General features: G+C 37.4%; 5 protein-coding genes and 2 pseudogenes across 5 annotated transcripts; 1 reads left to right on the top strand and 6 right to left on the bottom strand.

The window, feature by feature from the left end:
* Positions 1-10,578: 10,578 nt before the first annotated feature.
* On the bottom strand, positions 10,579-11,658 carry LOC133069649 (olfactory receptor 5T2-like). Its single transcript, XM_061161277.1, has one exon. It carries the CDS (start codon positions 11,533-11,535, stop codon positions 10,579-10,581), a length of 957 nt encoding a protein of 318 aa, XP_061017260.1. The 5' UTR covers positions 11,536-11,658.
* Positions 11,659-23,639: 11,981 nt separating this feature from the next.
* On the top strand, positions 23,640-26,698 carry LOC133056279 (olfactory receptor 5T17-like; annotated as a pseudogene).
* Positions 26,699-39,659: 12,961 nt separating this feature from the next.
* LOC133069547 (olfactory receptor 8H1-like) lies at positions 39,660-40,589 on the bottom strand. Its single transcript, XM_061161196.1, has one exon. It carries the CDS (start codon positions 40,587-40,589, stop codon positions 39,660-39,662), a length of 930 nt encoding a protein of 309 aa, XP_061017179.1.
* Positions 40,590-45,745: 5,156 nt separating this feature from the next.
* Positions 45,746-46,693, bottom strand: LOC133056271 (olfactory receptor 8H1-like). The gene has a single exon (XM_061141435.1). It carries the CDS (start codon positions 46,691-46,693, stop codon positions 45,746-45,748), a length of 948 nt encoding a protein of 315 aa, XP_060997418.1.
* A 10,322-nt stretch (positions 46,694-57,015) lies between these two features.
* Positions 57,016-57,246, bottom strand: LOC133065017 (U2 spliceosomal RNA; annotated as a pseudogene).
* Positions 57,247-61,217: 3,971 nt separating this feature from the next.
* On the bottom strand, positions 61,218-62,165 carry LOC133056268 (olfactory receptor 8H3-like). Its single transcript, XM_061141422.1, has one exon. The coding sequence runs from the start codon at positions 62,163-62,165 to the stop codon at positions 61,218-61,220; it is 948 nt and encodes a 315-aa protein (XP_060997405.1).
* Positions 62,166-67,934: 5,769 nt separating this feature from the next.
* LOC133056260 (olfactory receptor 8I2-like) lies at positions 67,935-68,863 on the bottom strand. Its single transcript, XM_061141409.1, is given in 2 exon segments — positions 67,935-68,584; positions 68,587-68,863. Coding segments are annotated over 2 exon segments (927 nt in total).
* Between the last annotated feature and the right edge of the window lie 3,226 nt (positions 68,864-72,089).

Genomic DNA, 72,089 nt, shown 5'->3' with positions numbered 1-72,089 from the left:
TTCATTCTGAAGCTGATTTCCCACTTGCTACTCTCAGTGAAATAAAACATTCCATTTTTGAGACTTTTTATTTATTTTATTATTTAACTTCTTATTTTTTGTCGGCATATAACCGATTAACATTGTTGTGATAGTCTCAGGTGGGCAGCAGAGGGACTCAGCCATACACGCACATGTATCCCTTCTCCTCCAAACCCCGCTCCCCTCCAGGCTGCCACATAACCTTGAGCTGAATCCCATCTGCTCCACAGGAGGTCCTTGTTGGTTATCCATTTTAATACTGGTGTGTGTACATGTCCACTCTAAATTCCCTAACTCACCTTTCCCCTCATTCTTCCCCCGTCTGGCAAATACAAAACAAACAACAACAACAAAAAAAAAAAACATGCTTTTTGATGTTCATTTTTCAAAGTTAAATACATTCTTATTTAACTAAAACCATATAATCTCTTCTATTTTCTCTGTTGTATTTATTCACCTATGTGATAGGCAACAACTAACAGGATTGCATGCCATATCTGATATTGATATGATGTCTTATTATTATTTTTCAAATATTAAATTATTCTCCAAATGACCTGAAGTTAGTTTCCTCTTACCTGTGAATCAGCAAAGGCAGGTTTAGATACAGTAGCTCAAAAGGCTTATATCCACTTACTCAATTATTGATGAAACCACAAGAGATTCTCCAAGGGGAATATGTCCTAATTATCTCCTGGATCAAAATAACAACATGATAATTTACTCAATAAAGAAGAAAACAGTCCTGGAATGATTGAGTGCATGTTAATATTTGTTGAATAGAGTCCTTTGGTCCCTGATTTATAACAAAACTTTAGATTAGCATGTCCATGATAATTATTGGTGTTAATTATTTTTTCATACTAACCTGTTGTCTGTGTATCTACTTTGAAGAAAACATCTGTTCAAGGGGAGTTTGCAAATATTTTCTCTCATTGTGAAGGTTGCCTTCTTACTCTGCTGACTCTTTCCTTTGCTGTATGTATTTTTAGTTTGATGTATTGTCAGTTATCTAATTTTGCTTTTGTTTCCTGTGCTTATGGTGTCATATTCATGAAATTATGAATAAGCACAGTGTCATGAAGTTTTACCCTTCTATGTTCTTCTGCGAGTTTTTTAAATTCAGGTCTTAGGCTTAAGTCTTTTGATTTTCATTCATGTTGATGATGTGAGATGATGGTTGACTTTCATTCCTTTCTATGTGAATACCCAGCTTTCCCAACACAATTTGTTAAGGCGACTATCATTTTCCCTTGGTGTGTTGTTGACACCCTTGTTGAATATCAACACTAAATATATGTACATTAATATGTAGGCTCTTTGTTCTATTGCTCTATATGTCTGTCTTTATGCCAATACTATATTGTTCACATACTGTAGCCTTGCAACATATTTTGGAACCAGGATGTATGATGACTCCAATTTTGTACTTCTTGCACATGATTTCTTTAGATATTTGAAGCCTTGCTACCACATAAAATTTAGTATTTTTTTCTTTTTAATAAATACCAATGTTATTTTGATAAGCATTGCCTTGAATCTTTCATTGAACTGGGTAGTGTGGATATTTTATCAAATTCACATCAAAAATACAATTGCATATAACCTCAGAGCTGTTAGGATAGCTGTTATTGAAGAATAAAAAAACAACAAGTGTTGGCAAAGATATGGAGAAAGAACCTCTTGGGCACTGAAGATATAAAGGAAATTGGTACAGCCACTGTGGAAAATGTTGTAGAGTTTCACCAAAAAATTAAATATACTATGTAATTTACCAGTAATTTTTGGGTATTTATACAAAGAAACTGGAATTAGAATCTTGGAAAGCTGTTGCACTCCCCTGTTTACTGCAGCATTATTCACAATAACTAAGATATAAAAACCACTTAATTATCTATTTATGAAAATATGGATTTAAAAAAGTGGGCATATACAAAGAGTGAAACACTACTCAACTGTAATAAAGGAGGAAATCCTGACACTGTTAAGCAAAATAATTCAGACACAGAAAGATCTCACGTATATGAGTTATCCATAATAGTCAAACTCATAGGAGCAAAGAGGAGAATGGTGGTTTCTAGGGACTGGGGCAAGGCAGAAATGGAAAAGTGATCATCAGAAGACACAAACTTTCAGTTATTCTAGTCAGATTGAGTTCAGGAGATCTTCTACACAGTGCAGTCCCTATAGTTAATAATTCTGTTGTGATACTCAAAGCTGCCAACAAGGTAGATCTTAAGTGTTTTTATTATAAAATTATAGTAAAAATAAAAGAGACAGAGGAAACTTTGAGAAATAAGGATATCTTGATGGCCTTGATAGTGGTCATGCTTTCATGGATGTACCCTTCCCAAAATCTTCAAGTGGAGTGCCTTAAATACGCATATACATTTACATATGTTGTACCTCAGTGGTAGGCTTCCCTGGTCGCTCAGTGGTAATGAATCGGCCTGCAATGTAGGATACGCAGGTTAGTATCCTTGGGTCAGGAAGATCCCCTGGAGAAGAGAATGGTTACTCAGTCCGGTATTTTCTCCTGAGAATTCCATGGACAGAGGACCCTTGTTGGCTACAGTCCATGGGGTTGGACAGTAGCTAAACCTCATACTTTTCTCTATCATGAATCCAGTGCTCTATAGTGAAATAGATAAATTCTCTAATGGGACATAAATTGAATAAAACATACTTTCATTCATAAACTCATCTTCTTGCTATACAGGCAAGAACAGACATCAAGGATTACTAGAAGTTTATGCTGACCAGACATTCTGGTAACTTATGTAAATATACCAGCATTTTATTAGCATGCCCACAAATTTTTACTTATCATTCTATATTTTTATTTAAAAAATCGGTACTAATTCTTAAAATTTTCCTTTGTGAAGCTTAAAAAACTTACCAGTAAAGGTTTTTTGGTTTTGGTATACTAAATCACAGAATACACGCTATAAATTCTAATTTTAGAGACACTATTAATTTAGAAAGGATGTTCGTGCTTGGGCTAATTTTCAGAAAAGATGATTAGCTATTCTAATTTAGGGACAGGCATAATGAAGTGACAGAAAGACATTTTAAGGTTTCTTATAGCATAGAATACTGGGACTCACCCAGTTTAATATCAATAAAATAGTGTTTATTATATGTTTTATCTCTTGTAAATGCATGCATAGCTTAAAAAATTATTTGTTTCTGTTTGGGACCTATTAATTGCTCAGTGCTTTTATTTTTACACTTTGATTTTAAATTCTCTATTTATTTTATTGGATTTGAGTAAAATTTAGAAGTTATATTCCATGTATATGTATCCTTCACAGACACATAATATTTTAGCATATGAAACATATTTTAATCAGTTGATAAAAGATGCTCTGAAATTACACCATATCCGTGTAGTCGAACAAAATATACCTGAACATTTTTGGTAAATTAATTAGTTTTTTCTGTGTGTGTGTGGTTCAGAAGTAACTTTTCCAAGTTAATGCTGTCACTAAGTGCTAAATCTGAGATTTCAATGGTTTTTAACTCCAAATAAGGTTCTTAATTTCCCATAATTGTTTTATTTCAAGCACATTAATTAAGCAAAGGTTAGAATTGTAATGTCACTGAAATGTCTCCTGTACCTAGCAGTTGAATTATATTTTGTGATGGAGTCCTTGCTAGACTCCCTACTGGTCCATTTTTCAAAATTTGTTTGCATATTTGTATTTATTTTCTCTACCTAATTCCTGTTTTTTTATCTTACTCTCTAGGGTAAATATCTTTGTATATGTTTCATGGATTTGAGAGAAAGAGAAAGAAACAGGAAGAGAAGGAAAGTAGGAGAGAGGTTTGGAGAGAAAAAGAAAAGAGAATTTTTAAAGATTAAGGTAATATTGATGATGCTCCAAATTTATTAATACACATTTATGTTTTATATACTAATGCAAATTAATTAATACTAATAAAATTAATACAAATTGATGCTTTATGGACTATTTTATTAATACAACAGTTCAAACCTAATGATACATTATTATTTTTGTCTCTGTGTTCTCATGATTATTACATAAGTTGTATGCATTTATACAGAAATCAAAATTAATTGTGTTATTTTTTCACACTAGTCTTTTGTGAGAATTAAATGAACATTTTTTGGTGTGGTAAACTCACGCCTTTATTGTTGTTTTTTAATCCCTAAGCCATATCCGAGCCTTTGTAACTCCATGGACTGCAGCCTGCCAGGCCCCTCTGTCCTTGGGATTTCCCAGGCAAGAATACTGGAATGAGTTGCCATTTTCCTCTCCAGGGGATCTTCCCAACCCAGGAATAGAACCCGGGTCTCCTGCATTGGCAGGCAGATTTTTTACCACTGACCAACCAGGGAAGCCCTTAAACTCACATCTATCAATCTATTTATTTTATGCATTAGAAATGTCTTCTACATGGATTTATGGAAACATTTCTGGGAAAATAAAGACATGACTTTCTTCTAACGGCAAACTGAAGCTTTTTATTTATTTTTCCTGAGCTATGGACAACTAAATTCAGTAAAAATGTAGCATGTTTAACATCATAAATATAAATTATATAAATTATTGAATTCAACCTGATCCTGTATATGGCAGATTTCTCACTACTTTTAAATACTTTTTTAATTTTGACAAGCTGAAGGAAAAACAAAAGTTAACATGCCAAAAATTTGCCCCTTAATGTGATGAATCCAGTAATTAATTTTGTTTCAATAACTAAGATTTCAGTTCAGATACAAGAATGTCTTTAACTTTAAAAAAAAAAAGTCATAAACTTCCCTTTGTCCAATCCCACCAAGTAAGAAACAGTGTAATGACCTTGGGGGGAAGAAGGAAACCCCATAAGCAACTATAACGTAACAAAAGAACATCCACTATTTGTTTTTGACTGAAATATATTTCAAAAATATTTCCAAGGACGTGCAAAGATAAGAACATGAATTGAGAAGCTCCTCACTTGTTACTAATAAAATTTGAAAGTCAATACCAGTATGAGAAGCTGCAGAGGTCAAAATGAACAATTTAATAATATGTATTTTTAGAAAAAAAATCATATTGCTATTGTTTGCAAAAAGAGTACATCTCCAAAATACAGTATGTTGTTCAGTTCAACACTGGTTTTGAATGGAAGCTAATGGAATAGGAAAATTGCCAGAAAAATGATATTAAATTATTTTACTTAAACAGGCAGCTCTGTACAATAAGTTGAAATATGTTTCATTGGTGACATCTATTTATCTGGAAGACTTAAGTAATTTTTATATTATTTTCTTATTTAAAGAAAATCCATATCTTGCTATGTGTGCTTACTTACTTCCATTTTTACAACTGTGAATGTAAAAAGGCACGTCAAGCACCTTGTAGCAAAGCTGGTATGTAGTTATATACTTCCCACAATAACATTTCTATATTGAAAGAATTACATTTATTCATATCAGTGGATTTTAAAATATGAAAACATATGGTAAAGAATGTAACAAAAAATAAACTGGAAGATAAACCACTTTAATTGACATGGTATTTTAACATGATTAATTTAGTCAACAACTGAATGTAATACCTTGTAATGTAATCCCATTTTAGGGAAAAAATTTAGCTTAGACTTTATTTTAATGAGGTAACACTATTAAAACTAAAACCATTTTACACCCCGAAAATACTAATGATAATGGAAGGATTGATAGAAGGAAGGAAAAATACATATAATATTGATACAGCTAACTTTGAAAGACATGCCCTTGCAATGAAAATGAAGTCTATCAGAATCAGGGCTCAATATGAGCACGGTAGGGATGCTGTTTGTACTTTGTTCACGGTCCCGGACACTGAGGAATAGTGGCATCTACCAGGGCTCACAGAGCGGAAAGAGTCAAAAAAATCAGGCAAAGCTGAGTCAGGACCAGGCCTGCAGGGAAAGCCAGGAAGATGTGGTGGAGCTTAGCTTGGGACGAGTTCCATATGCCAGTCAGTCCTACCTAACTCTCTGAGTTGTGCTTGTCTTTTGTCATCCTTGAGAATTAAGTGCAATCCTGGTAAATGCTAATGCCTAGTCTCTGCATTCTGCAATGAATTATTGAATGAATTTACTATCCATAAGTTCAGTTCAGTTCAATTGCTCAGTCATGTCCAACACTGTGCGACCCCATGGACTGCAACACGCCAGGCCTCCCTGTCCATCACCTGGAGTTTACTCAAACTCATGTCTATTAACTCTGTGATACTATCCAACCATCTCATCCCCTGTCATCCCCTTCTCCTCCTGCCTTCAATCTTTCCCAGCAGCAGGGTCTTTTCAAATGAGTCAGTTCTTAAAAATCAGGTGACCAAATATTGGAGTTCCGTTTCAACATCAGTCTTTCCAATGAATATTCATGACGGATTTCCATTAGGAAGGACTGGTTGGATCTCCCTGCATCCAAAGGACTCTAAAGAGGCTTCTCCAACACCACAATTCAAAAGCATCAATTCTTCAGTGCTCAGTTTTCTCTATAGTCCAACTCTCACATCCATACATGACTCCTGGGAAAAACATAGCCTTGACAGGATGGACCTTTGTTGACAAACTAATGTCTCTGCTTTTAATACACTGTCTAGGTTGGTCATAACTTTCCCTCCAAGGAGTAAGCATCTTTTAATTTCATGGCTGCAATCACCATCTGCAGTGATTTTGGAGTCCCCCAAAAATGAAGTCAGCCACTGTTTCCACTGTTTTCCCATCTATTTGCCATGAAGTGATGGGACCGGATGCCATGATCTTAGTTTTCTGACTGTTGAGCTTTAAGCCAACTTTTTCACTGTCCTCTTTCACTTTCATCAAGAGGCTCTTTAGTTCTTCTTCTTTAGTTCTTTCTGCCATAAGGGTGGTGTCATCTGCATATCTGAGGTTATTGATATTCAATCCAGCTTGTGCTTCCTCCAGCCCAGCATTTCTCATGATGTACTCTGCATATAAGTTAAATAAGCAGGGTAACAACATACAGCCTTGACATACTCCTTTTCCTATTTGGAACCAGCCTGTTGTTCCATGCCCAGTTTTAACTGTTGCTTCCTGGCCTGCATACCAATGTCTCAAGATACAGGTCAGGTGGTCTGGTATTCCCACCTCTTTCAGAATTTTCCAGGTTGTGGTGATCCACACAGTCAAAGGCTTTGGCATAGTCAATAAAGTAGAAATAGATGTTTTTTTCTGGAACTCTTGTGCTTTTTTGATGATCCAATAGATGTTGGCAATTTGATCTCTGGTTCCTCTGCCTTTTCTATATCCAGCTTGAACAACTGGAAGTTCATGGTTCACGTATTGCTGAAGCCTGGCTTGGAGAATTTTGAGCATTACTTTGCTAGCATGTGAGATGAGTGCAATTATGTGGTAGTTTGAGCACTCTTTGGCGTTGCCTTTCTTAGGGATCGGAATGAAAACTGACCTTTTCCAGTCCTGTGGTCACTGCTGAGTTTTCCAAATTTGCTTGCATATTCAGTACAGCACTTTCACAGTATCCTATTTTTAATATTTGAAACAGTTCAACTGAAATTCCATCACCTCCATTAGCTTTGTTCGTAGTGATGCTCCTAAGGCCCCCTTGACTTCACATTCCAGGATGTCTGGCTCTAGGTGAGTGAGCACACCATCGTGATTATCTGGGTTGTGAAAAAAATTTTTGTACGATTCTTCTGTGTATTCTTGCCAACTCTTCTTAATATCTTCTGCTTCTTTTAGGTCCATACCATTGAGCTCATCTTTGCGTGAAATGTTCCCTCAGTATCTCTAATTTTCTAGAAGCGATCTCTAGTCTTTCCTATTCCATTGTTTTCCTCTATTTCTTTGCACGGATAGCTGAGGAACGCTTTCTTATCTCTCCTTGGTATTCTTTGAACTCTGCACTTAAATTGGTATTTCTTTCCCATATGATCTGTATACTTCTTCATATATAAGATAAAATGATAAGAGGGAGAGAAATGCACTGGCACAAAGAACGTAAGAATAGCAACACACATTTGAACACATGCGTGAGGTCTCTGAACCACAGACTGGCAGTAGACTGCTGCCCGTGCAGAGATCTGAGGTTGGAGCAGAGTGCTTAGCCCTGGAGTCCGAACCAGTGATCCCATGGAACATGATACGGGGGCAGGTGAGCTGTGGTTTTCCTGTTGATCAGATTGTGCTTGCTTAAGCTAGTCAGATATATAATTATCATACTACTAGTGATTGCAACTACAGTAACATAGCCACTTTCGATTATATGATAAAAAAGTTGATACCACATATTTTAAGGTAAAGATCCCATGCCTATGAGACTGTGTGTGTGTAAATATATGTAGAGTATGTACCAATATACATAAATTAAAATCTTAACCCTCTGTATTTCAGAATGTGACTGTTATAGCAATGGATTTTTCATGGATATAATTAACTTGAAGTCTTTAGTTGTTGTTGCTAAATCACTAAATCACTTTAGTTGTTCTTGCTAAAGTCACTAAATCACTTCTGACTCTTGCAACTCCATGAACAGAGAAGCTTGATGGACCCCATTGGCTGTAGCCCACCAGATTTCTCTGTTCATGGGCTTTCCAGGCAAAAATACTGGACTGTGTTGCTATTTTCTTCTCTAGGAAATCTTCCTGACTCAGGGATCAAACCCACATCTCTAGTGTCTCCTGCATTGGCAAGCTGATTTTTTATCATTGCACCATGTGAGAAACCATAATTCTATGTACTTCTCGTCAATGATTTGTAAATTTATAAGATGCATAATTGTATTGTTTTCTCTTGTTTACAGCTAGTTTATTTTTCCTATATTTGTGTTTCTTTTTCTTTAAAACTTAAACATTTAAAGCTTAACACTTATTTTTGTGACGTTGATGTCTGTTTAAGAATCTCTTCAATGCTGAATCATACACACGCACACATACACACACACTATTCAACACCATATTTGCATAGTTTGGATATGCAACTATAACTAATATCAGTGAACATGGTTTAGTTTTGATATTTAGTAGAAGAAACTGTATGAATAGCACAGAGGAGAGTATCCCAAACAGGAGAAATAAGAGCAGAGTCTTTATATAGGAATAAATATAATAAGGGCTTCCCTGATGGCTCAAATGGTGAAGAAGAACCAGCCTGCAATGCAGGAGACCCAGGTATGATCCCTCGGTCGGGAAGATCCCCTGAAGTAGGAAATGGCAACCCATTCCAGTATTTTTGCCTAGAGAATTCCATGGACAGAGGAGCCTGGTGGGCTACAGTCCATGGGGTTGCAAAGAGATGGAGACAACTGAGCTGCTAGCACTTTCAAATACAGGTAATATAGGTAGGAGGGTTCTGCACAAGAACTTTAGAATTATACTTAACCCCAATTCAGACAAGTATCGTTAGGTTGGACTCTAAATCTCAGAAGGTTGTCTTGGATTTAAAAATAAGGATGCTCCTTTAAGAAGAGAATGAGTTTGTGCAAAACTGTGATTAAAAGTTAATAAATACAAATGAGTGAAAGCAGGAAAGGAGAACACTACGTCTTAAAGTTATTTCTGAAGGACACATATTCTTGCAATGAACATGAGGTCTATTGGAAACAAGGATTAAACTGGCATGTAGGGGAGACCCCTCTGTAATGAGGTTCTTGGGCCTGAGCATGAAGAGTGGGGGTTTATGCAGGGGCATATTGGAGTTGAAAGGGCCCAAGGGAAAGAGAGCTAAAATCTGAGTCAGCACCAGACCTGTAATCAAATCGATAAAGGTGGTTTGGGGCTCAGTTGTGGAAAGAGCTGAATACACAGGCCAGTTATACATTACTCTCTGAATTGTGTTTGTCTTTTCTCATTTTTTAATTTATGTGTGATCTTGATAAATGTCAACACCTAGACTTTATTTTCTGTGAGAGGTTAAAGATTTGTTTAGCACTCCAGCTCTGAATGAAATAACAAAAACGGAAGAAATGCATCCTTACAAATAATCATGCTAGTTAGCACCAGGGATCTGAACGTGTTGTCTATGGTCCCCAGACCACAGACTGGGATTAGATAGCTGCCAGTGAATGAATCTAAGGACAGATCAGAGTGCTTTGAGATGAATTCAGATACCAATGGCTCCATGGTATGGGATCATATGAACTATGGGTTTGCTATTGATTATTGGCATTTGATCAAGCTCCTCAGATATAATGTTAATTACAGTTGTGAATATTGGGAACTATACATTCAAATTATACCAAGATGAAAGAAGAAAAGAATACTTACTATGCTAAAGTTACATCTGCATATGCCTGTGTGTGTTTGTGTTATGTCAATCAGCATGCTTTTACATACAAACGTGTATAGGTGTGTGTGCATGTGTGTATGAGTGTCTGTGTGGACACCTCTATCAATAGGAGAATATTAAGGTGCAAATGCATGATACAATTTTTCTGCATATAAAAATAACATAGATAGAAGGTCAGCTATGATGTTTATATTAAAATATCCAGGAAGAAGAGACATATATTAATAAACAAAAAAGAAATTTTCATCATGTCTTCTTGATATTATGTACATAACCTCACTCTAAATTTTTTTAATATTTACTCTGAAAATATACTTTATTGATAAACCAATTTTTCCCAAACACTTTTTTCATTGCCTCTTTTACATCTTTGTTCCTTAAACTATAGATGATGGGATTCAGCATTGGAATCACGACACTGTAAAACAGTGACACGATCATGTCATGGTTCAAGGCATATCTGGAACTTGGTCTCACATACATGAAGAGAACTGTACCATGAAAAATGGACACTCCAGTTAAGTGAGAACCACATGTAGAAAACACTTTCCTTCTCCCTTCAGCAGAACGCATCCTCAGAATGGCCAACAGAATGAAACCATAGGAGATCAGGACACTCAGGACAGTGACTATCTCAATAGAGCCTGCAAAGTAGAAGAGCAGAAGCTCTTTTGTGTGAGTGTCAGAGCAAGAAATAGCGAGGAGGGGAGGGATGTCACAGAAGACATGTCTGATTTCACTGGAGGCACAGAAGGAGAGGCTGAAAGTAGCCACGGTGTGTACAGAAGCATGCAAGACGCCACCAACATAGGAAGCAATGGTGAGTGGCACATAGACCCTGGGTGCCATGCTGCCTGAATACCGGAGGGGGGTGTAGATGGCCACATAGCGATCATACGCCATTGCAGCCAAGAGGAAGCACTCTGTGGTCCCAAAAGTAACAGCAAGAAACATCTGTGCTGCACATTCAAGGGAGGAAATGGCTTTGTTCTTTGACATAAGATCTACTAACATTTTGGGGGTAACTACTGAGGAATAGCAGGCATCCACAGATGAAAGCACACTCAGAAAATAGTACATGGGGCTGTGGAGCTGGCAATCCCCAATGACTAGCACAATCAGTCCTAAATTTCCAATCAGCGTGAAGAGGTAAATTGCTAGAAACAAGAAGAATAAGATGATTTGCAGTTCAAGACTGTCTGTGAAGCCTTTCGGTAAAAAGGATGTTACTTCGGTGACATTCTTCATCTTGATACCTCATGGAACAAACGCAAAGATTTTTCAAAACTTGCAATTCATTTCCTACCAAAAGAGTGAATAAATAACATTGTGACTCAACGGAATGTGACTTGGGTCCTCATATTTATTTTTTGCCAGAGCGTGATTTCCCAGTCTGGATCAGAACATGGTGACAAGACAGCGGGTCAGGCGTTCATGCCGCTCACTGAAGACTCGAAGGGGAAAATCGTGTGTTCCTCACTCACGGGCTGAATTCATGCCGTCTAGGTCCACTAGATAAACCAGCTAGTTTACCACTGATTCTATTAGTTGTTTCCATATTAAACTAGCTTAAAACTCCAAATCATTGGTTAAAATCAATTTCCTTCTCCCATACAGTAACATGACGTAGTATATCCGTGTGCAGATACCTGGAAAGGATATCAGCAATCTAGTTACTTTCAGTAAGTGTGTAAAATGATTTCTTATAATTTGCTTATCTGTAGAATGAAACATTAATATTGATTTTACAAAGTGGAACAAATACAGTAATATAAAATACATGAATAAAGCTGAATCTTCAAAATATTGTTAAATAGATAATGCTAAATTAGGTTGGTCTTGCAGAGTAGCAACCTCTCAGACTGTAACATTTTATGTGCTATTTCCAAATTCTTTCTAACTCTATTAACCCTTATTAGGTGTATCCAAACAAAATAATCAAGATTTTTAAGGTGATGGGCCATGATGGAATTAAACAATGATATTGCAACTTATATTCATTTAAAGGTATTTCTGAGATACTTAGCATTATATTGTGTTTTTTCATTTACTAAATACTCAGTCATATTTATTATTTTCAGATATCTAAAATCTTTGATTTTCAACAGTCTCAAGATCTGTGGTGAAAATGTGAAGAAATTTTCTGAAAACAAAAACAATTTTTAAAAAACTATTATACTTGTTTAGATAGTTTACTGTGGTTCCAGTGAATTATCAAGTAGACAATGTGAGTCACAATTAAAGTCACTTATAAAAATTGTAGCTAAATATGGCAACAATAACAAATATAAACCTAAATTTAATCCTTTATATTTTCTTTGTTGTATTTATTCACCTATGTGATAGGAAACAACTGTTAATAAAAGGATTGCACAGCATCTCTGATCTTGTTAGGTCCAAACTCCTAAAATACTCAGCAAATGCCCTGAAGATCTCTCTTACCTCAGCAGAAGCAGTTTTGATGTCTTATGAGTATAATTAATTCAAACTGCTTATATCTACCTCCTCAACTGTTGCTGAAACCAAAGGAGAGTTCCCAAGGGGAATATGTTCCAATTATGATCTAGTTCAAAATAGCAACATGATGACTCACTCAATAAAAAAGAAAATGGTCCTGGGATAATTCATGACCCACTAATATTTGCTGAAAAATAAAGTCAGTCAGCCTCCAACTTATAATAATGCTTTATATTTGTGTTTCCCTAATAACTAGTGGTGTTAAGTATTTTTTCACACTAACCTGTTGTCCGTTTGTGTCTTCTTTGGGGAAAGTCTGTTTAAGTGATCTGCAGACATGTTCTCCTACTCTGCTGGAGGCCTTCTTACCCTGTGGATTCCGTCACTTGCTGCACGTAACTTTAGTGTGATGTGCTCACCTTACCCAGCTGTGCTCTTGCTGCCTGTCCTTATGGTGCATATCCATGAAATCATCACTAAACTTAATGCCATGAGGCTTTTCCCTTTTATTTCTTCTGAGAGTTTTATAGTTTCATGGCTTATGTTTAAGCATAAGTTGACTTTTATTCATGGTTTAAGATGAGGGTTGATTTTCATTCTTTTGCATGTGAATATCCAGTTTTTCCAACAGTATACTTTTCCCACTATGTACTGTTAACACCCTTGTTGAAGATTCAGTTGACTAAATATGTGTGAATTGATTTGTGAGCTCCTTATTCTGCTTCATTGGCCTAGATGTCTGTCTTTATACCAAAACTGTTTTGTTCAAGTACTGTAGCTTTGTAATACATTTTTGAAACCAGGATGTATGATGACTCCAGCTTTGTACTTTTGCATTCTGTTTCTTTGGATGTTTGATATTGTCTGTGGTGTCACACAAAATCTATGCTTTTTATACTTCAAAAAATACCAAAGTTATTTTATAAACATTGCATTGGATCTTTTATTGCCCTGGATAGCAAATAAATTTTATTAAATGAAAATCTAAAGTGCAATTGCATATCACCTCATATCTGTTAGGCTATTATTAAAGAAGAAGAAAAAACAACAAGTGTTGACAAAGATATAAAAAAAGAACACCTCAAGCACTGATGATACAAATGTAAATTGGTATAGCCATTGTAAAAGTATAGAGGTTCCTCAAAACATTAAAAAAAAAAAAAAAAAACCTACTTTGTAAGCTACCAATTATTTCTGGGTATTTACACAAATTAATTGATATTAGAATCTTGGTGAGATATTGCACTCATGTTCTTTGTAGCATCACTCCCAACAGTCAAGATATGAGAACCACTAAAGTATCTTTCATGAAAAAATGTATTTTAAAAATCTGGTGCATATGTATACAATGAAATGTTATTCAGTCTTAATAAGTGAGAAAATATTGTCATTGCGATAATATGGATGGATGTAGAGGACTTTTGCTAAATAAAATAAGTCAGACACAGAAAGACAAACACTGGGTGATCTCATTTATATGAATTATCTAAAATAGACAATCTCATGGAAGCAAAGAGTAGAATGGTGGTTTCCAGGGACTGGGGGAAGGGGGGCATTGGAAGTTGATGGTCAAACATAAAAAGTTTGAACTGTTTGACTTAAATAAGTTCAGGTAATCTATTACATAGTTTACTGCCTATAATTAACAAAACTTTTGCATACTCAAAATTGCTAAGAATGCAGATCTTACATTAAAATTATAACAGCAATAAAAGAAAAAAAAAAAGAAACTTTAGGAGGTAAGGATTTCCTTATGACCTTGATAGTGGTGATGTTTTCATGGGTGCACTCATCCCCAAACACTTTAAGTGAAGTGTATTAAATATATATGTAACTTTATACTTCAGTTAGTCCCCAAATGTGGTCTTCTCCAGTGGCTCACTGGTAAAATTCCCCCTGAAATACAGGAGATTCAGGAGATGCCGGTTTGATTCCTGGGTCAGGAAGATCCCCTGGAGGAGGAAAATGCAGCTCACTCCAGCATTCTTCTCATGAAAATTCCATAGAACAAGGAGTCTGGTGGGCCACAGTTCTTGGGATCACAAAGTCATGCTCAGGCATGACTGAGCACAAGAACTATATGTCAAGAAGTTGATTGTATTCAGATATATAAATATATTGTATACAGATATATATATATGTTGTATATATACATATAATCTTTTAACATTAGATAAAACTCTAATAAAGAACCAAAATGAAATCCTAGAAGTCAAAAATGCTATACTTAAAATGAATAATACCTTTAATGAATTTACCATTAAACTAGATATGCCAGAAGAAAGAATCTGTGAACTTGAGGATACATTCATCGAAACCTAGAACAATGGCAACCAGAGAACACTTGGAATAAAATGATTAATGGTTGCCAGAGGTTTGGAAGTAGGATGATAAAGAGATAGAGCACAGAGGACTTTTAGGGCATTGAAAACAATTCTATATAAGACTATAATGATGGATTCATGTCATTATATATATTTTTCAAACTCATTGAACACACAACACCAAGATTGAATCCAAAGATAAATAATGGGCTTTGAGTGGTTGTGATGTGTCAGTGTGAGCTTATAAAATGTAAAAAATTACCGCTTTGATGGAGAATATTTATAATGGGCATATATGTAAAATATCTGTACATTGGGGAGGGAAAGTTGAAATGAGGGAGGAGTTTCTGTAAGAAGTAGGTCTCAGAAAGTACTATTATAACAACATACAATGTTGAAAGTGTAGACACCAGTGTGTAAGGTAAGATCTATCTAGCTATGGGGCTCAAGAAACTCTAGGTAGAAGCTATAATGAATTAGGCTTGAGTTTAATTGCTCTGTCGTGTCTGACACTTTGAGACCCCTACTGAAAGTTAAAGTAGTTAGAAAATGACAGTATTATAAGGTTATAGAAACATATGAGACATCATCTGGGCATGAAATTTAAAATGCTAACTCCACCAATTCAACATAAATGTGTGTGTATATGTGTGTATATATATGTATATATATGTATATATATATATATATATATGTATGTATATATATATATATGCTTCACTATGTGTATACATATATATATGTATATATATAGGCTTCACCAGTGGCTCAGTGGTAAATAATCTCTGCAGTGCAGGAGATGCAGGAGATGTGAGTTTTAAATCAAGGTTGAGAAGATTCCCAGAGAAGAAAATGAAAACCTACTCCAGTGTTCTTGCCAAGAAAGTCCCACAGACCTGGTGGACCCATAGAGTCACAAAGAGTTGAACATGACTGAGTGACTGAGCAGTATCTATATATATGTGTGTGTGGGGGTGGGGGTGGGGGTGTGTATATATATGTATATAATATTAATGTAGTATATATTTATATTATAATATAATATATATTATAAAATATATATATATTTCCTTAGGATATTCAAAATGTCCAACTCATTTAAACATAGAGGGAGGAGTAGTTAGAAAAAGTGTATATTATATTAATAGTATATATAATAATATACTTTTTCTGACTACTAATTACTAATTAAGGATCAACCTAATCAATATAATAGTATATAACTTACATATGAATAAAAAGAAAGTTTTTGTTCCACTTTTCTAGGTTTCTTTTAACGACTGACATCTCACTATTTCTACTTTACTTTCTCAGAATTCTTTGCTTTTTCATGTAAATTGTAGAGTCAGAAGATCTATTTCTCCAAAAGACTTGTTTAATTTTACTTGGAGTTGTATTAAATCTGTATACAGATCAATTTAGAGTTGCATTTGATTAATGGGTCCTCTCTTCGCAGTTGGGCTACCTGTCAGTATTTTTTTTTTTTTTCTTTCTTCTATTTACATTCAGATTTTAAAACCAACATTCCTTTTTACTAGCTTGTAATCTCTTAATTTAGAACTTTGGTATCTGTGTATTTGCCACAAATTACTTATGCACAAAGTGTCACTAGTCTGTTTTAGGAAGTGGGATCTTTGCATTCCACAGATATGAAACCCTATACACAAAATATTTGACCTTCCTCGCTTCCGTTTCTCTCACGTTCTAATGCTCTATCACACAGAATGTTATAGTTACCTGTGTGCTGTCGCATCTCTCCTTCAGCCCTTCCTATCTATGTGTTCACGTCTTGTCATTCTTATTAAACTTTTTTGTAGAACTGTGCTTGTTAGTTCTCGCTGTGCCGGATCGGCGTCGCTGCAGGGGCTTCGCCCTAACCAGCTGAGCGGCGGCCGCCCTCCAGGCGCGGTGCGCGGGCTTCTCTCGTCGCGGCAGAAAGTGAGCGTGCAAGTGGCTCTTTGTGACCCCGTGGACCAGCCTCCTCTGCTCATGGAGTTCTCCAAGCACGAGGACTGGGGTGGGCAGCCGGTCCCTTCTCCTCGGGGTCGTCCCACCCCCGGGGCTGAGCCCAGGTTGAGGAGCAGAGCACAGGCTCGGGAGCTGCGGACGCGGACGCGGGCGTAGGTCCTCTGAGGCGAGTGCAATCTTCCCAGATCGGGGAGCAAGCCCGTGTCCCCCGCATTGGCGGGGGGGTTCTTTACCACTGAGGCACCAGGGAAGTCTACTCTTATCAAACTGATAATGAACTCTATCTCGTATCACTTTGAAGTGTGGTATTTTAAAATTTACCTAAAAAAATATAGTTATCCTTCTTTAAGAAGAGACACGACTCTGTTGACAAAGGTCTGTATAGTCAAGGGTATGGTCTTCCTAGTGGCCACATACAGTTGTGAGAGTTGGGTCTTAAAAAAGGCAGAATGCCAAAGACTTGATGCCCTTAAACCGTGCTGCTGAGAATTCTCCTGAGGGAGATCAAACCAGTCAGTCTTAAGGGAAATCAACTCTGAGTACTCGTTGGAAGGACTGATACTGAAGTTGATGCTCCAGTATTTTGGTTCAGCCAACTCATTGGAAAAGTCCCTGACGTGGGAAAGATTGAAGGCAGAAGAGAGTGTCAGAATGAGATGTTTGGATGGCATCACCAGTGCAGTGGGCATGAACTTGGGAAAACTTTGGGAGATGTTGAGGGACGGGGAGGCCTGACGTGCTGCAGTCCACGTGGTCACAAAGAATCTCAGACATGACCTGGCCACTGAACAACAACGGAGAATTATAAATTTTGTCATATGTTATGATTTCATTATCTTCATGTTTTAGAGAAGGGATTAGAGAAAATTAGAAAGGCTTTATTTCCAGAAAGAGACAAGTGGATTTTGCAGAATTGTGATTATCAGCCTCGTTTGTTATTGTCATTTAGTCTTAAGTGTTGTCCAATTCTTTTGTGACTCCATGGATGGTAGCATGTCAGGCTCCTCTGTCCATGGGATTTCCCAGGCGAGAATTCTGCAGTGGGTTACCATTTCCTTCTCCAGGGGATCAACTTAATAGCATATAGCTATTTAGGATCAAAGCTTAGAATAGTCCTATAGTAGTAGGTTTTTTTTTCCACTGAGGGATTTTTTAAATTAAAGTATGCTGATGTAATCACTCTCATCAGGTAGTTCATTATCCAGAAACATCCACTTGTTTATAAGAGAAAAGTTCATCTTGAAACTTCTGTACCAGAAAATAGAGGACCTCTAGAGACTTCACTGTAGACTTTAAGAAGAACTTGAGACGATGGTGGAGTATAAGAATATAAATACATAATATTCACAGAGTATCTTGAGTGAAGAGTTCATTTCCACAGGTAAGAGGAAAGTGTTTTCGTAACTTGCAATACATTTTAGAAAATATACCTTTGAATTTGAGACTGGAATAAGTGTCTTAATATTTGTATTCAAGACAGAAGATTTGAGTTAAATCAAAGTTTTATTAAAAATCTAATATACTCCTTTCAGGAAACATAGCAAAGAAAATAAAAAGGATTCCATATATATTTTGGTCAATAGAATTGTAAATTAGAAATTTTCATTAATTTCCTTGATGAAAAATAATGTTCTGTATAGGGGCAGAACAATTAAGGGGTTACATTTAAATTTTAAGAAAATTATTAAATGAAGAAAAATTAACTATTAAGCAACCATTTGGTATATGACACTTTGGAATCACAAATTTTGGACAGAAGAATACAAACTAATTTTAAATGTTATTTTATAGCTAGTTAATTGATCTAGAAGTCACTTGTATGTGTGTGTGTGTGTTTTAACTTCTTGGCTTAATAAACTTAATTGCTTAAAAAAAGAGAATTAAACTATTCAAAGTTTCTATCTCATACAGTTTCTAGGTTGTAAAATGTCTTGAATTATGCCAAGTCATAATGAAATTTCAATGCAATCATGTAGAAATAGTATAGATTCTGAAGTCAGAGAAATCTAGGCTTCAGTCCTGGTTCTCCTAGGAACTGCATGAGCCTGGTCAAGTTATATGTCTAGTGGAGCCTTGGTGTTCTCATCTATTAATATAAGATGATGCTGAATTATATAGCTTGCAGGTTGCTATGTAGATTACATTATGTAATATGCAGACAGTTCCTAACCCCCTAGTAGCCACTCAGTCTTACACAGTAGCCGCCCTCCTCACTCTCCTTCCTGCTGAGCTTACTGTCAGTAACACTGCTTCCATGGACACCTAGTACTTTACATTTTTTATCATGAGTGTTGGGAAACATTTTGTTTTCATCTTTTAGATTCATTATATTTTGCTAAAAAATTACAATTTCTAGTCCCCATCCATTAAAGTGAAATAGTAAGACATAAACACAACCAGTTCTAATTTTTTCCAATATCACTTAACAAAAAAGCCTGTTTGAAAAACTGGACATAGTAGTTAAACATCATACTTTTTCTCTGTCACAACTCCAGTGCCCTTTAATGAAATAAATAAATTCTCTAATGGGACATAATTTTGAATAAAGCATACCTTCTTTAATAAACTCATCTTTTAGCTCTGCAGGTAAGAACAGAGACATCAAAGATTGTTATAAATTTATACTGGCCAGAGGAACAGGCAAATTTAAATAAATACATCATTATTTTAAATTGACATGCCACATTTTCTTTTTAACATTCTATATTTTTTATTTTGAAAAGCAATACTAATTCTTACCTTTTCTTTTTCTGAGCTTAAAAAGTTCATAAGCCAAGCTTTTTATATGCTTTTGTTTTTTTAGACTGGCTCACAGAATGCCATTTATAAATTCTAATTTTAAGCACACCGGTAATTTTCAAAGGACATTTATGGAAGGGCTAGTTTTTAGAGGAGATGATTCACCATTCTAATTTCAGAACAGACAGATTTCAGTGAGTGAAATGCAATTTAATGCATTTAATGCAGTTTCTTATAACATAGAATATTGGTAGGTACTGGGTTTAATTTGAATAGAATAGTATTTTGATATCTATCTAGTGCCATATAGCAAATATGTGTATTATTTTTAAAATAAGCTTTTTGTTTCTGTCTGGGACCTAGCTAAATGCTGTTATTTTTCAATTTGATTTAAACTTTTTCACTTTATTGGAGTTAAATAAAGCTTGGAAGTTATGTTTAGTTTATATGCATCATTCACAAATGCTTAATATTTTACCTAATAAAACATATTTTAATGCAGCTGATTAAAAAATGTTCCCTCCTATGACACCATATTCAGGTAGTAGAACAAGATATTCCTGAAAATTATGGTCAATTAGTTTTTCTTTCTGTCTTTTTTTTTTTTTCTGGTGGTTCAGAAATAACTCCCAAGTTTATGATGTCAGTAAGCACTAAATCTGAGATTTTAGTATAGGGTTTTAACTCCCAATAAAGTTCTCAATTTCTCATGATTGTCTTATTATAAGCATATCAGTTAAGCAAATCTTGAATTGCAGTGTCACTGAAATTTCTCCTGTACATATCCATGAACACATATCTTGTGATGGCTTCATTAGAGGACCACATGCTGGTGCAGTCTTCAAAATTTGCTTGCATATCTGTACCTGTTTTCTCTGTGCTTATTCTATCTGCTTTATTCCTGTTTTTTTTTTTTTAATCTTACTCTCTATAGTAAATATTTCTATATATAGTTCATGGATTTGAGAGAGAAAGAAATAGGAAAAGAAAGAAAGAAAGAGATATGTTTGGAGAGAAAAAGAGAACACAAATTTTAAAAAGTAATGTAATTTTGATGAGGCACCCAAATTTATTAATACATATTTGTATATTAATTGATGTTCTATAAACAGTTTTATTATGATGGCTTAAAACTCCACATTAAAAAAAATTAGATCATGGCATCCAGTCCCATCACTTCATGGCAAATAGAAGGGGAAAAAATGGAAGCAGTGACAGATTTTCTCTTCTTGGGCTCCAAAATCATTGTGGATGGTGACTGCAGCCATGAAATTAGAAGACGTCTGCTTCTTGGAACAAAGGCAATGACAAACTCAGACAGCGTATTAAAAAGCAGAGACATCACTTTGCGGAGAAAGCTTCATAGAGTCAAAGCTGCGGTCTTTCCAGTAGTTATGTAGGGATGAAAGATTTAGTCCATAAAGAAGGCTATTACTGTTAGTCGCTCAGTCACGCCTGACTCTTTCCGACTCCCTGGACTGCAGCCCACCAGGTTCCTCTGTCCATGGGATTTTCCAGGCAGGGATAGTGGAGTGGGTTGCCATATTCTTCTGCAGGGGATCTTCCCGACCCAGGGATCGAACCCGGGTCTCCTGCACTGCAGGCAGATTCTTTACCATCTGAGCTAGGAAGGAAACCCTGAGGGCTGAGTTGATGCTTTTGAACTGTGGCAGGGAGGCCTGCCATGCTGCAGTCCATGGGGTAGTAGAGTCAGATAACACTCAGTGACTGAAGAGCAACAATTTTCTTAATATAACAATTCAAACTTAATGATACTTTATTATTTTTGTCTCTTTGTGTTCTTATAATTATTATGTAGGTTGTATGGGTTTATACAGAAATCAGAACTTATTATAATTTTTTTTTACTCTAGACTTTTCTAAGAATCAAATGAACATTTTTTGGTGTTGTAAACTCACACGTCTTTGTTGTTTAGTTCCTAATTCGTGTCCAGCTCTTTTGCAACCCCATGAACTGTAGTCTGCCAGGCTTTTCTGTCCATGGAATATCCCAGGCAAGAATATGGAAATGGGTTGCTATTTTCTTCTCCAGGGGATCTTGCAGACCCAGGGATCAAACTTGTGTCTCCTGCATTGGTTGGCAGATTATTTACCACTGAGCCACCAGGCAAGTCTTTAAACTTAAACTTATCAATCTATTTATTCTTTGCATTAGAAATAGCCTCTAAATGGATCCATGGAAACGTTTCTGGGAAAATAAAGACGTGGTTTTCTTCTAACAGCAAGTTAAAGATTTTTATTTATTCTCTTCTTGATGTGTGGCATCTAAATGCAATTAAAATGTAGTATGTTTAACATCATAAGTATAATTTTCTTATAAGTCATTGAATTCAGCCTTACCCTGTATATGGCAGATTTTCCATTACTTTATGATGCTTCTTAATTACAACATGCTGAAGGAAAAATAAAAGAGGGAGGTGGGAGGGGGGATCGGGATGGGGAATACATGTAACTCCATGGCTGATTCATGTCATTGTATGACAAAACCTACTGAAATGTTGTGAAGTAATTAGCCTCCAACTAATTAAAAAAAAAAAGTTAACTTGCCAAAAATCTGCCCTTTAATGTGATGAACAGGGAGGCCTAGCATGCTGCAGTCCATGCAGACACAAAGAGTCAGACATGACTGAGCAACTGAACTGAACTGATTGAATGTGATGAATCCAGTAATTAATTGTGTTTCAGTAATTAACTAAAATTTCAGTTCAAATGTGATTGACTCTTTAACTTTAGAAATATATATATATGTATATTTTTGTACATATGTATACAAAGTGTACACATATATATGTATTTCCCTCTATTTGTATATGTACTTCCCTCTATTCATATACAACCAAATGAGAAACAGTGTGATACAGGGGAAAAAAATAAATCAAACACAATTTTGTGGCAAATAGGGTGATTTTATTATCTTAGCAAAAAATTTCTAAAAAACTATTTTTTGTCTATGATCAGGTGACATTAATTTCACAAATATTTTAGAAACCCCATAAATAACTATAATATATTAAAAGATTTGTTTTTGACAGAAATATATCTCAAAAATATATCCAAGAACTTTGCAGAGATGATAGTATATGACTATAGAAATACCTCACATTGCTACTAAAATAAAATTTGAAAATCAGTAACAGTATGATAAACTGCAGAGGCCAACATGAACACCTTAATGACACCTATTTTTAGAAAAAAAATTAGCATTCATATTGTTATTCTTTGCAAAATGGCTATATAATCTCCAAAATACTGTCCGCTGTTCAGTTTACCACTATTCTTGAATGGAAACGAATGGGACAATATAATTGCCAGAAAAAAAGGATATAAAATGATTTTGTTTAAACAAACAGCTCTGCACAAAAGTTTCATTTATGTCATTTCTTACTTATCTGGGAACATTTAATATTAAATAATTTTACATTGTTTTCTTATTGAAATCAAACTCAACCTTGTGTGATTACTTCCATTTTTACATTTGTGAACATAAAAAGACACTTCATGCACCTTATAGCAAAGCTAGTATTTAATTGTGTGCTTTCCACTATAATATTTCATGATTGGAATAGTCCTATAGTTATTTATACTTGTTTATTTTAAAGCTATGTAATATGAACACAGGTAGTAAAGAATATAACAAAAAATAGACTGGAAAATAAACCGCTTAAATTGACATGATATTTTTAACATGATGAATCTAGTCAACAATTGAATGTAATAACTTCTTTTATTAACTGCAAAATGTATCCATTTGAATCCAAGATCTTCATCACTGACCATTCCATGATTACAAAGGAAATCATTAGATCCTGATAAGAAACACATAGGAAGATATAGTCAGGTGGACTCTATTTTCACAAAATACTGCCTTTAGAACCTGTAGAGAAAAGCTAAAATGGTACAGCTCCCATCAGATTTAAATTCATACTGAATCCAGATGAAAACTGTAACTGAATTAAACATGTTTATACTGATAGGCTTTACGGATGATTTAGAGGTGCAAGTCTACCTATTTTTACTTTTTCTGACAATCTATCTTTTTACACTGGTAGGAAATTTGGGACTGGTTATGTTGGTCGTTGTGGATTCCCGGATCCAAAACCCAATGTACTATTTTCTCAGTGTCTTATCATTCCTGGATGCCTGCTATTCTTCAGTGGTCACTCCAAAAATGTTGATTAATTTCCTGTCAGAGAATAAAACCATTTCCTACCTTGGATGTGCAGTACAAATGCTTCTCTTTGTTACTTTTGGGACCACAGAATGCTTTCTCTTGGCTGCAACGGCGTGTGATCGCTCTGTGGCCATCTACACCCCCCTCCGGTATTCAGTCAGCATGGCGCCCAGGGTCTATGTGCCACTCACCATTGCTTCCTATGTTGGTGGCGTCTTGCATGCTTCTGTACACACCGTGGCTACTTTCAGCCTCTCCTTCTGTGCCTCCAATGAAATCAAGCATGTCTTCTGTGACATCCCTCCCCTCCTCGCTATTTCTTGCTCTGACACTCACACAAACCAGCTTCCGCTCTTCTATTTAGTGGGCTCTATTGAGATAGTCACTGTCCTGAGTGTCCTGATCTCCTATGGTTTCATTCTGTTGGCCATTCTGAGGATGCGTTCTGCTGAAGGGAGAAGGAAAGTCTTTTCTACATGTGGCTCTCCTAACTGGAGTGAGTATTTATCATGGAACTATCCTCTTCACATATATGAGGCCAACTTCCAGCTATGATTCAAACCATGACATGATCGTGTCAACATTTTACACCATTATCATTCCCATGCTGAATCCTATCATCTACAGTTTAAGGAATAAAGATGTAAAAGAGGCAATGAAAAAATTGTTGAGAGAAGTTGGTGTATAACCATAGTGTATTTTTAGTACTGAATAAAGCTACAAAGATTAAATGTTGATATCTTGATGCTAAGCAACTAAAGAAGAAAATGCTCCATTTCGGTTACTAGTGTCTGTGTATCCTAGAATAAAACATTACTAGTCCATCAAGAACAAGACTGGGAGTTGACTGTGGCTCAGATCATGAACTACTTATTGTCAAATTCAGACTTAAATTTAAGAAAGTAGGGTAAACCACTAGACTATTCAGGTATGACCTAAATCAAATCCCTTATGACTATAAAATGGAAGTGAGAAATAGATTTAAGGGACTAGATCTGATAGACAGAGAGCCTGATGAACTATGGACAGAGGTTCATGACATTGTATAGGAGACAGGGATTAAGACCGTCCTCATGGAAAAGAAATGCAAAAAAGCAAAAGGCTATCTGAGGAGGCCTTACAATAGCTGTGAAAAGAAGAGGAGTGAAAAGCAAAGGAGAAAATGAAAGATATACCCATTTGAATGCAGAGTTCCAAAGAATAGCGAGGAGAGATAAGAAAGCCTTTCTCTATGATCAGTGCAAAGAGATGGAGGAAAATAATAGAATGGGAAAGACTAGAGATCTCTTCAAGAAAATTAGATATACCAAGGGGACATTTCATGCAAAGATGGGCTTGACAAAGGGCAGAAATGGTATGGATCTAACAGAAGCAGAAGATATTAAGAAAAGGTGGCAAGAATACACAGAAGAACTGTACAAAAAAGATCTTCATGACCCAGATAATCACAATGGTGTGATCACTCACCTAGAGCCAGACTTCCTGGAATTCGAAGTCAAGTGGGCATTAGGAAGCAGCACTACAAACAAAGCTAGTGGAGGTGACAGAATTCCAGTTGAGCTATTTCAAATCCTGAAAAATGATGCTGTGAAAGTGCTGCACTCAATATGTCAGCAAATTTGGAAAACTCAGCAGTGGCCACAGGACTGGAAAAGGTCAGTTTTCATTCCAATCCGAAAGAAAGGCAATGCCAAAGAATGCTCAAACTACCGCGCAATTGTACTCAGTACAATTTGAGTAAAGAAATGCTCAAAATTCTCCAAGCTAGGCTTCAGCAATATGTGAACTGTGAACTTCCAGATGTTCAAGCTGGTTTTAGAAAAGGCAGGGGAACCAGAGATCAAATTGCCAACATCCGTTGGATCATCAAAAAAGTAAGAGAGTACCAGAAATACATCAATTTCTGCTTTATTGACTATGCCAAAGCCTTTGACTGTGTGGATCACAATAAACTGTTGAAAATTCTGAAAGAGATGGGAATACGAGACCACCTAAACTGCTTCTTGAGAAACCTTTATGCAGTTTAGGAAGCAGCAGTTAGAACTGGACATGGAACAACAGACTGGTTTCAAATAGGAAAAGGAGTACGTCAAGGCTGTATATTGTCACCCTGCTTATTTAACTTACATGCTGTGTACATCATGAGAAATGTTGGGCTGGAGGCACCACGAGCTGGAATCAAGATTGCCGGGAGAAATATCAATAATCTCAGATATGCAGGTGACACCACCCTTATGGCAGAAAGTGAAGAATTAAAGAGCCTCTTGATGAAAGTGAAAGAAGAGAGTGAAAAAGTTGGTTTAAAGCTCAACATTCAGAAAACTAAGATCTGGCATCCAGTCCCGTCACTTCATGGGAAATAGATGGGGAAATAGTGGATGACTTTATTTTTGGGCTCCAAAATCATTGCAGATGGTGATTGCAACATGAAATTAAGACACTTACTTCTTGGAAGAAAAGTTATGACCAACCTAGACAGCATATTAAAAAGCAGAGACATTACATTGTCAACAAAGGTCCATCTAGTCAAGGCTATGATTTTCCCAGGGGTCATGTATGGATGTGAGAGTTGGACTATAAAGAAAGCTGAGTGCCAAAGAATTGATACTTTTGAACTGTGGTGTTGGAGAAGACTCTTGAGAGTCTGTTGGACTCCAAGGAGATCCAACCAGTCCATCCTAAAGGAGATCAGTCCTGGGTGTTCATTGGAAGAACTGATACTGAATCTGAAACTCCAATACTTTGGCCACCACATGCGAAGAGATGACTCATCTGAAAAGACCCTGATGCTGGGAAAGATTGAGGGCAGGATGAGAAGGGGACGACAGAGGATGAGATGGTTGGATGGCATCACTGATTCAATGGATGTGGGTTTGGGTGGACTTCGGCAGTTGGTGACTGACAGAGAAGCCTGGAGTGCTGCTGTTCATGGGGTTACAAAGAGTCAGACACGACTGAGTGACTGCACTGAGTCCATCAAAATAACATTTTACAAATATAGTTCATGTCATTTATATGCTGATCACTACCTTTAAACTAATCCATATTAAATATACGCTGATGTAAGTATATTGCAGTTGTCATTCACTCTGTGATTTGTTTCACACCCTGTTGTTATAGCTATAATCTTGTGATTCGGTAGATTGATGTAAGCTCACATTAATTATAGAAAATCTTTAGCACACATTATGAAGTTACTTCTCCATTCTGGAACCCCTATGAAGAACCTCCATGTGATCTCACACAATATATTCCATCCAGGTATATGGGCATGACTTTTCCAGCTTGGTTCAATATCATATATCTTTATTTCATTATCAAAATATTTTCTTATTACCATCAAATTATAGAAATAGATTAGGTCCAGTTTCAAACTCCAAAAATTATATTGACAGTAGGTGGTAATATTTATTGATAGTATGTTTAAGGTCAAGTCAGTTCAGTTCAGACGCTCAGTCGTGTTCAACACTTTGTGACACCACGAACCACAGCACGCCAGGCTTCCTGTCCAAAACCAACTCCTGGAGTCTACCCAAACTCATCTCGATCGAGTCGGTGATGCCATCCAACCATCTCATCCTTTGTCGTCCCCTTCTCCTCCCGCCTTCAGTCTTCCCCAGCATGAGGGTCTTTTCAGATAAGTCAGCCCTTTTCATCAGGTGGAAAAATTATTGGAGTTTCAGCTTCAATATCAGTCCTTCCAATGAAAACCCAGGACTGATCTCCATTAGGATGGACTGGTTGGACCTCCTTGCAGTCCAAGGGACTCTCAAGGGTATTCTCCAACACCACAGGTCAAAAGCATCAATTCTTCTATGCTCAGCTTTCTTTATAGTCCAACTCTCACATCCACACATGACCCCTGGGAAAACCATAGCCTTGACTAAATGGACCTTTGTTAACAAAGTAATGTCTCTGCTTTCTAATATGCTGTCCAGGTTGGTCACTTACTCCTTCCAAGGAGTAAGTGTTTTTTAATTTCATGGCTGCAATCACCATCTGCAGTGATTTTGGAGCCCTGAAAAAATAGAGTCAGCCACTGTTTCCACTGTTTCCCCATCTATTTCCCATGAAGTGATGGGACTGGATGCCATGATCTTAGTTTTCTGAAGGTTGAGCTTTAAGCCAACTTTTTCACTCTCTTCTTTCACTTTCATCAAGAGGCTCCTTAGTTCTTCACTTTCTGCCATAAGGGTGGTGTCATCTGCATATCTGACATTATTGATATTTCTCACAGCAATCTTGATTCCAGCTCGTGCTTCCTCCAGCCCAGTGTTTCTCATGATGTACTCTGCATATAAGTTAAATAAGCAGGGTGACAATATACAGCCTTGACGTACTCCTTTTCCTATTTGGAACCAATCTGTTGTTCCATGTCCAGTTCTAACTGTTGCTTCCTGACCTGCATATAGGTTTCTCAATAGGCAGGTCAGGTGGTCCGGTATCCCCATCTCTTTCAGAAGTTTCCACAGTGTATTGTGATCCATGTAGGCAAAGGTTTTGATATTGGCAATTTGATCTCTTGTTGCTCTACCTTTTCTTTAAAACCAGCTTGAACATTTGGAAGTTCACCATTCACGTATTGCTGAAGCCTGGCTTGGAGAATTTTGAGCATTACTTTACTAGCGTGTGAGATGAGTGCAATTGTGCAGTAGTTTGAGCATTCTTTGGCATTGCCTTTCTTTGGGATTGAAGTGAAAACTGACCTTTTCCAGTCCTGTGGCCACTGCTGAGATTTCCAAATTGCTGACATATTGAGTGCAGCACTTTCACAGCATCGTCTTTTAGGACCAACTATAAATAGAGTTTAGAGAAAATTGTTTACATTTTATACATTATATATACACACCATATATGTCTATACCTCTCTACATACATTAAAGACTTCAAGGGTTGTTGAGACTCAATCTCATAAATAACCCTTCTCCTTTCTGGCAGGGTGCTAGTATGCACACCCAAATGTATGATTTGTTGCATCAGAAGACCCTTGGCTCATAATGGGAAGGTGGACTTCCCTGATATCTCAGCTGGTAAAGAATCCACCTACAATGGAGGAGACCTCAGTTCGATTCCTGGGTCAGGAAGATACATTGGAGAAGGGATAGGCTACCTGTGCCAGTATTCCTGGACTTCCTTCATGACTCACCTGGTAAAGACTCTGCCTGCAATGTGGGAGACCTGGGTTCCATCCCTGGGTTCGGATGATCCCCTGGAGAAGGGAAAACATACGCACTATAGTATTCTGGCCTGGAGAATTCCATGGTCCATACAATCCATGAGGTCACAAAGAAATCTACCCTGAATATTTATTAAAATGACCGATGCTGAAAGTCAAGCTTCAATACTTTGGCCACCTAATGTGAAAAAATGACTCATTGGAAAAGACCCTGATGCTGGGAAAGGCTGAGGCAAAAGGAGAATAGGGTGGGAAAGGATGAGATGATTAGATAACTTCTCTGGCTTCAGTTACATTCAGTCACTCAGTTGTGTCCGACTCTTGGTGACCCCATGGACTGCAGCAGGCCAGGCCTCCCTAAACATCAACAATTCCTGGAGTTCACTCAAACGCATGTCCATTGAGTGAGTGATGCCATCAAACCATCTCGTCCTCTGTCGTCCCCTTCTCCTCTTGCCTTTAATCTTTCCCAGCATCAGGGTCTTTTCCAGTGAGTCAGTTCATAGCATCAGGTGGCCAAAGTATTGGAGTTTCAGCTTCAGCAACAGTCCTTCCAGTGAATATTCGGGACTGATTTATTTTAGGATGGACTGGTTGGATCTCTGTGCTGTCCAAGGGACTCTCAAGAGTCTTCTCCAACACCACAGGTCAAAAGCATCAATTCTTTGGTGCTCAGCTTTCTTTGTAGTCCAACTCTCACCCCCATACATGACCACTGGAAAAACCATACCTTTTACTAGACGGAACTTTGTTGACAAAGTAATGTCTCTGATTTTTAATATGTTGTCTAGTTTGGTCATAACTTTTCTTCCAAGGAGCAAGTGTCTTTTAATTTCATGGCTCCAGTTACAATTTTCAATGATTTGGAGCCTCAAAAAAGAAAGTCTGTCACTATTTCCATTGTTTCCCCATCTATTGGCCATGAAGTGATGGGACAAAATGCCATTATCTTAGTTTTCTGAATGTTGAGTTATAAACCAACTTTTTCTTTCTCCTCATTCACTTTCATCAAGAGGCTCTTTAATTCTTCACTTTCTGCCATAAGGGTGGTGTCATCTGCATATCTGAGGTTATTGATATTTCTTCTGGCAATCTTGATTCCAGCTTGTGCTTCCTCCAGTCCAGAATTTCTCATGATGTACTCTGCATATAATTCAAATAAGCATGGTGACAATATACAGCCTTGATGTACTCCTTATACTATTTTGAACCAGTCTGTTGTTCCATGTCCAGTTCTGTTGCTTCCTCACCTGCATAAAGATTTCTGAAGGGGCAGGTCAAGTGGTCTGGTATTCCCATCTCTTACAGGAGTTTCTGGAGCTTGTGGTGATCCATACAATCAAAGGCTTTGAAATAGTCAATAAAGCAGAAATACATGTATTTCTTGAAATCTCTTGCTTTTTAGACAATCAAACGGATATTGGCAATTTGATCTCTGGTTCCTCTGCCTTTTTCAAAACTAGCTTCAACATCTGGAATTTCAGAGGCTTCATGTTGAAGCCTGGCTTGTAGAATTTTTAACATTACTTTACTAATGTGTGAAGTGAGTGCAATTGTACAATACTTTGAGCATTCTTTGACATTTTCTTTGAAATAGGAATGAAATGTGACCTTTTCCAGTCCTGTGGCCACTGCTGAGTTTTCCAAATTTGCCAACTTATTGAGTGCAGCACTTTCACAGCATCATCTTTTAGGATTTGCAATAGCTCAACTGGAATTCCATCACCTCCACTGGCTTTGCTTGTAGTGCTGCTTCCTAAGGCCCACTTGACTTCACATTTCAGGATGTCTGGATCCAGGTGAGTGATCACACCATTATGATAATCTGGGTCGTGAAGATCTCTGTGTATTATTGCCACTTTTTCTTAATCTCTTCTGCTTCTGTTAGGTCCATACCATTTCTGTCCTTTATTAAGCCCATCTTTGCATGAAATGTTCCCTTGGTGTCTCTAATTTTCTTGAAGAGATCTCTAGTCTTTCCCATTCTATTTTTTTCCTCTTTTTTTTTTTTTTTTGCATTGTTCTCTGAGCAAGGCTTTCTTATCTCTCCTTGCTATTAGTTGGAACTCTGCATTTAAATGGGTATCTTTCCTTCTCTCCTTTGCTTTTGGTTTCTCTTCTTTTCACAGCTATTTGTAAGGCCTCCTCAGATAGCCTTTTTGCTTATTGCATTTTTTCCCCCTTGGGGATGGTCTTACTCCCTGTCTCCTGTACAATGTCATGAACCTCCATCCATAGTTCACTAGGCACTCTCTATCAGATCTAGTCCCTTAAATCTATTTCCCACTTCCACTGTATAATCATAATGGATTTGATTTAAGTCATAGCTGAATGGTCTAACGGTTTCCCCCACTTTCTTCAATTTAAGTCTGAATTTGACAATAAGGAGTTCATGATCTGAGTCACAGACAGCTCCTGGTCTTGATTTTTGCTGACTGTATAGAGCTTTTCCATCTTTAGCTGCAAAGAATATAATCAATATGATTTCAGTGTTGACCATCTGGTGATGTCCATGTGTAGAGTCTTCTCTTGTGTTTTTGGAAGAGGGTATTTGCTATAACCAGTGTGTTCTCTTGGCAAAACTGTATTAGCCTTTGCCCTGCTTCCTTCTGTACTCCAAGGCCAAATTTGCCTGTTACGCCAGGGATTCTTGACTTCCTACTTTTGCATTTCAGTCCCCTATAATGAAAAGGACAATTTTTTGCGTGTTAGTTCTAGGAGGTATTTTAGGTCTTCATAGAACAGTTTAACTTCAGCTTCTTCAGTGTTACTGGTTGGAGCATAGACTTGGGTTAACGTGATATTGAATGGTTTTCCTTGGCAATGAACCGAGATTATTCTGCCGTTTTTGAGACTGCATCCAAGAACTGCATTTCGGACTCTTTTGTTGACTATGATGGCTACTCCATTTCTTCTAAAGGATTCTAACCCACAGTAGTATATAATGGTCATCTGAGTTAAATTCATCCATTCCAGTCCATTTTAGTTCACTGATTCTTAAAATGTCGACATTCACTGTTGCCATCTCCTGTTGACCACTTCCAATTTGCCTTGATTCATGGACTTAACATTCCAGGTTCCTATGCAATATTGCTCTTTACAGCATCGGACCTTGCTTCCACCACCAGTCACATCCACAACTGAGTGTCATTTTTGCTTTGGCTCCATCCCTTCATTCTTTCTGGAGTTATTTCTCCACTGACCCCCAATCGCATATTGGTTACCCACCGACCTGGGGAGTTCATCTTTTAGTGCCCTATCTTTTTGCCTTTTCATACTGTTCTTGGGGTTCTCAAGGCAAGAATACTGAAGTGGTTTGCCATTCCTTTCTCCAGTGGACCACATTTTGTCAGAACTCTCCACCATGACCCATCTGTGTTGCATGGCCCTTCACAACATGGCTCATAGTTTCATTGACTTAGACAAGGCTGTGGTCTATGTGATTAGATTGGTTAGTTTTCTGTGATTGTGATTTTCAGTCTGTCTGCCCTCTGATGGAGAAGGATAAGAGGCTTATGGAAGCTTCCTGATGGGAGAGACTGACTGTGGGGGAAACGGTCCTGTTCTGATGGGCGGGGCCGTGCTCAGTAAATCTTTAATCTGATTTGCTGTTGATGGGTGGGGCTGTGTTCCCTCCCTGCTATTTAGTAGTAGTGAAAGTGAAAGTGAAATCGCTCAGTTGTGTCTGACTCTTTGCCTCCCCGGAGACTGTAGCCTACCAGGCTCCTCCGTCCATGGGATTCTCCAGGCATGATACTGGAGTGGGTTGCCATTTCCTTCTCCAGGGATCTTCCCGATCCAGGGATCGAACCCGGGTCTCCTGCATTGTAGGCAGACACTTTACCATCTGAGCCACCAGGGAAGCCATTTAGTAGTAGTAGTAGTTTATTTGCTAAGTTGTGTCCCACTCTTGGGACCCCATGGGATTGCCATTTCCTTCTCCAGGGGATCTTTCTGACCCAGTGACTGAAAGCATTTCTCCTGCACTGCAGGCAGATTCTTTACCGGCTGAGCTACAAGGGAACACTGGTATTTACCTGAGGCTGAGGCCAAACTACTGTGGATGTAATGAAGATAATGGTGACCTCCTTCAAAAGGCCCCATGCATGTACTGCCACACTCAGTGCCCCCAACCCTGCAGCAGGCCTCCGCCGACCCACGCCTCTGCTGGAGACTCCAGGACGCTCACAGACAAGTCTGGGTCAGCCTCCTGTGGGGTCACTGCTCCTTTCTCCTGGGTCCTGGTGCCCAAGGTTCTGTTTGTGCTCCAAGAGTGTGTTTCCCAGTCCTGTGTAAGTTCTGGCAGCTCTGTGGTGAGGTTAATGGCGACCTCCTCCAAGAGGGCTTGTGTCATGCCCAGGTCTGCTGCACCCTGAGCCGTGTCCCTGCGGCAGGCCACTGCTGACCCGGACCTGCTCATGAGACGCTCAAACACAGTTCTGTTGTTATAGCCACGCTTTCTGGGAAACAAACTCACTCAGAAGGGCAATGCAGAGAGTGGACTGCAGTTTATTACACCAGCGGGCCCAAGGCAGAGTCTCCTCTTAGCCAAGGGCCCCAACCAGCATTTGTGAAAATCTTTTATACCCCATGTGTACGTGTCCAAACCCACCAGCCCAAATCCCTTGAGGCTTACAAAGGAAGGGTAAATACAATCACAATAACCCCATCATTCACGTGTTTTGTGTTCAAACAGTTGATAATCAATAAGCCTGTGGTTACATTCCGATAGATACTGTCCGGAGGCAGGTGTGATTAGTGTCTGTTTTCTCTTAGGCAATGAGTAACCTGGATGTGACCTTCAAGATTCCCCTGCCCAGGTCTTATCCTTCCATTGTCATTCCCACAGGCGCCAAGCACAGAGCTCAGAGTCCATTGGAGAGGCGGCCGCGCACGACCAGCACGGACAGGCCTGAGGTGGAGTCCAGGCCCTGTGAGTTCCTTCCTCACTGTCTCAGTCTCTGCGGGGTCTCTGGGTCCCGGTGCGCACAAGGTTCCTCTGAGGCACCTGAGCGACGCTGGCGGGAATGTGGCTGGATTCTAGGGAGATATTGCCACTGCCACCATCTTGCTGGGGCTTCTCCTCTGCCCTTGGACGTGCGGTGTCTCCTCATGCCGCTCGCTCCAGCGCTGTGCCTTTAGATTTACACAATTATTATAATACTGCTGATGCAGTATCCACCCTCATTTAATTCTAAATTTCATAATATAGTATGGCCAGTATTATACTAGCCTATCATAGAACCCATAATTTCGTGTGTTATGTGTGACTGATACCGCATAACCAACTTCTTTCTAGTGAAGTCTGCTTCAGATGTTTAGAATTTTATTGAATATTATTTGTCCAAGATGAAGAAACAAAGAAAGACTCTAAAAAGGGGTAAATTGAAAGTCAGATTAAAATATTCTTGTGACTCTTTCATTAAAGAAAGTGAAAGTGAAGTCGCTCAGTCGTGTCTGACTCTTTGTGACCCTGTGGACTGTAGCCTACCAGGCTCCTCCGTCCATGGGATTCTCCAGGCAAGAATACTGGAGTGGGTTGCCATTTAATTCTTTATTATTAAACCAGTTGTCAAGTAGACATGAAAGGAAGTCTTACAGAAAACTCTACTTATACACCAGAATTTCAGGAGCGGATTTGTAGGTTTGTATAAAGGAGTTGTAATAAATTATTGTAAATTTGATGAAGTTAGGAAGACCAATTCTAACCATGAAATGTTTGTCTTACTAAAACAAGTGTGAAATAAAGATTATATTTATGGCTAGATAAGAAAGAATGTAAAGAAATTTTAAAGAAATTTATTTCTTAAAATTGTATAAAATTAATTTAATAAATAACAAAAATGACTTTAATAAATACTTTAGTACTGATCATTTTTCATTAACCTAGAATACATTATATCCATTCATTAGGAGGTTTAATTTTTTTTTTTTTTTTTCTTTTCAGAGGAAAAAAAACCTTATTTGTACCTTGTGATATGTTTTCTTAATTTGGCTTGGTGTTCATCTTTGAACATCTTTGAAACATGTCTTGCTTTCTTTGTCTATATATTTTTCCTTTTTTCTATTTTCCTGACTTTAATTTAATGGAATTTGTTCATTAAAAAAAATTCCCATGGTCTCTTTTCCTTCATCTCATGTAAATAATATTTTGTTGTTGCTCAGTCACAAAGTCATGTTCAGCTCTTTGTGATCCCATGGAGCGCAGCATGCCACACTTTTCTGTCCTCCATTAACTTTTGGAGTTTGCTCAAACTCATGTCCCTTGAGTCCATGATTCCATCCAACCATCTCATTCTCTGTCGTCCCATTCTACTCCTGCCTTCACTCTTTCCCAGCATCAGAGTCTTTTCCAATGTGTCAGCTCTTCTCATTAGGTGACCAACTTAATGAAGCTTCAGCTGCAACACCTCAGCATCTGTCCTTCCAATGAATCACTTTATGGTTATTTGAATTGTTTCTGTTCTTTGGCTTTCATTCATAGTGCTTATGAACGTTTTCATGCATGCACTTAAGTGAATTTATGCTTTCAATTAACTTTATATACTGAAGATTAGACCAAAACCAGATGGCTTTGTGATGAAATGTACCAAATATTATTTTTTAAAAAATCAATCGTTCAACAGTGCAGAAGAAGACAGCATTTGGGAGGTCAATAATCAGCAACATAGAAGAAACTTAGTTTGCAGGATTGTTGTCATTTATTCACTAAATCCTATCAGACTCTTTTTGGTAATATGTACTGTAGCCCACCAGGTTCCTCTCTCCATGGGATTTTCCAGGCAAGAATGCTAGACTGGGCCTTCTTGAGGGGATCTTACTGACCAGGGACCATATCTGCTGCTCCTGCATTGGCAGCAGGATTCCTTACCACTGATTCACCAAGGAAGCCCAGTATCTAGAATTATGTTGTGAAAAGGACTCATCCACATACCCTAGTCAGTTAAAATCTGGAAGTTTATAACCAAGGATACTTTTTCCTTTGCTGAGCCAGTCTTTCTGAATCCCATTTTTATATCAGGCTAGCCTGTACTCTGACTATTACAGATTCTCTTCCTAGAACAATATCATCATTGGGCAAACTGTTCTTTGCTTAATGGAATTTTCCTTCTGTTAATAGGGCTGAGCCTGGATGTTTGAGAAGACTTAGCTGGTATTGTCCAAACCATGCTGGCTGGATTTAGCATGTTTTAAAGAATGTCTGCCAGCCGTATAAGCCTTTCAATGGCCCCTGGTATTTTATGTAATATTTTCTTTAATATAGTAATGAATTTTATTTTTTAAGTTCTGGTAATCACAGTACAATTTTGTTGAAAATGTCCAATCAGACAATGATGAGAAATATTAACAGTGGAGTTAGACTATCAGTGTTCAAATGTGAGTTTGTTCTTTCACTAGTGAGTGATCATGGACCAGTTGTTTGCTGTGTTCTTTAATTTCATCCTCTATAAATTACAACCTTAAGATACATTCATTGAGGTTTAGATCTAGGTGCTGGGGAGATGATGTTGAACAAACTAAACAAGAATCTTCATTCATTAAACTTAGATAGTGAGTGAGGTGCAGCAGACAAGAACAAAAATACACTAGCAAAATATTATAAAAGGTTAAATGTAGATAACTGCTATGGAAAATAAATGAAATATGCAAGGGGGAAGGGAATAGGTACACTTTTGAATGTTTTAATTAAGAATAGAATAGAAAAGAAAGCATGCATTTCTCTGTGAATAGGAAATTTCTAAATGAAAGGGAAAATGGAAAAATTCCAAGAACTATCAGTATTAGTGTGAACAGAAGAGTCAGGATGTCAGCGATCAAATCAAAGTGAGTATGATTGATAGAATAATGAGTGAGTTCATGAAGGTAAGGAGTGGGGACAAGGTCACTGTGGAGCAGTGGGCTACTATGAAGATTATAACACAAAAAAGAACAATCGTATGACAAAGAAACCCCACTCCTAGGCATGTACCTGTAAAAAACTATATTTCAAAAATGCATGCACCCAAATGTTCCTTGCAACACTATTTACAAAGGCCAGAACATAGGAACAAGCTGTAAGTCCATTAACAGAAGGAAACTTTTAATTCAAGAATTTATTTTTAATGATTATAACAAACTTATAGAAATCAGGTGGAGAAGGCAATGGCAACCCACTCCAGTAATGTTGCCTGGAAAATCCCATGGACGGAGGAGCCTGGTGGGCTGCAGTCCATGGGGTCGCTAAAAATCGGACACGACTGAGTGACTTCACTTTCACTTTTCACTTTCAGGCATTGGAGAAGGAAATGGCAACCCACTCCAGCGTTCTTGCCTGGAGAATCCCAGGGACGGGGGAGCCTGGTGGGCTGCCATCTATGGGGTCGCACAGAGTCAAACACGACTGAAGTGACTTAGCAGCCGTATTAGCATAGAAATCAGGAGAAAGGTAATGCTATTGTAAAATGCACAGAATTTCAACAACAACAACAACAAAAAAGCAGTTTTCTGAAGCTTTTTGGCACATCACACACATTTAGGGGTTTTAAATATTTTCAGATAGGTACTGAGGAAATATCACTGCATGCAGATTTTTAACTTGATGAAGTTGTACACATTTCATGTCCAAAGCATTGCAAAATGAGTCTGGATTTTTCCCATTTGCCAAAAACACATTCACCCTAGATTTCAATGACAAAAGAATAACTAATGGTAAACTTGTAAGAGTACAAAGAAAGCTGCTGAAAAGTTCATAGGAAATGAAAGAAATATGATATATATATAATGTAATACCCTGTACATACATAACTATCGATCTAGAGCATATGTTGTTGTTGTTAGTCCCTAAATGGTGTCCGACTCTTTGTGACCGCATGGGCTCTAGCCCTCCAGGTTCTTCCATCCATGGGCATTTCCAAGCAAGAATACTGGAGTGAGTGCAATTTCCTTCTCCTGGGAATCTTCTGGGACCAGGGATCAAACTGGTAACTCCTGCATTGACAGGGGGATTGTTTTCCACTGAGCCGCCAGGGAAGCCCCCAGAAGAAGATATTATTGCTGCTCTTCAGTTTCTCTGTCGTGTCTGACTCTTTGTGACCACATGGACTGTCGCCCATCAGGCTCCTCTGTCCGTGGGGATTGCCAGGCAAGAATACTGGAATGGGTTACCATTTCCTTCTCTGGAGGATCTCCCTAAATCAGGGATCGAGCCTGCATCTCCTTCATTGGCAGGCCAATTTTTTACCACTGAGCCAATAGGAATGCCCAGAAGAACATATATTGAAAACTTGTTTTGTAATTTTAATTTTATATTTTCCAAGTTTTTTAAAGAAATCATGAAGTGTTGAGCATTTACTTAGTTGTTTGTGTATTTGTCTTTTAAATAAACTAAAGGTAATTTATAAATTAGAATAATATTCTTTAAGAAAAAATAAAACATTGTAAGTTAAAAATAAGCAGGGATGTGAACATTCTAATGACAAGAGTTAGCATTTCTTTGTAAGGCCTTAAATGCTTTACATCAGTTGTGTGATATAATACCTACAATAACACTACAGACCTGGAATTATTACTTACTTGGTGAGGTTGAGGAAACTTGAGTCCAAAAGTTTCAATGATTTTTTCAAATCTTACAGAGCTACAAAGGTTGCAGATCAAGAACTGAAATCCTGTAATGGATAGTTCCAAAGCAAGTGCTACTAATCACTCTGTTATATTGCTTCTCCACAAAGTACATGAAATAATTTCTAAAACTATTATTACTGTTCCTAAAATGTTCCTTTTTTTATAATAAAATTCTCCAAATTTGTATGATACTGTTTAAAAGGTAATAACTATACTTCATCATTCTGCAAATCAGTTGTCCTTAAATGAATTTAAGGACACCATGAATTTAGCATGTTTCAGCATTGCAAATTATTTCCTGAAGGCATATTCCAGGAAAAGGGCTTCCCATGGCTCAAGGTTAAAAGTTGTTGCCAATGCAAGAGATGTAGAGGTTGCATGGTTCAATCCCTGGGTTGGGAAGATCTCTTGGAGTAGGAAATGACAACCCCTTTCTGTATTCTTGCCTGGAATATTCTGTGGACAGAGGAGTCTGGTGGGCTAGGGTCCATGGGGTCACAAAGGGTCGAACACGACTGAGCATGACCACAATGCCAGGAAATGCCCAAGATCATATTATATCAAACAAAGAATTGTTAAAAAAAAAAAAAAAGCAAATAAATAAATAGTTCAGTTTGTTTCTAGAAAGAGAAAGCAAGAGAATAAAATACAGATAAGGAAAAAAAAAAATAAACTGGTGAGCATGAACACTTACCTTCAATGCTATTTTAATTGTTCAAAACACTTTACCTGGCCTTCCCTTATAGCTCAGTTGGTAAAGAATCCACCTGAAATGCAGGAGACCTGAGTTCGATCTCTGAATTAGGAAGATTCCCTGCAGAAGGGAAAGGCTCCCCACTCCAGTGTTCTGGCCTGGATAATTCCATGGACCGTATAGTCCATGGGGTCACAAAGAATCTGACATGACTGAGTGACTTTCACTTTATCTTCTGCATGACTCTACTGAGAGCATTTTTTACCTCTTTGTTTCGAAGACTATAGATGAGGGGATTCAGCATGGGGATGACAATAGTATAAAATACAGAAGCCACTTGATCCTTTCCCAAGGAGTAGGATTTACTTGGTTTTAAGTAAGTAAAAATCATAGTGCCATAAAAGACGGTGACCCCCAGAAGATGTGATGCACAAGTAGAGAAAGCTTTTTGCTTACTAGAAGTGGAAGTGATTTTCAGGATAGTAGATAGGATGGAGACATAGGACACTGCTATTGTAATAAGAGACAGCACTAGGCTGGAGCCAGCAAAAGTGGATATGATGATTTCTATGTCACGTGTGTCAGTGCAGGACAAGGCTAAAATTGGGGATAGATCACAGAAAAAGTGAAAGATTATATTGGATTTGCAGAAATGCAATCTGCTCATGCAAAGTCCATTAACAAAAGAGTCCATAAAGCCAATCAAATAACATCCAAATACTAGGGAGCAGCAGCGTCTGGTGTACATGACAAGCGGGTAATGCAGAGGGTTGCAGATGGCTACATAGCGATCATAGGCCATGGAGGAGAGAAGGAAACATTCAGTCCCACCCAAGAATATAAAACAACTCATCTGGATGAAGCAGTTCAGGTATGAAATGTTCTTGGTGGAATTCAGTAAGTTGTCTAAGGTTTTAGGGGTGATGACACTTGAGTAACTGAGGTCAAGAAATGACAAGTGACTGAGGAAAAAGTACATGGGTGTGTGAAGCTGGGGGTCCAGGCGGATTATCAGGATCATCCCCACATTGCCCAGCACAGTGATCAGGTATATCAGGAGAAAGAGGGTGCAGAGGACCAGCCGGATCTCTTCAGAGTCTGTCAGTCCCATGAGGATGAAGTCAGACACATGAGTGATATTCCTTCTGCCCATAGTGTTCAAATGCTCCAAACTGTTGAGAAATCAAAGGTGATATTCAGCAGGAATTACTTCAAAAATTAAAAAAAAATAATTACTTTGTGTATGTATGAATGACATCACTTATTTATATTAATTTAGTGTTTCCATGAAGTGATGATAAGAAGGTGTGTATAGTGTACGCAGAGACAAAAACTTATTTTGATTTCCAAATATAAAAATAGGTGTGAGTTGACATTTGGATATATTATAACAAAAGCTAATACATTGAAGAATTAGAATAAGCCTGACATGGCCCTAAATGCTTCTGTTAAGGCACTTAACTAATGCATTTCATGAGATTTTTATACCATAATTAGCCATATTTTTCTGATGAGACAAAGGGCACAGATAACTTAGTTAACAGATTTAGAACTCCTAAATTTTGGATCCACAATTCCACCTTGATAGATTGACTCCAGAGAGCATGTCCATAATACTATGTGTGTGTGTATGCTCAGTCATGTCTGACTCTTTGCAAACCCCATGCACTGTAGCCCTCCAGGTTCTTCTGTCCATGGAATTTTCCAGGTAAGAATATTGGAGTGGATCGCTGTATCCTCCTCCAGTGTATCTTCCCCACTCAGAGATCAATGTCTGGGTGCATAGTATGCACCATGTCTCCTGCATAGCAGGCAGATTCTTTACCACTACACCACACCATAATACCATACTCCTGTTTATAATTAATTTCAACAAAACCAAAAGTAAACTGCTAGCTATATGATAAAGAATGATAAATGAATAGTTTTAATGTACCATGTTCTGTCCTTTCATTTCAAATACTATTTAATGTTAATGACAAGTATCCAAACTTAGTGGACTTTAATAGGGTGTATTAAAATGATAGACCACATGTTAGTACTAATTTCCAAAAAATATGATATTTTTCTAACTTGACCACTGAAAATCAAATTTCTTCCAAAATTATATCTCTAAAAAATGCTAATGACTTTTAGACCCTGATTATATCAACTCTGTACTTCTCCTTCCACAAATCCTGACACTTTTTAATGTCTAAAAGATACCTGCATGCATATCCTGCTGATAAAATTCGTTTTATTGGATCCTACCTAAAACCTTCCAAATTTTAGAATGATACTTACTTTCAGCCAAAGTTGGTGAAAAAACACTTTCTTCCAATATTTTCTCTCTAGAAGTATGTTAAACTCCAATTTTTCTCACAAATAACACATGAAGACCATTTCAGTTGAAAATTCCTATGATGCAATATTTGTTTCCTTTGAGATAAGTTCTTTTAAAATTTTGGTGCATTCATTTTGTTTTATTCTGAGGCAAAAATAAATCAAATGAAGTTTTGTTCAACTCCTGATCATGCATAAAATTCGCCAGGAAGTTATGTCTAAAATGAGTATCAGGGATCAACTGTGTACATATATGTAAGTGAAGGCTCTCATCCTGATAACTCCAGGGTACGGCATATTCTGGGGGCTGATGATAATGCAAACTTTGGCCATCTCTGTGGACCAGTTTCCAAGGCAGATTACTCGGCATGTCTCCAAGGACAGGAGTTCAAGTACTAAATGCTGCTATGCTAAGTTCTGAGAAACTAATTTTTTTCCTTAGAAGCCACACAGTGAAGAGCCTAATGCTGTGGCCTTCCAATGTGATGCTCTGAATTTATGCCTGCTGTGGTAGAGAAACTATTTTTAGAGAAATACTTCCTTATTCTGTGACTGAAACTATCAGGGAAGGAATGATGCATTTTTTACAATGAAACCTTTATATTTAAATTGTGACAATATTATAGGAGTGGACTTCCCAAGTGACACTAGTGGTAAAGAATCCACTGGCCAGTGCAGGAGACACAAGACACGGGTTCAGTTTCTGGCCTGTGAAGATCCCCTGGAGGAGGAAATAACAACCCACTCTAGTAGTCTGGCCTACTGAATCCCATGGACAGAAGAGCCTGGTGGGCTACAGTCCTTAGTGTTGAAGAGAAGTGACTTAGCTCACATGCATTAGAGTAGTAAATAAGCATTTTGGAAACAAAGTGTAAATATAATAAAATTCAAAGAACAACATGACATAATCAAAACTAATGTAACATGTTGATTATAATTTCCCAATTATCTTTTACTTCATAAAATTCTTATTTGTAGAACTCTAGATTTTCAATAAAGGACAGAAAAGGTATGGACCTAACAGAAGCAGAAGATATTAAGAAGAGGTGGCAAGAATACACAGAAGAACTGTACAAAAAATATCTTCATGACCCAGATAATCATGATGGTGTGATCACTCACCTAGAGCCAGACATCCTGGAATGTGAAGTCAAGTGGGCCTTAGGAAGCATCACCAAAAACAAAGCTAGTGGGGGTGATGGAATTCCAGTTGAGCTATTTCATATCCTTGAAGATGATGCTGTGAAAGTGTTGCACTCAATATGTGAGCAAATCTGGAAAATTCAGCAGTGGCCACGGGACTGAAAAAGGTCAGTTTTCATTCCAATCCCAAAGAAAGGTAACAACAAAGAATGCTCAAACTACCACACAATTGCATTCATCTCACAGGCTAGTAAAGAAATGATCAAAATTTTCCAAGCCAGGCTTTAGCAATACGTGAACCGTGACCTTCCAGATGTTCAAGCTGGTTTTAAAAGTCAGAGGAACCAGAGATCAAATTTCCAATATACGTTGGATTGTTGAAAAGCAAGAGAGTTCCAGAAAAACATCTATTTCTGCTTTATTGACTATGCCAAAGCCTTTGACTGTGTGGATCACAATAAACTGTGGAAAATTCTGAAAGAGATGGGAATACCAGACCACCTGACCTGCCTCTTGAGAAACCTCTATGCAGTTCAAGAAACAAAAATTAGAACTGGACCTGGAACAACAGACTGGTTCCAAATAGGAAAAGGAGTATGTCAAGGCTGAATATTGTCACACTGCTTACTGAACTTATATACAGAGTACATCATGAGAAACGCTAGGCTGGAGGAAGCACAAGCTGGAATCAAGATTGCCGGGAGAAATATCAATAACCCCAGATATGTAGATGACACCATCCTTAAGGCAGAAAGTGAAGAAGAACTAAAAAGCCTCTTGATGAACGTGAAAGAGGAGAGTGAAAAAGTTGGCTTAGAGATCAACATTCAGAAAACTAAGATCATGGCATCCCGCCCCATCATTTCATGGCAAATAGATGGGGAAATAGTGGAAACAATGGCTGACTTTATTTTGGGGGCTCCACATCACTGCAGATGGTGATTGCAGCCAAGAAATTAAAGGATGCTTACTTCTTGGAAGAAAAGTTATGACCAAACTAGACAACATATTAAAATGCAGAGACATTACTTTGTCAACAAAGGTCCGTCTCATCAAGGCTATGGTTTTTCCAGTGGTCATGTATGGATGTGAGAGTTGGACTTTAAAGATAGCTGAGCACTGAAGAATTGATGCTTTTGAACTGTGATGTTGGAGAAGACTCTTGAGAGTCCCTTGGACTGCAAGGAGATCCAATTATTCCATCCTAAAGGAGCCCAGTCCTGGGTGTTCATTGGAATGACTGATGTTGAAGCTGAAGCTCCAGTACTTTGGCTACCTGATACGAAGAGCTGACTCATTTAAAAGACCCTGATGCTGGGAGGGATTGAGGGCAGTAGGAGAAGGGGATGACAGAGGATGAGATGGCTGGATGGCATCACCAACTGAATGGACATGGGTTTGGTGGACTCTGCGTGTTGGTGATGGACAGGGAGGCCTGGCGTGCTGCAGTCCATGGGGTCACAAAGAGTCAGAAATGACTCAGCGACTGAACTGAACCTAACCGCTTATCTCTGTTAAGCAATTTAAAACAAATGAGTTAGGCATTTAATTTAATAAATTTAATTTTTTAATGACCATAACAAATCTGTAGAAATCAGGAGAAGGCAATTATGATTTAAAATACACAGACTTTCAATTAAAAAGCAATTTACTGAAGCTTGTTGACACATCATAGAAAGGAAGGATTTTTTTTTTTTTTAATATTTTCAGATAGTCACCAAAGAGATATAGCTGTTTGCAGATTTTAACTTGAATTTACAAACACTTCATATCCAAAGAATTGCAAAATGAAAGTCTAAATCTTTCCCATGTATCAAAAGCACATTCATCTTAGACTTCATTACAAAGAAATAGTCAAAGGTTAATCTTGGTAGTGTACACAGTAAACTGCAAAAAGGCACATGTGAAATGACAGAAGTATTGTTCTTGCATATAGTATGTATACACACACACACACACACACACACACACACACAGAGCTATCAATCTAGAAGAAACCATACAAAGTTGTTAGTTTTTAGGGCATTTCTATTTCCTTACGTTTTCAACATTTTTCAAGTTTTCTGCAATATTGACAGGTACCATTTTAAATCCAAACCTGTGAGGTGCTGAGTTTTTTCTTAGCTGTTTGTGTGTTTGTCCTTTAAATGAACCAAAAGTAATTTTTTACAAACAAGAGAATATTCTGTAAGAATAAGACACCATGCATTAAAAATAATGAAGAAATAAGAGTGTTCTAATGATAATGGTCTGCCTTTAGTAGTACTACCTTAAACACTTAATCAGCTATATGATTTAATCTTTATACAAACTCTATGGACCTGGAAACATAATTTATTATGTCTGATTGAGGAAATGCTTTATTTAAGAGTTACACGGTGGAAAGAATTGCAGATCTAGAATCAAATGTCTGGAGTGTTTGGTTCAAAAACAAGAGCACTCTGGCATACTGCTTTTCCACAATGTAAATGAAATAATTTATAAAACTGTTATCATAGTTCCCCAAATGAAGCTTTTTTCCATCATAGAATTCTCTGAATCTGCATGATATACTTTAAAAGATGGTAAATATAATTTTTATTTTGCTAATCAGTTACCCTTAAAAACAGATACATTTGAACCATTGATTTAACATGTGTCAGTGTTTCCAATTATCATGTAGATTTCTAAAGGCATGTTCTAAAAAATATCCAAGAAAATATTTGGTCAAGCAAAAGATAATTCTACAGAATAAATGAATAAATAAAGAACAAGTAAAGTCTTCAATTCATTTCTGGAGAAAGAGGAAGGAAATGCCATAGAGGGAAGAAGAAAAAATAATAGCTTAAAATTTCATCATCACTGTTATTTTAATTGCTTGGAAGCCTTTCTTTTCTGAATGACCCTACTGACAGCATTTTTTACTTCTTTGTTTCTAAGACTGTAAATGAGGGGATTCAGCATGGGGATGACAATAGTATAAAAAAGAGAAGCCACTTGATCCTTTCCCAAGGAGTAGGACTTTCTTGGTTTTAAGTAAGTGAAAACCATAGTGCTGTAGAAGATGGTGACTCCCAGGAGATGGGAGGCGCAGGTAGAGAAGGCTTTCTGCTTCCCTGAAGTGGAAGTAATTTTTAGGATAGTGGACAGGATGGACACATAGGACACAGCTATTGTGATAAGAGACACCACGAGGGTGGAGCCAGCAAAAATGGATATTGTGATTTCAATATCATGTGTGTCTGTGCAGGACAGATCTAAAACTGGGGGTATATCACAGAAAAAGTGATAGATTACATTGGAGTCACAGAAATGCAATTTGTTCATGCAAAGCACATTGACAAAGGAATCTGTAAAGCCAAACCAATAAGATCCAAAGACAAAAGAGCAGCATCTCCTGGTGGACATAACGATGGGGTAATGCAGAGGGTTGCAGATGGCTACATAGCGATCATAGGCCATGGAGGAGAGAAGGAAACATTCAGTCCCACCCAAGAATATAAAACAACTCATCTGGATGAAGCAGTTCAGGTATGAAATGTTCTTGGTGGAATTCAGTAAGTTGTCTAAGGTTTTAGGGGTGATGACACTTGAGTAACTGAGGTCAAGAAATGACAAGTGACTGAGGAAAAAGTACATGGGTGTGTGAAGCTGGGGGTCCAGGCGGATTATCAGGATCACCCCCACATTGCCCAGCACAGTGATCAGGTATATCAGGAGGAAGAGGGTGAAGAGGACCAGCTGGATCTCTACAGAGTCTGTCAGTCCCATGAGGATGAAGTCAGACACATGAGTGACATTCCTTCTGCCCATAGTGTTCAAATGCACCAAACTGTTAAGATATCAAAGTTGAAACTTATCAGAAATTACTTGAAAAATGTTTGTGTTGCGATATATGTCATGACATATTTATATTTCTTTAATAATGCAAAAAAAAGCAAAATGGCTTCCTGAGGAGATCTTACAAATAGTTGTGAAAAGAAGAGAAGCGAAAAGCAAAGTACAAAAGCAAAGATATTCCCATTTGAATGCAGAGTTCCAAAGAATAGCAAAGAGAAATAAGAAAGCATTCCTCAGTGATCAGTGCAAATAAATAGAGGAAAACAACAGAATGGGAAAGACTAGAGATCTCTTCAAGAAAATTAGAGATACCAAGGGAACATTTCATGCAAAGATGGGCACTATAAAGGACAGAAATGGGATGGACTTAACAGAAGCAGAAAATATTAAGAAGAGGTGGCAAGAATACACAGAGGAACTGTACAAAAAAAATCTTCACGACTGAGATAATCATGATGGTGTGATCACTCACCTAGAGCCAGACATCCTGGAATGTGAAGTCTAGTGGGCCTTAGGAAGCATCACTACAAACAAAGCTAGTGGAGGTGATGGAATTCCAGTTGAGCTATTTCAAAACCTGAAAGATGATGCTGTGAAAGTGCTGCACTCAATATGCCAGGAAATTTGGAAAACTCAGCAGTGGCCACAGGACTGGAAAAGGTCAGTTTTCATTCCAATTCCTAAGAAAGGCAATGCCAAAGAATGCTCAGACTACTGCACAACATCTCACACACTAGTAAAGTAATGCTCAAAATTCTCCAAGCCAGGCTTCAGCAACAGGTGAACTGTGAACTTCCAGATGTTCAAGCTTGTTTTAGAAAAGGCAGAGGAACCAGAGATCAAATTGCCAACATCTGCTGGATCATCTAAAAAGCAAGAAAGTTCCAGAAAAACATCTATTTCTGCTTTATTGAATGCCAAAGCCTTTGACTGTGTGGATCACAATAAACTATGGAAAATTCTGAAAGAGATGGGAATACCAGACCACCTGACCTGCCTCTTGAGAAACCTGTATGCAGGTCAGGAAGCAACAGTTAGAACTGGACATGGAACAACAGACTGGTTCCAAATAGGAAAAGGAGTACATCAAGGCTGTATATTGTCACCCTGCTTATTTAACTTATATGCAGTGTACATCATGAGAAACACTGGGCTGGAAGAAGCACAAGCTGGAATCAAGATTGCCGGGAGAAATATCAATAACCTCAGATATGCAGATGATACCACCCTTATGGCAGAAAGTAAAGAGGAACTAAAAAGCCTCTTGATGAAAGTGAAAGAGGAGAGTGAAAAAGTTGGCTTAAAGTTCAATATTCAGAAAACTAAATCATGCCATCTGGCCCCATCACTTCATGGGAAATAGATGGGGAAACAGTGGAAACAGTTTCAGACTTTATTTTTTGGGGCTCCAAATCACTGAAGATGGTGATTGCAGTCATGACATTAAAAGATGCTTACTCCTAGGAAGGAAAGTTATGACCAACCTACATAGCATATTAAAAAGTAGAGAGATTACTTTGCCAGCAAAGGTCCATCTCAACAAGGCTATAGTTTTTCCAGTGGTCATGTATGGATGTGAAAGTTGGACTGTGAAGAAAGCTGAGCATGGATGAATCGATGCTTTTGAACTGTGGTGTTGGAGAAGCCCCTTGAGAGTCCCTTGGACTGCAAGGCAATCCAACCAGTCCATCCTCAAGGAGATCAGTCCTGGGTGTTCATTGGAAGGACCGATGCTGAAGCTGAAACTCCAGTACTTTGGCCATCTCACATGAAGAGTTGACTCATTGGAAAAGACCCTGATGCTGGAAGCGATTGAGGGCAGGAGGAGAAGGGGATGACAGAAGTTGAGATGGCTGGATGGCATCACCAACACGATGGACATAAGTTTGAGTAAACTCTGGGAGTTGGTGATGGACAGGTGTTGGGAGCCGTTATGGGGGGTCCCGCCCGTGACCAGGTCATGAAGAAAATACCGGGCCGGCAAGGCCATCCGGGACCCCATCCATGACGAGGTCATGAGGAAAGAACCTGACAAGTCTAGGATAAGGGACCCTCCAGGTTGCCTCGGCCTCTACCCCACCCTGTATCCTCCCCCCTTTTCTGCTGTTGTTCTTGTTTGCCCTGCTGCGGATTCTTGTGTTGCCTGCCGAGAGCTCTCCTGCTCCTCTTTCACTGATTGAGGACCAACTTAAAACCCTAATTAATAAATCTTCTGGATGCTGGTCCCCTATGAAGGTGCCAGGGATGAAGGAAATGCTTCAATTCAAGCCCTTTTGCTGGCATTCTGGCTTGTTTGATAAATATGTGCTCTCATTGCACAAAATGCTCATGATTGTTCTAAACATCCTAAGCACAGTATGCTAACAAAAGAAATTATTAAGCATAGGTCCCTTCGCGGGGTGAGAAAAGCTCCACAAATCTGATAGCCACAAATGTGCCTAATAGAAAATAGTTTAGATAGAGATTAGCTGGTGACTTATTGCAGGTGGTTAACTTTTAGACTAAGACCCTGTTTTGTGCCATATCTGCTGTTTTTGCAATCCTTTGCATTTCTGTTCTGTAAAAATGTAATCCTATCTAGTTCCCATAGAGATGACACCTAATAGAAAGAAAATAGATTAACCACAAAAAAGACAGGGTCGGCTACTGAAGTTGCTAAAAGTTGCACCAGGTGCAAGCCATAAATTGCCAATACGCCTGAAAGCCAAAAGATATTATACATAGAGATTAACCATTAAAAAGGCCCTAATAGGCACAGAGCCCTTTGGGGGGTGAGGAAGCCCTATTAGAAAATACAAAAAAATATTGTTTTAAAAGTGGTTATTAGATCAACGTTTGATTGATGTTAATGTGCTGAGGTTGTGCAGTGGAAACTATTGTTAATATAGTTGGAGATCTAGAAAAATAAGAGCTTAGCCTTAGTGTAAAAACAATAAGATAATTGTTAATTTTAACCAAGAGTGCTAAACAGGGGCTGCCTCTCCAGAGCCGCAGACTCTTTGTGTGCTAAACTTTTTAGATAAATTTAGCTGAGAATTTCTGCAAAAAGACTGTCTTTTATGTTAACAGGATTGTATTTCTATTATGTTACAACCTGCTGTACCATGAGACTGCCACTTTTCTGTTTTCTGCTAAGCTCAAGGCCAGAAGATAATGTACAAAAAATCTATGGGAAAAGACTCTCATAAACAAAAATATACAGAGCACACCTGGTTTCATGAAGGACAAGCTGATGTAATGTTAAACTAAGTCTGTGTGCTTATCTGCCCCTTAGAAATGTACCGACTTAGGGTATAAAGGCGATGGTGAAAAATAAAGCAACTGCCAGACTCTGCCGCACCTTCCTGGTCTGGTCTCTTTCTTCCTTTCTCTCTCTCTCTCTCCCTAGCAGACTTGGCCCTATCAAGGCCGATCCTACGTGTCTCTCTCTCGCCGACGCCGTTCATCCTGAGGGTTCCCCTGGATCCTGCTGGGGCTGGACCCCGGCAGACAGGGAGGCCTGGCATGCTGCGATTCATGGAGTCGCAGAGTTGGACACGACTGAGCAACTGTACTGAACTGAACTGAATGTTTCTTAGAATTGGTGATAATGAAGTTTGGACTGTGTACAAAGAAAAAAATAATAATTTGATTCCCAAATATAGGAAAAGACGCAAATTGATATTTGAATACAACAAAAGGTAGTATATTGAATAATTTGTATAGTCCTGACACAGTTCTAAATGTTTCCCTTTATTAATGCATATAATGACCATGAGATTATTATACTATAGCATTATTAGCCACATTTTTCATATGAGAAAAGGGAACATAATTTGTGTAATGTATCCATAGTTACAACTATTAGATGTTGGCTCTGTATTTCTACCAAGATAAATTGACTCCATAGAGCATGTCCATAATATTCCTGTCATAGTTAATTTCAAATATGCCTATTAAAATGCTATATATATAATAAACAATCATAGTAGAATATTTTTAATATACTATGCTCTAGTATTTTCCCCAATATTATTTAATACTAATGAAAAATAACTTTCAACCTTTGGACTTTAGTGGCTTGACCACATACTTAGTATTGATTTCCAAAAGACACAAACTTATCATAACCTGGCCATTTAAAATCAAATTTCTTCCAAAATTATGTTTTTAAATTGCTGAAATACCATGATCATAACAACTCTATATTTCTGGGTCTGTCAGTCCTGGCGCTACTGAAGGCAAAGATATATAAAATGATATTTGCATGCATACTCTTCTGATATTATCCTTACTTTATTTAATTTCAACTAAAACCTCCCAATTTTGAGAATAATGCTTACCGGGAGGCAAGGTTGATTAAAAAAACACTTTTCTTCTATATTATCTGTCCAGAAGAATGTCAGCTTCAACATTTGCTCACAAAGTATGAAGACCCTTTCAGCTGAAAATTTCTGTAATATAATATTTTTTCTTTGAGATAAATTCTTTTTAAGTTTTAGTGCAGTCATTTTGTTTTATTCTGAGGGAAAAATTAATCAACCTAGAAAGTTTGTTAAGTTCCTGATCAAATGTAACATCTGCCAGGAATTTATGTCTAAAATGAATATCAGAAGCAGAGCAGCATATGCCTTGCCTCTTGTCCTAATAATTCCAGGGCACTTCACATACTGGGGATTGATGATTGCAACATTTGGTCATCCCTGTGGACCAGTTTCCAAGGAAGAATTCTTGGCATATCTCCAAGGGCAAAAGGGAATTGGCATGCCTTCAAGGACTAATGCAGGTATGCTAGGTCATGAGAAATTAGATGTCTTCCTTTCCAAGATGCACAGTGGAAGGCCTAATGGTTTGGTCTTCCTGTGTGATGCTCTAAATATTTCCCTGGGTGGTAGAGAAACTATTTATAGAAAAATACTTACTTACTCTATGCCTGAAACTTTCAGGGAAAGAGTGATACATATTCACAATGAGTCTTTTATATTTAATCGTGTGACACTATTATGGGAGTAGGCATTTTCATTAGAAACAAATTGAGAATTTAAGAAAATTGAAAGAATGATGTGAAAATTTTCAAAACTTTTGTAACATTTTGATAAATTTCTCAGGATGATTTTTTTTAATAGAAAGCTTGTTTGCATACCTGTATAATTTCATAATTATTATCATACTGGGTGTTCACTATCTGCCCTTATTTGATAATTTACATTTCATAACATACTATGACCAATGTTATTCTAGCCTCTCATAAAACCAATAATTTCACATTTAATGTATTAACTGATACCCCATAACCAACTTTATTCTAGTGAAGTTTTCTTCAGATGTTAAGAATTTTATTGAATATTACTCATCCAAGATGAGACAACAAAAAAAGACTATAAAAAGGTATAGACTAATTAGATTAAAATACTCTTATGAATCTTTCATTAATTCATGATAATTAAACCAATTTTCATATAAATTTAAAAGTGACTCTTACTGGAAACTCTGGTCATACTCCAGAATTTCAGGGGATAATTTGTTTGGAAAAAAGGAAAAAAGTGTGCATTTATTGTACTTTTAATGAATTTTGGAAGAGCAATTATACTCACCCAAACTTCATTCTGCTAGAACGGGTGTGAAATAAAATTCATATTTTGTGATGAGATAAGAAAAATTGTAAATAAAAACTTTGCTCTGACCTTTCACCTCCTCTCTCCCCTCTCCTGTGCATTGTGTATCTGCATTATGCATTGGCCAAGCCTCCACCATCAACAGAAACACCTACTCAGCCTTAAAGAGCAACACGTTTCTAGCATCAACAGAGCAACTCCTTAAGATCTTCCTTCTTGATCTCATATGGGACCACTATGACCCATGACTTCCCTGGTGGCTCAGATGGTAAAGAATCCGCCTTCAATGCGGGAGATCTGGGTTCAATCCCTGGGTCTGGAAGGTTCCCTGGAAGAGGAAATGGCAACCCAGTCCAGTATTCTGGAGCCTGGTGGGCTGCAGTCCATGGGGTCGTAACGAGTAAGACTCAACTGAGCAACCAACACTTCCACGTGCACCATGACCCATTATTGCTTAGATCTAGATTGTATCCACTGTCAAATATACATCATTTAATGTACATGTCTCTGTCTCAAAACTTATGTAACTGTCTTGACTTCTAATGGGCAGAACAGTTCTTGGAGATTTCTGAGGAGTTGTCCTCAGGTTATAATCCTCGACTTGAATAAAATTTTCCATTTCTTTCTTGGAGTGACCAATTAATTTTTCACTGAAAGTCCAACTCTTTGAGACCCTATGGACTGTAGCCCACCAGGCTCCTCCATCCGTGGGATTTCTCAGGCAAGAATACAGGAGTGGTTGCCATTTTCTTCTCCAGAGGATCTTCTGGACCCAGTGATCAAACTCAGGGCTCCCGCATTGCAGGCAGACTCTACCCTCTGAGCCACCAGGGAATCCAGTCTTCTTTGAGATTAAAAAGCCAGAATAAACTTACTTGATGATAGGTAACTTGGAGAGTTAAGTCAAATAAGAAGTAAATGGTAATTTTCGATGTAAAAGCCACATCAACAACCATAATATTAGCATTAGTCACTTAGTTGTGTCCAACTCTTTGCAGCCCCATGGACTATATAGCCTACCAGGTTTCTATGTCCTTGTAATTCTCCAGGCGAGACAGGAGTGGGTAGCCATGCCCTTCTCCAGGGAATCTTCCCGACCTGGGGATTGAACCAGGTCTAGAGCGTTGCAGGCAGATTTTTTTTACCATCTGAGCTACAGGAGCTTCCCTGTAGCTTTTGGTGACTATAATTTTGTGACTATAATTTTGACTATAAATGTGTGATTATAGTTTGGTGACTAAAAAGTTACCAGGAGCAAGTCACTTGCTTAATATTTTCCCATCATTGAAATTTATCTTGATTATGTTCAATTTTTTTTATGATTTGGGGCTATTATTATATCATTTATTGTATAGTAGCAGAAACCAAAGTCTGATCATAGATTTAAAAAAAAAAAATCTCTCTTGATTTAATATGATATAGTTTCATTCTCTAATTTATTAGTTTTAGCTATGCCATCCACATACATTCCTTTCTCTCTTGGGTTTTTTTTTTTTTTTTTTTTCCTTTCTTCTTTAATTAATGAAAGAATGTTTCTGTTTTTCTCTTTGGATGCTGCTGCTGCTGCTGCTTAATCCCTTTATTCATGTCAAACTCTTTGCAACTCTATGGACTGCTCACCAGGCTCCTCTGTCTTTTTGGATAAATATTATTTAATTATCTTTTTTGTTTTTTAATTCATTCATTGTTATCTAAGTTGTATCACTTTTCACCTACTTTATGAGATTTGTGGGAAACAAAAAATAATTTTCACTCTGCCCGTTCAGATTTTTAGCTGAAACCCACCTCCTTGTAATGAAAAACAGATGACCAGAATAAAAACAAATAGAAATTTAGTAACATGTATACCCCCTTTATACATGGGAGACACCCAAGAAAACTGAGTAATTCTCCAAAAAGAGTCCAAGCCACTACCTTAAATACCATCTCCAGCTAAAGATAAAAGAAGATGTGGGAGGGTGGGAGCCAGGGAAAGAATAGTAACCAAGAGTACAGTTGTTAATGCAGACTCAGTTTCACTCCTTCTTCACTGAATAGAGACTTAACCATCTTTCTCTTCCTGGTACATAAAGGGAGACAAAGTGAAAGTGATAGTCACTCAGTCATGTTGGACTCTTTGTGAGTCTTTGTGAGCTCATGGACTGTATGTAGCCCGCCAGGCTCCTCCGTCCATGGGATTCTCCAGGCAAGAATACTGGAGTGGGTAGCCATCCCCTTCTCCAGGGGATCCTCCCAGACTAGGGATCAAAACCAGGTCTCCTGCGTTGCAGGCAGATTCTTTACTGTCTCAGCCACCAGGGAGAGTACTAGTGTTAGTCATTCAGTTGTGTCCAACTCTTTGCAACCCCATGGATTGGATTGTAGTCCATCAGGCTCCTCTGTTCATTTGGATTCTCCAGGCAAGAATACTGGAGTGGGTTGCCATTTCCTTCTCCAAGGGATCTTCCCCACCCAGGGATTGAACCCAGGTCTCCTTTATTTCAGGCAGATTCTTTACCCTCTGAGCTACATGGACATTTCCCCTTTAAATGTAAATGCTTCCTACAAAAGGATAACTTCTATTCAATGTCCAGAACATCTTCTGTGTCTACTGTTTTATTTTTATTTTTTTAAATAACCAGATAATCCTTGAGCCTAGGAAGCATCCATTGGCATTGAAAATTCTGTTCCCTTTCAGGCTGAATTTATTGTTTATTCTCTAGGACCTAGTAATACTCACTTGGCCCATTCTGGAAAGATGTATATTAGAGGTTTTGAGGGACTGCACAGATAGAACAGTTCAAAGAGAGAATGAGGAGAGGTCACCAAGGATAAATTTGAGGTGTATATCAAAATATGTATACATATGGACATTTAATCATAACTCGACATGTAAAAGATATTTCTGCATTTTATGATTAACTGGAAAATTGTGGTATGTTTCTGCTCTTAGAGAGAGATTAACAAGGAAATATTAAAACATAAAAAATAGCAATTTGATATATAACTTTATTAATACTAAATAAATATAAAGGCCTGAAATGATCTACAGAATACATACAAGTGCAAGTGCAAATACATAAAATTAGAACCAAGGAAAATGTAGGTAAATATAAATAAATTTCAACAGCTGTCATTTTTCACACAATTATAAAAATTTGAATATTTTAGTTATAGTGCATAAGTGAAAAGCTTTGATAGAGAAAAAATAAAGGGAAATATCAGTTTAATAATTTTCTGTGATGTTGGTGAAATATAATGAAAGCAATCATCTGAATCTGATATTGTGCTTAGAAGGAAAAATGTATGTAGGTTTAAGAAAGGGAATGAGTGATGAGTTGTTAAGACAGACTTAATAAGTCTGTAAAATAATATATAGTATATCTCATCAGCTGTCACTTGCAATAGTTTATAATGTAAAATCACATTGTAAAGTGAAGTTTTCAGGAGTCAGATATCAGTAATGTAGATCAGAGAAGAAAATTAAAATTTTAAAACAAAATGTATACATTGTGCACACACACACATCCTTTCACATGAATTGTCTTCAGCTAGCCCCAAGACTGAAGACTGTTTATTTCTGCAGGAGGTTGGTTTGTGATATATGTAAGATATATGAGAAGCCCTAACCAGTTGACTGCGATGATTACAAAACACATCAACAAAGTATAAATCTACATACACTCGTTTCCTTATCCTAACCATTAAAGAAAAAAATCATTTGGAAAGAAATCTATTAATCACTATGCCATTTTTAATATACAAGTAAGCGATGTTTTTGAAAGAATTCTAGAAATAGAATTTTCAATTAATGTTTTTTGAGTGCTGATATGCACAGGATTGACTAAATACCAGGCAAGATATAAACATGAATAAGATAGAATTCTTAACCTTAATGAATTCATCACTATGTTTCCACAAGCCAAAAAAGCAAAGAAAGCATTTACTTATATGCTGCATATGTGCCACATTTGTTCCATGCTGGGGAGAGAAAAACTATGACTAAACAAATTTTTCTCGTAGAGCTTACAATCTTGTTGAAGAGAGAGATAAATATTTTAAATACATGTATTTTCTCCTAAAAGAACTTCATGAAATTAATCTTTGGTTCCTTTCAATAAATGTTTTGACTGCTCAATTTGTTTCATTACTTCTCAATGATTCATGCACAGTGAAGGCAGCTATGGGGATTTCATCTTTTCCAGAGGCCATTTTGTAACAGTGCTGGGAAGAGTACATTAAACTGGGTTGATGTTCAAGTCTCTTTTCAAGGAAAAGTAAAAGCAAAAATTTAGAAAGATGGTAATGATAACCCTATATGCAAGACAGAAAAAGAGACACAGATGTATAGAACAGACTTTTGGACTCTATGGGAGAAGGCGAGGGTGGGGTGATCTGAGAGAACAGCATCAAAACATGTATATTATCAAATGTGAAACAGATCGCCAGTCCAGGTTGGATGCATGAGACAAGTGCTCAGGGCTGGTGCACTGGGAAGACCCAGAGGGATGGGATGGGGAGGGAGGTGGGAGGGGGGCTCAGGATGGGGAACACATGTAAATCCATGGCTGATTCATGTCAATGTATGGCAAAAACCACTACAATATTGTAAAATAATTAGCCTCCAACCAATAAAAATAAATTAAAAAAAGTTTCATTTTTAATACCATCGACTTAATGAGGTTTTTCTGCCTGATTTGGAGAAATGACAATCTCTAAATATACCTCCAAAATGGCTTAGGAATTATGCTATGCTAAGGTACTTCATGTTTCTACACACACACACACACACACACATTAAAAAATTATCAACTCTTTGATCTTAGGGAAACACATTATAATGAATAAAAATTAAACTCAGCTGTTTATGATGGCTTCTGCACTCCACTGCATAAATGCATCACCTTTATCTTGATACTACACCTGATCTTGGCCAAAAGGCCGAGAAGCGATCACCTTTATACTGAAAACAAGGTAAAAATATAGCTTGTCAAAAGACTAGAAAAATGAAAAATGCCCAGAAATATAAGAAAAAGGATTATGCTTCTGAAAGATGAGAGAGGAGTAAAAAAGTATATTATTGAACAAATGCAAGCAAAAATAAATACCAATTGCTGTAAATAAAGAGTCTAGAAAACATGGATATCAGAGCAAAAATAAGTCATAATAATCTCAAGTAGAATTTGTAAAAATGGAATATAATTAAAATAAATTAGGTAGGTGAAACAATACACATTTAAAACATTTGAATTTGTTGAGAGTTTTGAATTAATACAAGCAATTTACATTTACATTATCTCCTAATAAAGAGTTTATGCTTATGCATATTATTTTTAACATTTAAAAATTTCACAAAAATCAAAGATTGTTTTACATAGAAAGCAATCTAAATTTCAAATAACAAATGTTTTAATAACCACTGATGTTTGAATAAAATGATCTATGTAGTTACAAAAGTTTAAACAAGAAATATGAAATACCTAGAAAATAAAAAAAAAATTACGTTCTGAAATAAGCTTTCAATAGGGAAAATTAAAATTGCAATTCAAGGTTATGCATAAGAAAAGCTTTAAAATATAAGAAATTTTAGTATTCTAAATGATTAAGGATTATGCATTACCAGAGTTCTGAAGTCATTTTTAAATTGCTAGCTTTATAACTTTCCTCTGCTTAAAAAAAAAAAAAATTAGATGAACCAAGCATTTAGATTAATAATTTATTTTTAATAATCATATCAAACCTACGGAAATCAGCAGAAAGGCAGTAATGTTTTAAAATACACAGAATTTCAACAAAGAAGCATTTACTGAAGCTCATTGACCTGTAACAAAAAGGTAGCCTTATTAAATATTTTCAGTTGGGAAGGGAACTCCAATCCAAGCATGAAGGAATATATGTACACATATAGTTGATTCACTTTGTTGTACATCAGAAAGTAACACAACATTGCAAAACAATTATGCATCAATAAAAAATAAATATTAATAAAATAGAATTGATATATTCTGGGAGTCATAAAAGTGATAACACTGCATGCAGAATTTTAACTTATAAACTTACAAATATTTCATGTCCAAAACACTGCAAAATGGGAATCTAGATTCTCCCACAAACCAAACACAGTCCTTTTAGATTTCAATGATAGAGGAATAATCGAAGATTAAACTTGTAAGTGTACAGAGAAAACCTCAAAAAAGGACACAGGAAATGATAAGAATATTGTTCATGTACATAATACACACACAAACACACGCACACTTATATATATTTAAAACTATCAATTTGTTTACAATAGCTAGGACTTGGAAGCAACCTAGATGTCCATTGGCAGGTGACTGGATAAGAAAGCTGTGGCATATATACACAATGAAATATTACTCAGCTATTAAAAACAATGCACTTTTATCATTTTTTTTTACCTCAGTTTGAATGAGGTGAATGAAACTTGAACCTATTATACAGAGTGAAGTAAGTCAGAAAGAAAAGCAACAATACAGGATATTAATGTATATATGTGGAATTTAGAAAGATGGTAACAATGACCCTATATGCGAGACAGCAAAAGAGACACATGTGTAAAGAACAGACTTTTGGGCTCTGTGGGAGAAGGTGAGGGTGAGATGATTTGAGAGACTAGCATTGAACCATGTATATCACCATGTGTGAAACAGAGCACCAGTCCAAATTTGATGCATACCAACAGGACATCAAAGCCGGGCACTGGGACAACCCTGAAGGATGGGATGGGGAGGGGAGTGGGAGGGGGGTTTAGTATGGCGGACACATGTACACCCATGGCTGATACATGTCCCATTATGGCAAAAACCACCAAAATATTGTAAAGTACTTAGCCTCAAATTAAAATGAATAAATAAATAAAAACTATCAATCTAGAAGAACACATACAAAACCCTGAATAACTTCTTAGGCATTTCTATTTCCTTAAATTTTTCAAATATCTCCAATATTAACACACTCCATTCTAAGTGCAAAATTGTGAAATGCTGTTTTCCTTTAGTTTTTTTGTGTGTTTGTCCTTTAAATCAACCAAAGCTAATTCATAAATCTTCACATGAATATTTCTTAAGAAAAAGGCATTGAGCAATGAAAATACTACAGGGATGTGAATGTTCTGATGGTAATGGCCAATGTTTATTCAGTTCAGTCGCTCGGTAGTGTCCAACTCTTTGCAACCCCATGAATCGCAGCACACCAGACCTCCTTGTCCATCATCAACTGCCGGAGTCTACCCAAACCAATGTCTATTGAGTCGGTGATGCTATCCAACCATCTCATCCTCTGTTGTCCCCTTCTCCTCCTGCTCTCAATCTTTCCCAGTATTAGTATCTTTTCAAATGAGTAAGCTCTTCACATCAGGTGGCCAAATATTGGAGTTTCAGCTTCAACATCAGTCCTTCCAATGAACACCCAGGACTGATCTCCTTTAGGATGGACTGGTTGGATCTCCTTGAAGTTCAATGGACTCTCAAGGGTCCTCTCCAACACCACAGTTCAAAAGCATCAATTCTTTGGCACTCAGCTTTCTTTAGAGTCCAACTCTCACATCCATACATGACCACTGGAAAAACTATAGCCTTGACTAGATGGACCTTTGTTGACAAAGTAATGTCTCTGCTTTTCAATATACTGTCTAGGTTGGTCATAACTTTCCTTCCAAGGAGTAAGCATCTTTTAATTTCATGGCTGCAATTATCGTCTGCAGTGATTTTGGAGCCCAGAGAAATAAAGTCAGCTACTGTTTCCAGTGTTTCCCCATCTATTTCCCATTAAGTGATGGGACTGGATGCCATGATCTTAGTTTCCTGAATGTTGAGCTTTAAGCCAACTTTTTCACTCTCCTCTTTCACTTTCATCAAGAGGCTCTTTAGTTCCTCTTCACTTTCTGCCATAAGGGTGGTGTCATCTACATATCTGAGGTTATTGATATTTCTCCCAGCAATCTTAATTCCAGCTTGTACTTCTTCCAGCCCAGCGTTTCTCATGATGTACTCTGCATATAAGTTAAATAAGCAGGGTGACAATATACAGACTTGATGTACTCCTTTTCCTATTTGGAACCAGTCTGTTGTTCCATGTCCAGCTCTAACTGTTGCTTCGTGACCTGCATACAGGTTTCTCAAGAGGCAGGTCAGGTGGTCTGGTATTCCCATCTCTTTCAGAATTTTCCACAGTTTATTATGATCCACACAGTCGAAGGCTTTGGCATAGTCAATAAAGCAGAAATAGACATTTTTCTGGAACTTTCTTGCTTTTTCAATGATCTAGCCTTAAAAAGTTAACATCCATTAACTGGTTTAATCTTTACAGTAACTCTTTTGACCTGGAGTTGTTGTTTATCTATGAAGTTTATGAACTTGAAACTTAAAGTTTCAGTGATTTTTTTAAAAGCATTCTATAGGTAATTGTGTAGAAGGTTTGGAATCTAAATCCTTGAACATTTGGTTCTCAACGAAGTACTCATAATCACTCTGCTCTCTTGCTTCTCCACCAAGTAAAGGAAATGATTTCTGAAACTGGTATCATTTTTTCCAAATGGAACTCTTTTCAATCATAAAATTCTCTAAAGTTTGATTATGCATGGGAATTTGTACAGCACCCTTCAAAAACTGACAACTATACTTTTCATTTTGCAAATAAGTTGCCCTTAAAAACATAGATATTGAGACCATAGTTTAAACATGTTTCATGGTTTCCAATTACAGTGTAGATTTCTTAAGTTGTATTCTTAGAAAGGCCTGAGATTGTATTTATTCAAGCAAAAGATGGATCAATAGAATAAATAAGTAAATAAATAGTTCAATGTGTTTTTGGGTAAAGAGCAAGGAAATGCACTATAGGGACAAAAAAAAAAAAAAAAAAAAAAGCACAAACAAACAGAGGAGCTTAAAAGTTTAGGATCAATGTTACTTTAATTTTTTCGAGCTTTTTCTCTTCAGTAAGACTCTGCTGAGAGCATTTTTTACTTCTTTATTTCGAAGACTGTATATAAGTGGATTCAGCATGGGAATGACAATACTATAAAAAACAGAAACTACTTGATCCTTTCCCAAAGAGTAGGACTTACTTGATTTTACGTAAGTAAAAATCATAGTGCCATAAAAGATGGTGACTGACAGGAGATGGGAGGCGCAGGTAGAGAAGGCTTTCTGCTTCCCTGAGGTGGAAGTAATTTTCAGGATAGTGGACAGGATGGACACATAGGACACAGCTATTGTGATAAGAGACACCACGAGGGTGGAGCCAGCAAAAATGAATATTATGATTTCAATATCATGTGTGTCTGTGCAGGACAGGGCTAAAACTGGGGGTGCATCGCAGAAAAAGTGATAAATTACATTGGAGTCACAGAAATACAATTTGCTCAAGCAAAGCACATTGACAAAGGTGTCCATGAAGCCAATCAAGAAGGATCCAAAGACAAGAGAGCAGCAGCATCTGGTGGACATGACGACGGGGTAATGCAGAGGGTTGCAGATGGCTGCATAGCGATCATAGGCCATGGAGGAGAGAAGAACACATTCAGTGACACCCACAAAGACAAAACAATTCATCTGGATGAAGCAGTTCAGGTATGAAATATGCTTGTTGGAAGTCAGTAAGTTGTTTAAAGTTTTAGGGGTGACCTCAGTTGAGAAACTGAGGTCAAGAAATGACAGGTGACTGAGGAAAAAATACATGGGTGTGTGAAGCTGGAGATCCAGGCAGATTATCAACATCATTCCTGCATTGCCCAGCACCGTAAACAGGTACATCAAGAGAAATAGGGTGAAGAGAACCAGCTGGATCTCTTCAGAGTCTGTCAGTCCCATGAGGATGAAGTCAGACACATGAGTCATATTCCTTATGCCCATAGTGTTCTAATGCTTCAAACTGTTGAACAATTAAAGTTGGTTCTTACCAGGAATCACTGTAAAATAGATTTGTGTTTCTATGAACAACAAAGCATATTTATATTAGCTTTTTCTGAAAAGGGATAATATTGAGGGCTGTCTCAAGTATGAAGGGAAAAATCTTTACTTGATTTCTAAATATAGAAATGTGTATAAATTGACATTTAGATGTAGTATATTAAAAGCTACTGTATTGGAAAATTAGAAATAGCCTTGTAGTGTTCTAAACATTTCATTTTATTAAACTTTTAATCCCATTGAGAAAATTATACCATAGATATTAATATTAGTCACACTTTTAGATGAAAAAAAGTACATAGATAATTTAGGTAATTTACCAACAGTCAGAGCTAGTACATGTTGTGTCAGTAATTCTATGAAGATAGATCAATCACATAGTGTATGCCCATAATACTAATTCTTATTCATAATTAATTTCAGCAACCATGAAAAACAAATGCTAGATAAAAAATAATGATGAAAGAATTGTTTCAATACATCACGCACAATTCTTTTTTTCCAATATTATTTAATACTAATGAAATATAAATCTGACCTTTGAAATTCAGTAGGGTGTATTAAAATGGTAAATCACATATTAGCATTAATTTCCAAAAAATATGAGTTTTCATAACTTGATATTCAAAATACAGTTTCTACAAAAAATTATATTTCTGAAATACACACATTCCTTGCAGACCCTGATTACATCAACGTTATCTTCCACAAGTCCTGGGAGTACCTAGGGTAAGGTTAAATGATATCTGCATGCATGCTTCTCTAATGTCCTTGTTTTATTTGAACCTAACTAAAATTTTCTGATTTTCAGAATAATACTTACCAGCATCCAGAGTTGGTAGAAAAACAACTATTCCAATATTATCTGACTAGAAGTATGACAAAGTTTCCCTCACAAATAAAATATAGAGACCATTTCAGCTGAAAATTTCTGTAACATAATATTTTTTGATAAGTTCTTTTTAAATTTTAGTTATTTTGTTTATTCTGTGGGAAAAGTAAATCAATGTAGAAATTTTGTAAACTGCTGTTCAAATGTAAAATTTGTCAGGAAGTTGTGTCTAAAAAGAATATCAGGGGTCTAACTGTGTATGAATACAGAGTAGAATACACCTTGCCTCTCATTCTGGTAACTCCAGGGAACCTCATATACTGGGGACTGGTGATTATGCAACATCTGGTCATCCCTATGGACCAATTTCCATCAAAGATTGCTTTGCATGTCTCCAAGGACAAGATTTCAAGGACTAAATGCAGCTGTGCTGAGCTCTGAAAAGTTGGAGCCACATTTTCCCTAAGGAGCCACACAATGAAGAGTCCAATGCTTTAGTTTTCCTTTGTAATGTTCTAAATTTATTCCTGTGGTAGTAGAGTAATTATTTCTAGAGAAATGATTAATCTATGACTGTAACCATCAGGAATGGAAAGATACATTTTTTACAATGAAATTTTATATTTAAATATATGTGTGACACTATGCTAAGAGTAAATATGTCCTTTAGATACAAAATGAAATCTCCAAATATGAAAAAGAAAATTTTTCTAGGAGTGATCAGAACTGATTTTTTAAGCTTTACTGAAGCATCATTGATACAGGAAGATTTATACACATTTACTATATACTGATTAATGAATTTGAACATCTGCACATAGCCAAATGCCATCACCACATTCAAGGTTTTAAACATAGCCATCATCTCCAAAAAATTCCCTTGTGTTCTTCTATGCATGTGTGTGTTTTGTGGTAAAAAAATGATTTCTAAAGATAACCATCATATACTAAAATATAGCATGTACAAAAATAAAATGAATACATAACAAAATTCAAAAATGATATGAAAATAATCAAACTCAAATTTTGATGAATGTATGAGCTATTTTTGTTCATTGAATGCTTAATTGTATTCTGCTATATTTGCATACTTATACTATATAGTCAGTATCCATCTGCATTTTATAACTAAAATTTCACAATATAATGTGACCAATTTTATACTAGCCTTTTTTAAATCCCATAATTATAAAATTTCACAATATAATGTGACCAATTTTATACTAGCCTTTCTTAAATCCCATAATTAAATGCCTTATGCATTGACTGATACCCCTTGACCAACTTTCCTCCAGAGTTCAGTTCAGTCACTGAATCATATCAACTCTTTGTGACCCCAAGGGCTGTAGCATGCCAGGCTTCCCTATCCTTCACCATCATCTGGAGTTTGCTCTCATGTCCACTGAGTTGATGATGCCATCCAACCATCTCATCTTCTCTTGTCCCCTTCGCCTCCTGCCTTCAATGTTTCCCAGCATCAGGGTCTTTTCTAATGAGTAGGCTTTTCACATCAGGTGGCCAAAGTATTAGAGCTTCAGTTTCAGCATCAGTCCTTCCAATGAATATTTAGGAATTATTTCCTTTAAGATTGACTGGTTTGATCTCCTTGCAGTCCAGGAGACTCTTAAGAGTCTTCTTCAACACCAAGTTCAAAAGCATCGATTATTTGGTTTTGGGCCTTCTCTACGGTCCAACTCTCACATTCATACTACTGGAAATAACTACTACTACTTTTTTCCATGACTACTGGAAAAAGCATAGCTTTGACTGTATGATCCTTTGTCAGCAAAGTAATTTCTGCCCCTCCAGAAATGTTCATCAAATATTAAATATTTCATTGAGGATTATTTGCCCAAGATGAAGAAGACTCTAAAAGGGGGTAGACTAAATATCAGATTACAATATTATTATAAATTTTATGCTGATTCATGATAATGAAATAAATGTTTATGTAGATTTAAAAGTGAATCTTAAGTTTGCCTATACATCCAGAATTTCAGGTAATAATTTATTGGTATTGATAAAGAAGCTACATTTTTATGTGTTATACATTTGATGCAAGGCAATTGTGTTTCTGAAAAGATAGTGCTGCTAAAACAGGAATCTTTAGAAATTAAAATGCCAGTGTAAACTTATTTGACAACAGACAACTTTGGGAGTTAAACCAACTGAGAAACCCTCAGTTATTTTCAGTGTAAAGTCACCTCAAGAACCATGGTGATTGCAAAATTACCAGAAGCAAGTTCTTGCTCAGTAACGTCCCAATGTTGAAACTCATTTTGTTAAAGTTTAGGATTATGCTTTCAGAATATTTATTTATTTGACCATGACCATTTATTTTATCATGTTGATACCAAGTCCTCATAAAACCAAGCTCTGCTGCTGAGTTTATGGCTAATATCTATCCAAAATGTTATTCCCTTCCTTGTCCAGCACCTGTTCCCCACAAAGTTGAGTATTATCAAAGAAAAGAGGGATTGAGACCCAGCTGGACCTTGTGGGGCCCTCCCAGGTACAAATGCAGTTTCTAGTCCCCAGTTTCTTATTTGTAGAAAGAAGGTTTTCATCCTCCTTGACATTTCCTGAGTTCTGAAGGGCATATTCAAACAATAACTGTTTAGATCAGTGAGCACATGGGGAAAGAAACAATAGTGTAGTAATGGGCCAGTGTCCAGCTTCCTCCACAAGGGAGGTACATAACAGTGCCTGTCACTGAGATCTTCTACAGGAACTAAGACCCCACCCAGGTGGAGGATGGAAACTTCAGGCTCAGCACAAGAACGGGGACCCCAGACTGGTTGGAACCAGAAGGCAGATCCCTGGAACGCCACCCTGTGACCTCACCACCAACTAGTCAGAGGAAGGTCACGTATCCTGCAGAACTCCCTGCAAATTTTGCCTGTAAAACTTTTCCTTGAAAATCCTCTGGGAGCTTGGGTCTTTTGAACATGTGGGCATGTGTACTAACTCACTTCAGTCATGTCTGACTCTGTGAGATGTAATGAAATGTATTCTGCCGGCTCCTCTGCCCATCGGATTTTCCAGACAAGGATGCTGTAGTGGGTTGCCATGCCTTCCTCTAGAGGATCTTCCCCACCTAGAGATCGAAGTCCCATCTCTTATGTTTCCTGCATGAGCTGGCGAGTTCTTTACCACTAGCCACCTGGGAAGCCCTTTGAATATGAACACCACATCCACCTTACTTAACCTTAGAATAAAGCTTTCTTTGCTCCAAATAGCAACATTTCTCAACAATACCTAATCAATTGATTTCAATTACTTAAAATCACCTATACAATGTATAATTCTGTATATTTCCATGGCCTAACCACTAAGGAAAACGTGATTTGAAAAGATATTTATAAATAAAAGATGCTGTGGTGAACCAAGGACAAAAGAGCAGATAAAACCAAGGAGGGTCCTGGCATGCAGGAACAGAAACACCAGACTTTTATGGTCCTTCCCGCCCCATGTTGTAACTATTAATGGATTTCAGGTCCTCCTGAGCAGTATAACCTGTTTCCCCTCCTACTCTGTAGGGAGAAGGCATTTGCCCCCTGCTCAGTATACGTGCCTCATCCAGTCAGCAAATGACCCGCCAGACCCCTACCCCACCCCTTGTACCCTGGGTATAAAAGTGGACTAAGGACCCCTGTTCAAGGTCAGTTCTCCTTTAAGCTGGTCCACTGTTCTAACAGCATCTCCCACTCTAATAAACTTTATTTCCCTCTCATTCTGCCTCATGTCTAGAAATTTGTTTCCAACCCACACCCAGACCCTGACAGATGTCTTTGAAATAATTTCTTAAATAGAATTTTCAACAAAACTAATAGTTTTTGAGTGCTAGTGTGCTCAGTTGCTAAGTCATGTCCAATTCTTTGGGATACCACGGACTGTAGCTGCCAGGCTCCTCTGTCCATGGAATTCTCCAGCAAGAATACTGGAGTGGGTGGCCATTCTATTTTCCAGGGGATCTTCCCAACATAGGGATCAAACCCCGGTCTCCTCACTGCAGGCAGACTCTTTAGAATCTGAGCCACTATCTCTATAGATACCTCCAAAATGCCTCAGGAATTGTGCTATAGCCAGTGCTTTATTAATCCACACACACACACACACACACACACACACACACACATGCACACAGTTTATTCAGTCTTTGAACTTAAGGAAGCACATTGTATTTGTTAAGAAATGGAACTCTGTGGTTTTTGAAATATTCTCTACTTCATAAGATGAGGTTTCATAGATAAATGGTAAGAATTTTAACTCTCACAGCAAAATGAATGAACATTACCAAGAGATTTCTCTGTATTACCCAATGTCTTCTTATCACTTGTGTTTACACTTCATGAAAATTAATAACTCTAACCCTAACCATTCCCTTCCAACCACAGATTTATAATTGCTTTTATTATTTTTCTAATCTTTCACTTCCTCTCAGTTAATCAGCAATCATTTCTTGTTAATAATATTTGAGTCATCATTTCTTAATCTACCAATTTTCTACTCTCAACTTGTTGATAGTGGAGAAAACAACATGTCAAAACTTATGAAAAATCAATTTGATAGTATTTCAACATTTTGCAGTGTGATGGCATAATCACATCAGGGTGGGATTCAGTCACCATTCAGATGTTTTACAAATCTGGGCATGTCTAAGTCTGAATAATTTATGTACTGAAGTGAACTCCTTACATGATGATCCAGTATTCCATATCAACAAATAAAGTGATAATTCACCTCCTGCATTTCATGACTCTGTTACCATTTATTTTGTCTTATTCTTTTGGGGATTACTCCACTAGTTCCCAAATTTTTGAGCCATTGAATTTCTGAAACACTCCAGGTTTGCTTTAATTGCAACATGCACAGATTTGTCATGGAAACAGTTTTTGAAATGCTTTCAGAAGAGCATTTTTTACATCTTTGTTCCTCAAACTACAGATAAGCGGATTCAGCATGGGAATAACAATGGTGTAGAATACAGACGCCACCTGTGCCTGGGTCAAGGAGGATGTGTTCTCAGGCTGCAAATACGTGAAAATCAGGGACCCATAGAAGATGGTCACCCCCATGATGTGGGACACACAGGTGGAAAAGGCTTTCTGTCTGCCTGCTGCAGACCGGATCTGCAGGATGGCTGAGATGATGGCCATGTAGGTGAAGGTGATGATGAAGAGAGAACTAAGAAGGGTGAAGCCAGCTAAAACAAAGATCACCATTTCTGTGCTGAGTGCATCCACGCAGGACAGGGCCAGAAGAGCTGTGGTGTCACAGAAAAAATGATTGATGCTGACATCACAGAATGCCAACCTGCTGATCACACAGATGGAGACCAGAGAATTGGTGAAGCCGATCATATAAGGCATGACTCCCAGCCCCCTGCACACCTTCTGGGACATGACCACAGAATGCAGTAAGGGATTGCAGATAGCTACATAGCGGTCATAGGCCATGGACCCCAGGAGAAAGCACTCACTGCACACTAAACCCACAAAAAAGTACATCTGAACAAAGCAGCCAACGAGGAGATGGTTTTCTGGATTGACTGGAGATTTAGCAGTGCCTTGGGTGTTACAGTAGACGAATAAAATACATCAATGAATGCTAAATTGCTAAGGAAAAAGTACATAGGTGTGTGGAGCTGAGAGTCGATTCTGATTAACAGAATTAGTCCAAGGTTCCCCAAAACAGTGAAGAGATACATAAAGAGAAACATCATGAAGAGGCTGATTTGTAGTTCAGGGTGATTTGCAAATCCAGAGAGGATGAAGAATGTCACCTCCGTGAAGTTGTTCCCAGCCATTTCTGTCCACTCAGATCCTTGACTTCTCTGTTGAAAAATGATAGGAAAAGTTAGAGGAAATTCAAGTCCAAAGGAATGATAACCAGCACTAACCTAGACTCCCATAATGAGAGAGTAACAGATGGGAAGCAAATATTAAATGACTTCAAGTTAATTGAGAATTTGGGCATGATTTTAATTTTTAAAAAATAGAACTAACAAACAATAATCAAAATTCTAAGTTCACATTCATTGGAATTGATTGCAGTCTAAAAAAAACCCAAATCTATCTGGATTGCTTTTTAGAGAAATTTCTCTAGAGATAAACCATCCTCTTCCCTTATCTATTACTGGGGCCCAGTTCATATGCTTAGAAACTTACATACTGTAATTGATTATATATTATTCTTAGAAAACATGAAACTCAGCTGGAAGTTTAAATTTTGATATGTAATGCTACCTTATGTGGCAGTCATAACATTTCAACAGCCAATAACTACTTTACAGGGTTGTTTTAGGTGCTTCATGAGATCTTCTATGGGCATATCTAATAGTTCCTTGGACTCAATAAAACTTGCTAAATTTTGCAAATATATATGTATATAATTTATAAAATATATATTTTACAAAATGTTACATATAAACATATGCATATATTTACATATAGTAAGTGAGATTTTATATGTGTATATATATTATATATATATATATAATGGAGAAGGGCATGGCAACTCACTCCAGCATTCTTGCCTGGAGAATCCCATGGACAGAGGACCCTAGTGAGCTGGAGTCTATGGGTCACAAAGATTTGGACAGGAGTGAGTGACTAACACACACACACACACACACACACACACACACACTGTATATATATATGTGTATATATATATATGTATATATGTATGTATTTAAGTCCCCTAACACAAACCCCCAAGGTGTGAACTTTCAAAGACGTACATGTGCGTTCACATGCTCAATCACAGGTCGGTTTTCGTGTCTGGCGAGCGTTGTCCGTCCTCTACAATCGGTTGCGCTTTCGTGTGTTTTACTGGAAGTAGTGCAGAATCTTTATTCCAAGTGCAGGTTGCGCGGAAGCAGTAAAAGCAGCAGGGATGTAGCTGGTACCGCTCGGAAGAGGATCAGGAAATGGCAAGCGGATTTGATTTATTTGAGGAGACACTGCTGGTTTCTTGAGGCACAGGACCCGCACGTAGAACGGTGCATGAAAGCTGCAGCAGCCGTTCAGAATGCAATCCGTTGCCAGCCCGTCTCTACGAGAAGAATGAAAGAGCTACTACGCAGACATCTCTGCACAGCTTTTCCAAGAGGGCGTTCGTCGATAGAACTGAATCCAAGGAACAAGAGCCGGTGCATCGGCGTCGGGCCTGAGTGACCGCGCGCCTGCCCTGCTCTGCCGCTGACGATCGTCGGCTCTGCCGTCTCCCGGCCCCTCTCTGCTCCGCCGTCGGTGACTTTTCCTGCCCGCTCGCTCGGTGCCGGCCCCTGTGTGCCGGCTTAGTCCTGCGGTACCGCACTTTTCAAGGTACCGCACTGTGGGATTAAAACTTTCCTTCCTCTTTTGTGTTTGTGTTTATGCAGCTGTGCAAAAATGACTATAAACCGACTACAGGCCAAAATTATGCAGCTGACTGTGTTAGCTGGGTACCTAGGCTAACTTTGTTGGACTTAATGAGCAAATTGGACTTACCAGTGTGCTCTAGGAACAGCACTCATTCATATTGTAGGGGGCTCACGTGTTAATGCAAAAGGAAAGAAACATCTTGTTTATTTTATGGTGCTGCTAAGTCGCTTCAGTCGCGTCCGACGCCGTGTGACCCCCTAGATGCAGCCCACAGGCTCCGCCGTCCCCGGGATTCTCCAGGAAAGAAGACTGGAGTGGGTAGCCATTTCCCTCTCCATTGCCTCCTCCATGTTTATTTTATATGTTAATGCTAAAATCCTCTCTACTTTTTGTTTTCGATCACAAGCCCTTTCTTTCTATTAGTGAACATTTCTAAATGGGGAACATAGTCTATGATGCAGCCAAATTGTTTTGTCTCTGTGGTTAGAACCAGGTTTATGGCCAGCATGAAGCACTTGGTTATCTACAACATCAGGCAATAACTAATTCATTGCCAATAGCAGGATTCAACTCAATAATATGATGCGAAGAAGCCTACAAATGGTAAAATGAATATGATTTGTTATATTTAAAACAGAAAATTAAAATATAAAGTGATTTCACTAAAAATTAAAGAACTTATTTTCCTAGTTATATTGACATAAGCATGTGATAAATAAGTAAAACTGAAACTGGTATGATATTAGTGTGGTTTATTTCAGACATACAGCACTCTGCTTGAGTAGCCCAAAGGAATCTTATGTTACATAAAGTACACCTAATCCCTTACTATCTCTCATGTTCACAGTGCTCCTATTTATTTATCCATTCATTCCTTTATTTAGCATTTAGTCAATGAAGACATTTGGTCTTGGCTGTCATTAAAGGCGCTTTTCTTAAAGCATACTGGAAGGTGCAGGTGTATAAAAATAAAAACTGTGTCAATGTGAGAATCACACATAACTACACAATAATTAAAAGAAGAGGGTGTTAAAATTAGACTTACCTGGGATTTAGTCATCAAAAGGAAACTCTCTTTTCATTCAGGACACTTCCACCTTTTTTCAGGTTTATGATCAGACAATAGGAAGGCAAAACATTACTTAATACTTGCAAAATTCATCATAATTTTTGGCACATAACTGTATTTATCTCACTATAATTCTGAACTCTATGAATTTCAAGTAAGATAACTTGGATCTCGTACTGTTTTTTGCTGCTACTGTGTTTGTTATCACAGAGCTCTATTTCTAACATAATGGACCCTTTATGATATTAGGAAGTTGGTGGGGAAAATGGTGGTGGTTTTGATGACAATTATGGAAAATATATATATCACCTTCCAATGACAGGATGAAATAAGAGCCAAATTAGCAGAGTGATTGTTTATTTGCATGTACCTTCTCAAGAATTCAAATCTATTTTTTAGTTCAAATTTAGATTTTATTCAGAATTATTTTTGTTCTCAGGGTTTTTATAAAACAGTCTCATGACAAAGAATTGTCTTCAAAAATCTAGTCTTAAACTGTCTTTTTATACCAAAATCTCTTTTTAAACTCACAAATATATATCATAAAGGAACTGGTCAATTAGCACCTTTTATCTCTTGAGATTTGTATTTTAATT

The sequence above is a fragment of the Dama dama genome, chromosome 1, assembly GCF_033118175.1.
Source record: "Dama dama isolate Ldn47 chromosome 1, ASM3311817v1, whole genome shotgun sequence".
Classification (NCBI taxonomy): domain Eukaryota; kingdom Metazoa; phylum Chordata; class Mammalia; order Artiodactyla; family Cervidae; genus Dama; species Dama dama.
The sequence above is the reverse complement of the archived record's forward strand: the minus strand, read 5'-3'. Positions and strand labels throughout refer to the sequence as shown.

Excerpts from the sequence above, each read along its gene's own strand:
- LOC133069649 (XM_061161277.1), bottom strand. The coding sequence starts at position 11,535 with ATGAAGAATGTCACCGAAGTAACATCCTTTTTACCGAAAGGCTTCACA.
- LOC133069547 (XM_061161196.1), bottom strand. The coding sequence starts at position 40,589 with ATGGGCAGAAGGAATATCACTCATGTGTCTGACTTCATCCTCATGGGA.
- LOC133056271 (XM_061141435.1), bottom strand. The coding sequence starts at position 46,693 with ATGGGCAGAAGGAATGTCACTCATGTGTCTGACTTCATCCTCATGGGA.
- LOC133056268 (XM_061141422.1), bottom strand. The coding sequence starts at position 62,165 with ATGGGCATAAGGAATATGACTCATGTGTCTGACTTCATCCTCATGGGA.